The sequence below is a fragment of the Eubalaena glacialis genome, chromosome 3, assembly GCF_028564815.1.
Source record: "Eubalaena glacialis isolate mEubGla1 chromosome 3, mEubGla1.1.hap2.+ XY, whole genome shotgun sequence".
In the NCBI taxonomy this organism is placed as follows: Eukaryota; Metazoa; Chordata; class Mammalia; order Artiodactyla; family Balaenidae; genus Eubalaena; species Eubalaena glacialis.
The window spans coordinates 78,958,592-79,030,680 of NC_083718.1; the positions used below are offsets into that span (position 1 = coordinate 78,958,592).

The window sequence follows — 72,089 nt, forward strand, 5'->3', positions numbered from 1 at the left end:
TTAAATTTAAATTCATTTAAAATTTAAAATTTGCTGTATAAAATAAATTAAAATATATGAGAACTGTAGCATATAAGTCGGGAGAAGGATAAATGGAATTAAAGTGCTCTAGGATCACTGCACTATCATAAAGTGGTAAAATACTAATTTATATTAGAATTTAATAAGCTTAGGAAGCATGTAGAACTTTCCGGGATAAACAATAAAATAGTAAAAGATCATGAAACCAACAAGTTAATAAATGGGAAAATGGTATAATTAAAAATATTTAACCCAAAAAACAGGCAGAAACTCAGGAAGGCGAAAGAATATAAAAGAGACAGGAAAAGAAGGAAGTAACAGTAAGATGATAGATGGTAGATTTAAACCCAAAATAACAGTAATTATGCTGTAGATATCTAAACTAAATAATTAAAAGACAAAGGTTGCTAAACCAAATAGAAAATGACTTAACTATATTATGCTCACAAGAGAAATAGCATACATGTAAGTAAACAGAAGATATAAAAATGAAACAATGAAAAAAATATACTATGAAAACACTAGCCAAAAAGAAACTGGTATGGATATACTAAGTTATGACAAAATAGCCTTAGAGGTAAGGAAGCATTATAAGGTATGAAGGAGGAAATGAATCACAAAGAAGCTATAACATTGCAAACATTTATGCATCTAGGAATATATTCTCAAAATTATAAAGTGAAACCTGATTTTTTTTAAATCTTTTTTTTTAAGTTTAAGAATGGTGGAGGACTTCCCTGCTGGTGCAGTGGTTAAGAATCTGCCTGCCAATGCAGGGGACAAGAGTTAGAGCCCTGGTCCAGGAAGATCCCACATGTCGCAGAGCAACTAAGCCCGTGCACCACAACTACTGAGCCTGCGTTCTAGAGCCTGTGAGCCACAGCTACTGAGCCCACGCACCTAGAGCCCATGCTCCACAACAAGAGAAGCCACCACAATGAGAAGCCCATGCACCACAATGAAGAGCAGCCCCCACTGGCCACAATTAGAGAAAGCCCGCACACAGTAACGAAGACCGAACACAGCTAAAAATATATATATATATAAATAAATGAATAAATTTATTTAAAAAAAAAGAATGGTGGAGATTTCTTTTAGTATTCCTCCCTGAGTGATAGAAAAGGCAAATCTACAAGTATGAATAAGATTTGAACAACATAATTAATAAATAAGACAATTGAAGATGGCAGAAGACTAAGACGTGGAGATCACCTTTCTCCCCTCGAATACATCAGAAATACATCTACATGTGGGACAACTCCTACAGAACACCTACTGAACGCTGACAGAAGACCTCAGACCTCCCAAAAGGCAAGAAACTCCCCATGTAGCTGGGTAGGGCAAAAGAAAAAAGAAAAAACAGAGACAAAAGAATAGGGATGGAACCTGCACCTCTGGGAGGGAGCTGTGAAGGAGGAAAAGTTTCCACATACTAGGAAGCCCCTTCACTGGCGGAGACTGCGGATGGCGGAGGGGGGAAGCTTCGGAGCCACGGAGGAGAGCGCAGCAACAGGGGTGCGGAGGTCAAAGCGGAGAGATTCCCGCACAGAGGATCAGCACCGACCAGCACTCACCAGTCCGAGAGGCTTGTCTGCTCACCCGCCAGGGTGGGCGGGGTCTGGGAGCTGAGACTCGGGCTTCGGAGGTCAGACCCCAGGGAGAGGACTGGGGTTGGTTGCGTGAACACAGCCTGAAGGGGGCTAGTGTGCCACAGCTAGCTGGGAGGGAGTCCAGGAAAAAGTCTGGAGCTGCCAAAGAGGCAAGAGACTTTTTCTTGCCTCTTTGTTTCCTGGTGCACGAGGAGAGGGGATTAAGAGCGCAGCTTAAAGGATCTCCAGAGACGGGTGCAAGCGGTGGCTATCAGCGCGGACCCCAGACACAGGCATGAGATGCTGAGACTGCTGCTATAGCCACCAAGAAGCCTGTGTGCAAACACAGATCACTATCCACACCTCCCCTCCCAGGAGCCTGTGCAGCTCACCACTGCCAGGGTCCCATGATCCAGGGACAACTTCCCTGGGAGAACACATGGTACGCCTCAGGCTGTTGCAACGTCACGCTGGCCTCTGCTGCCGCAGGCTCGCCCTGCATGCCGTACCCCTCCCGCCCCCTGGCCAGAGTGAGCCAGAGCCCCCAAATCAGCTGCTCCTTTAACCCCATACAGTCTGGGCGGAAACAGAGGCCCTCAGGCTACCTACACACAGAGGCAGGGCCAAATCCAAAGTTGAACCCCAGGAGATGTGTGAACAAAGAAGAGAAAGGGAAATTTCTCCCAGCAGCCTCAAGAACAGCGGATTAAATCTCCACAATCAACTTGATGTACCCTGCATCTGTGGAATACCTGAATAGACAACGAATCATCCCAAATTGAGGAGGTAGACTTTGGGAACAATGATATATATATTTTTTTCCCTTTTTCTCTTTTTGTGAGTGTGTATGTGTATGCTTCTGTGTGTGATTTTGTCTGTATAGCTTTGCTTTTACCATTGGTACTAGGGTTCTCTCTCTCCGTTTTGTTTTTTTTGTTTTTTTTTTTTTGTATAGTTCTTCGCACTTGTTATCATTGGTGGATTTGTTTTTTGGTTTGGTTGCTCTCTTCTTTCTTTCTTTCTTTTTTTTTATTCCTTAAAAAAAATTTTTTTAATAATTATTTTCTATTTTTTATTTTAATAACTTTCTATTTTATTTTACTTTAACTTCTCTTTCTTTCTTTCTTTTTTTTTTCTCCCTTTTATTCAGAGCCGTGTGATTGACAGGCTCTTGGTGCTCCAGCCAGACATCAGGGCTGTGTCTCAGAGGTGGGAGAGCCAAGTTCAGGACATTGGTCCACAAGACACCTCCCAGCTCCACATAATATCAAACTGCGAAAATCTCCCAGAGATCGCCTTCTCAACTCCAAGACCCAGCTCCACTCAATCACCAGCAAGCTACAGTGCTGGACACCCTATGCCAAACAACTAGCAAGACAGGAACACAACCCCACCCATTAGCAGAGAGGCTGCCTAAAATCATAATAAGGCCACAGACACCCCAAAACACACCACCAGACGTGGACCTGCCCACCAGAAAGACAAGATCCAGCCTCATCCACCAGAACACAGGAACTAGTCCCCTCCATCAGGAAGACTACACAACCCACTAACCAACCTTAGCCACTGGGGCAGACACCAAGAATAATGGGAATTACAAACTTGCAGCTGGCGAAAAGGAGACCACAACCACAGTAAGTTAAGCAAAATAAGAAGACAGAGAAACACACAGCAGATGAAGGAGCAAGGTAAAAACCCACCAGACCTAACAAATGAAGAGGAAATAGGCAGTCTACCTGAAAAACAATTCAGAATAACGATAGTAAAGATGATCCAAAATCTTGGAAATAGAATGGAGAAAATACAAGAAAAGTTTAACAAGGACTTAGAAGAGCTAAAGAACAAACAAACAGTGATGAAAAACACAATAAATGAAATTAAAAATTCTCTAGAAGGGATCAATAGCAGAATAACTGAGTCAGAAGAACGGATAAGTGACCTGGAAGATAAAATAGTGGAAATAACGACTGCAGAGCAGAATAAAGAAAAAAGAATTAAAAGAATTGAGGACAGGCTCAGAGACCTCTGGGACAACATTAAAGAAACCAACATTCGAATTATAGGGGTCCCAGAAGAAGAAGAGAAAAAGAAAGGGATTGAGAAAATATTGGAAGAGATTATAGTTGAAACTTCTCTAATATGGGAAATGAAATAGTTACTCAAGTCCAGGAAGCACAGAGAGTCCCATACAAGATAAATCCAAGGAGAAACATGCCAAGACACATATTAATCAAACTATCAAAAATTAAATACAAAGAAATATATTAAAAGCAGCAAGGGGGAAACAACAAATAACACACAAGGGAATCCCCATAAGGATAACAGCTGATCTTTCAGCAGAAACTCTGCAAGCACGAAGGGAGTGGCAGGACATATATAAAGTGATGAAGGGGAAAAACCTACAACCAAGATTACTCTACCCAGCAAGGATCTCATTCACATTTGATGGAGAAATTAAAACCTTTACAAACAAGCAAAAACTAAGAGAATTCAGCACCAACAAACCAGCTTTACAACAAATGCTAAAGGATCTTCTCTAGGTAGGAAACACAAGAGAAGGTAAAGACCTACAAAAACAAACCCAAAACAATTAAGAAAATGGTAATAGGAACATACATATTGAAAATTACCTTAAATGTAAATGGATTAAATGCTCCAACCAAAAGACATAGACTGGCTGAATGGATAAAAAACAAGACCTGTATATATGCTGTCTACAAGAGACCCACTTCAGACCTAGGGACACATACAGACTGAAAGCGAGGGGATGGAAAAAGATATTCTATGCAAATGGAAATCAAAAGAAAACTGGAGTAGCAATTCTCATATCAGACAAAATAGACTTTACAACAAAGACTATTACAAGAGACAAAGAAGGACACTACATAATGATCAAGGGATCAATCCAAGAAGAAGGTATAACAATTGTAAATATTTATGCACCCAACATAGGAGCACCTCAATACATAAGGCAAATACTAACAGCCATAAAAGGGGAAATCGACAGTAACACAATCATAGTAAGGGACTTTAACACCCCACTTTCACCAATGGACAGATCATCCAAAATGAAAATAAATAAGGAAACACAAGCTTTAAATGATACATTAAACAAGATGGACTTAATTGATATTTATAGGACATTCCACCGAAAAACAACAGAATACACATTTTTCTCAAGTGCTCATGGAACATTCTCCAGGATAGATCATATCTTGGGTCACAAATCAAGCCTTGGTAAATTTAAAAAAATTGAAATCGTATCAAGTATCTTTTCCGACCACAACGCTATGAGACTAGATATCAATTACAGGAAAAGATCTGTAAAAAATACAAACACATGGAGGCTACACAATACACTACTTCGTAACGAAGTGATCACTGAAGAAATCAAAGGGGAAATCAAAAAATACCTAGAAACAAATGACAATGGAGACACGACGATCCAAAACCTATGGGATGCAGCAAAAGCAGTTCTAAGAGGGAAGTTTATAGCAATACAAGCCTACCTCAAGAAACAGGAAACATCTCGAATAAACAACCTAACCTTGCACCTAAAGCAATTAGAGAAACAAGAACAAAAAAACCCCAAAGCTAGCAGAAGGAAAGAAATCATAAAGATCAGATCAGAAATAAATGAAAAAGAAATGAAGGAAACAATAGCAAAAATCAATGAAACTAAAAGATGGTTCTTTGAGAAGATAAACAAAATTGATAAACCATTAGCCAGACTCATCAAGAGAAAAAGGGAGAAGACTCAAATTAATAGAATTAGAAATGAAAAAGGAGAAGTAACCACTGACACTGCAGAAATACAAAGGATCATGAGAGATTACTACAAGCAACTCTATGCCAATAAAATGGACAACATGGAAGAAATGGACAGATTCTTAGAAATGCACAACCTGCCAAGACTGAACCAGGAAGAAATAGAAAATATGAACAGGCCAATCACAAGCACTGAAATTGAAACTGTGATTAAAAATCTTCCAACACACAAAAGCCCAGGACCAGATGGCTTCACAGGCAAACTCTATCAAACATTTAGAGAAGAGCTAACACCTATCCTTCTCAAACTCTTCCAAAATATTGCAGAGGGAGGAACACTCCCCAACTCATTCTACGAGGCCACCATCACCCTGATACCAAAACCAGGCAAAGATGTCACAAAGAAAGAAAACTACAGGCCAATATCACTGATGAACATAGATGCAAAAATCCTCAACAAAATACTAGCAAACAGAATCCAACAGCACATTAAAAGGATTATACACCATGATCAAGTGGGGTTTATTCCAGGAATGCAAGGATTCTTCAATATACGCAAATCAATCAACGTGATACATCATATTAAAAAATTGAAGGAGAAAAACCATATGATCATCTCAATAGATGCAGAATAAGCTTTCGACAAAATTCAACACCCATTTATGATAAAAGTCCTGCAGAAAGTAGGCATAGAGGGAACTTTCCTCAACATAATAAAGGCCGTATATGACAAACCCACAGCCAACATTGTCCTCAATGGTGAAAAACTGAAACCATTTCCACTAAGATCAGGAACAAGACAAGGTTGCCCACTCGCACCACTATTATTCAACATAGTTTTGGAAGTGTTAGCCACAGCAATCAGAGAAGAAAAAGAAATAAAAGGAATCCAAATCGGAAAAGAAGAAGTAAAGCTGTCACTGTTTGCAGATGACATGATACTATACATAGAGAATCCAAAAGATGCTACCAGAAAACTACTAGAGCTAATCAATGAATTTGGTAAAGTAGCAGGATACAAAATTAATGCACAGAAATATCTTGCATTCCTGTATACTAATGATGAAAAATCTGAAAGTGAAATTAAGAAAACACTCCCGTTTACCATTGCAACAAAAAGAATAAAATATCTAGGAATAAACCTACCTAAGGAGACAAAAGACCTGTATGCAGAAAATTATAGGACACTGTTGAAAGAAATTAAAGATGCTACAAATAGATGGAGAGATATACCATGTTCTTGGATTGGAAGAATCAACATTGTGAAAATGACTCTGCTACCCAAAGCAATCTACAGATTCAATGCAATCCCTATCAAACTACCACTGGCATTTTTCACAGAACTAGAACAAAAAATTTCACAATTTGTATGGAAACACAAAAGACCCCGAATAGCCAAAGCAATCTTGAGAACGAAAAATGGAGCTGGAGGAATCAGGCTCCCTGACTTCAGACTATATTACAAAGCTACAGTAATCAAGACAGTTTGGTACTGGCACAAAAACAGAAATATAGATCAATGGAACAGGATAGAAAGCCCAGAGATAAGCCGACGCACATATGGTCACCTTATCTTTGATAAAGGAGGCAAGCATATACAGTGGAGAAAAGACAGCCTCTTCAATAAGTGGTGCTGGGAAAATTGGACAGGTACATGTAAAAGTATGAAATTAGAACACTCCCTGACACCATACACAAAAATAAACTCAAAATGGATTAAAGACCTAAGTGTAAGGCCAGACACTATCAAACTCTTAGAGGAAAACATAGGCAGAACACTCTATGACATAAATCACAGCAAGATCCTTTTTGACCCAGGTCCTAGAGAAATGGAAATAAAAACACAAATAAACAAATGGGACCTAATGAAACTTCAAAGCTTTTGCACAGCAAAGGAAACCATAAACAAGACCAAAAGACAACCCTCAGAATGGGAGAAAATATTTGCAAATGAAGCAACTGACAAAGGATCAATCTCCAAGATTTACAAGCAGCTCATGCAGCTCAATAACAAAAAAACAAACAACCCAATCCAAAAATGGGCAGAAGACCTAAATAGACATTTCTCCAAAGAAGAGATACAGATTGCCAACAGACACATGAAAGAATGCTCAACATCATTAATCATTAGAGAAATGCAAATCAAAACTACAATGAGGTATCATCTCACACCGGTCAGAATGGCCATCATCAAAAAATCTAGAAACAATAAATGCTGCAGAGGGTGTGGAGAAAAGGGAACACTCTTGCACTGTTGGTGGGAATGTAAATTGATACAGCCACTATGGAGAACAGTATGGAGGTTCCTTAAAAAACTAAAAATAGAACTACCATACGACCCAGCAATCCCACTACTGGGCATATACCCTGAGAAAACCACAATTCAGAAAGAGTCATGTACCAAAATATTCATTGCAGCTCTGTTTACAATAGCCAGGACATGGAAGCAACCTAGGTGTCCATCATCGGATGAATGGATAAAGAAGATGTGGAACTTATATACAATGGAATATTACTCAGCCATAAAAAGAAATGAAATGGAGGTGTTTGTAATGAGGTGGATGGAGTTAGAGTCTGTCATACAGAGTGAAGTAAGTCAGAAAGAGAAAAAGAAATACAGTATGCTAACACATATATATGGAATCTAAGGAAAAAAAGAAAAAAAAGGTCATGAAGAACCTAGTGGCAAGATGGGAATAAAGACACAGACCTACTAGAGAATGGACTTGAGGATATGGGGAGGGGGAGGGGAGAGATGTGACAGGGTGAGAGAGTGTCATGGACATATATACTCTACCAAATGTGAAATAGATAGCTAGTGGGAAGCAGCCGCATAGCACAGGGAGATCAGCTCGGTGCTTTGTGACCACCTAGAGGGGTGGGATAGGGAAGGTGGGAGGGAGGGAGATGCAAGAGGGAAGAGATATGGGAACATATGTATATGTATAACTGATTCACTTTGTTATAAAGCAGAAGCTAACACACCATTGTAAAGCAATTATACTTCAATAAAGATGTTTAAAAAAAATGATACATTAAACATGATGGACTTAATTGATATTTATACGACATTCCATCCAACAACAAAAGAATACACTTTTATCTCAAGTGCTCATGGAACATTCTCCAGGATAGATCATATCTTGGGTCACAAATCAAGCCTTGGTACATTTAAGAAAATTGAAATCATATCAAGTATCTTTTCCAACCACAACGCTATGAGACTAGATATCAATTACAGGAAGAAATCTGTAAAAAATACAAACACATGGAGGCTAAACAATACACTACTTAATAACCAAGAGATCACTGAAGAAATCAAAGAGGAAATCAAAAAATACCTAGAAACAAATGACAATGAAAACACGATGACCCAAAACCTATGGGATGCAGCAAAAGCAGTTCTAAGAGGGAAGTTTATAGCAATACAATCCTACCTTAAGAAACAGGAAACATCTCAACTAAACAATCTAACCTTGCACCTAAAGCAATTAGAGAAAGAAGAACAAAAAACCCCCAAAGTTAGCAGAAGGAAGGAAATCATAAAGATCAGATCAGAAATAAATGAAAAAGAAATGAAGGAAACGATAGCAAAGATCAATAAAACTAAAAGCTGGTTCTTTGAGAAGATAAACAAAATTGCTAAACAATTAGCCAGACTCATCAAGAAAAAAAGGGAGAAGACTCAAATCAGTAGAATTAGAAATGAAAAAGAAGTAACAACTGACACTACAGAAATACAAACGATCATGATAGATTACTACAAGCAACTCTATGCCAATAAAATGGACAACATGGAAGAAATGGACAAATTGTTAGAAATGCACAACCTGCCGAGACTGAACCAGGAAGAAATAGAAAATATGAACAGACCAATCACAAGCACTGAAATTGAAACTGTGATTAAAAATCTTCCAACAAACAAAAGCCCAGGACCAGATGGCTTCACAGGCGAATTCTATCAAACATTTAGAGAAGAGCTAACACCTATCCTTCTCAAACTCTTCCAAAATATTGCAGAGGGAGGAACACTCCCCAACTCATTCTATGAGGCCACCATCACCCTGATACCAAAACCAGACAAAGATGTCACAAAGAAAGAAAACTACAGGCCAATATCACTGATGAACATAGATGCAAAAATCCTCAACAAAATACTAGCAAACAGAATCCAACAGCACATTAAAAGGATCATACACCATGATCAAGTGGGGTTTATTCCAGGAATGCAAGGATTCTTCAATATACGCAAATCAATCAACGTGATACAGCATATTAACAAATTGAAGGAGAAAAACCATATGATCATCTCAATAGATGCAGAGAAAGCTTTCAACAAAATTCAACACCCATTTATGATAAAAGTCCTGCAGAAAGTAGGCATAGAGGGAAATTTCCTCAACATAATAAAGGCCATATATGACAAACTCACAGCCAACATCATCCTCAATGGTGAAAAACTGAAACCATTTCCACTAAGATCAGGAACAAGACAAGGTTGCCCACTCGCACCACTATTATTCAACATAGTTTTGGAACTGTTAGCCACAGCAATCAGAGAAGAAAAAGAAATAAAAGGAATCCAAATCGGAAAAGAAGAAGTAAAGCTGTCACTGTTTGCAGATGACATGATACTATACATAGAGATTCCTAAAGATGCTACCAGAAAACTATTAAAGCTAACCAATGAATTTGGCAAAGTAGCAGGATACAAAATTAATGCACAGAAATATCTTGCATTCCTGTACACTAATGATGAAAAATCTGAAAGTGAAATTAAGAAAACACTCCCATTTACTATTGCAACAAAAAGAATAAAATATCTAGGAATAAACCTACCTAAAGAGACAAAAACCTGTATGGAGAAAATTATAAGACACTGATGAAAGAAATTAAAGATGGTACAAACAGATGGAGAGATACACCATGTTCTTGGATTGGAAGAATCAACATTGTGAAAATGACTGTACAACCCAATGCAATCTACAGATTCAGTGCAGTCCCTATCAAGCTACCACTGGTATTTTTCACAGAACTAGAACAAAAAATTTCACAATTTGTATGGAAACACAAAAGACCCCAAATAGCCAAAGCAATCTTGAAAAAGAAAAACGGAGCTGGAGGAATCAGGCTCCCTGACATTAGACTATACTACAAAGCTACGGTAATCAAGACAGTATGGTACTGGCCCAAAAACAGAAATACAGATCAATGGAACAGGATAGAAAGCCCAGAGATAAACCCACGTACATATGTTAATCTTATCTTTGATACAGGAGGCAAGACTATACAGTGAAGAAAAGACAGCCTCTTCAATAAGTGGTGCTGGGAAAACTGGACATCTACATGTAAAATAATGAAATTAGAACACTCCCTAACACCATACACAAAAATAAACTCAAAATGGATTAAAGATCTAAATATAAGGCCGGACACTCTCAAACTCTTAGAGGAAAACATAGGCAGAACACGCCATGACATAGATCACAGCAAGATCCTTTTTGACCCAGCTCCTTGTGAAATGGAAATAAAAACAAAAATAAACAAATGGGACCTCATGAAACTTAAAAGCTTTTGCACAGCAAAGGAAACCATAAACAAGATGAAAAGACAACCCTCAGAATGAGAGAAAATATTTGCCAATAAACCAACTGACACAAGATTAATCTCCAAAATTTACAAGCAGCTCATGCAGCCCAATAACAAAAAAACAAGCAACCCAATCCAAAAATGGGCAGAAGACCTAAATAGACATTTCTCCAAAGAAGATATACAGATTGCCAACAAACACATGAAAGAATGCTCAACATCATTAATCATTAGAGAAATGCAAATCAAAACTACAATGAGATATCATCTCACACCGGTCAGAATGGCCATGATCAAAAAATCTACAATAAATGCTGGAGGGGGTGTGGAGAAAAGCGAACCCTCTTGCACTGTTGGTGAGAATGTACTTTGATACAGCAACTATGGAGAACAGTATGGAGGTTCCTTAAAAAGCTAAAAATAGGACTACCGTATGACCCAGCAATCCCACTACTGGGCATATACCCTGAGAAAACCATAATTCAAAAAGAGTCATGCACCACAATGTTTATTGCAGCTCTGTTTACAATAGCCAGGACATGGAAGCAACTTAAGTGTCCATCAACAGATGAATGGATAAATAAGATGTGGCACATATATACAATGGAATATTACTCACCCATAAAAAGAAACGAAATTGAGTCATTTGTAGTGAGGTGGATGGACCTAGAGTCTGTCATACAGAGTGAAGTAAGTCAGAAAGAGAAAAACAAATACTGTGTGCTAACACATATATATGGAATCTAAAAAAACAAACCAAAAAAATGGTCATGAAGAACCTAGGGGCAAGACAGGAATAAAGACGCAGACCTACTAGAGAATGGACTTGAGGATAGGGGGAGGGGGAAGTTTAAGCTGGGACAAAGTGAGAGAGTGGCATGGACATATATACATTACCCAATGTAAAATAGATAGCTAGTGGGAAGCAGCCGCATAGCACAGGGAGATCAGCTCAGTGCTTTGTGACCACCTAGAGGGGTGGGATATGGAGGGTGGAAGGGAGGGAGACGCAAGAGGGAAGAGGTATGGGGATATATGTGTATGTATAACTGATTCACTTTGTTATAAAGCAGAAACTAACACACCACTGTAAAGCAATTATACTCCAATAAAGATGTTAAAATACATGAATAAATGAAAATTAATAAATAAGACAATTGACCTGCTCACATTTTTTTAATTTACCAACAGAAAAATATGTATAATTTTTAAGTACACATGAAACATTTATTCAGATGAATGCATAAAGAAATGCAGTATATCCATACAATGGAATATTATTCAGCCTTTACAAAGAAGGAAATCCTGCAATTTGCAACAACATGAATAAATCCTGGAAGACATTATGCTTAGTGAGAGAAGCTAATTACAGAAGGACAAATGTTGCATGATTTCACTTATATGAAGTATCTAAAATATTCAAATCCATAGAAGCAGAGAATCAGATGGTAGTTGCCAGGGACAGAAGAAGGGAGAAATGGGAAATTGTCTTCTAATGGATATATAAATTTTCTGTTATGCAAGATGAATAAGTTTTAGAGATCTGCTGTATAATATAGTACCCATAGTTAACAGTATGGTATTGTGCACTTTATGCTAAGAGGATAGATCTCATGTTAAGTGTTCTTACCAAACAAAAACACACACATAGCAACACAGGAACTATTTGGAGGTGAAGGATATATTTAGTACCCTGGTTGTGGTGATGGTATCATGGATGCATGGATGCATGTCCAAACTCATCAAGATGTCTACTTTAAATTTGTGCTGTTTTTTGTACATCAGTTATACCTCAATAATGCTAAAAAGATGACAAGTCCCTTAGAGGACATTTGGAAATGTCTGAAGATATTGATATATTGGTTATTACAACTGGGGAGGTGTTACTGGCATCTAGTGAGTAGAAGTCAGTGATGTTGCTAAAAATCCTACAATGCAGTGGACAACACTCCATAACAAAGATTTATCCAGCCCAAATTGTCAATACTGCAAAACTTGAGAAATTTTTAGATGAGGGGTTCTTAAAATTAAATGTGCATCCAAATAACCTAAAAGGCTTATTAAAACACAGCATTCTAGTTCCCATTCCAGGATTTCCTGATTCAATAGGTCTAGAGTAGGGCCTGAAAATGTCTTTGTGTAACAAGCTCACAGGTACTACTGCTGCTGCTGATTCATAGTCCACACTCCAAGAAACATATTAATCAGGGCCCTGGCCTGTAGCTGAGGGTGCAGTGAAGCATAGAAAAGCATGCCTACCCTGTAAGATGAGTTGGAGTTTAATGCATCCTGGAGAAATAACCAGCTGTGCCAATGCAGAGGAGAAAAAATTATGTTTTCAGTCATTTCCTACGCTGCCCAAATCCTAAAGTCAATATTGTCCTAAAATGTCCAGGTGGCAGAACGGCTTCCAGTACCACTGGCTTCTCCAAAACTTCTGCTTACTCTGACTTCCCTTTCTAAGTCCAACAAAAAATATACTCAAATTCTCACCCTCTGATGTTTTAACTAAAATGAGTTTGGATTTTTTAAAATGGAGTTTCTATAAAACTATGGAATAAGCAAAAGAATGAATAAGTGTAAATGAAAGTCAAAGATATAACTGAATTGATAAAGCACAGATATCAAAGATTCTGAGAGCAAGAACAGCCCTCTTGACTCATTTGCTTGAATATTTAACAACCCACCTGCACTATTACCCCTCACCCATCTTGCCTTTCATTCATTCTCACTGAAATATGAGGAACAAGATCCTTTATGGATGAGTTTTTATAGGTAAACTATAGTTACAGTATGGGCACAAATGGTTTTCTCCAGAGGAGTTCAGGGCAGAAACAAGGAGAGCATGATATTTTTTTCTATGTGAGAATATTTTAGTAAGAGGAAAATCTAGTATATCGAAAGAGGAAAAAAGAAGGAAGGAGATGATTTTGGAAAAAAGACCACTAATGTGGCAGTTATATCAACTCACATTATTTTACTAAACAACTACATATGCAAGTAAGAGATCTTGCCTGGGATCCACCTAGAGTTAGCCCTTCTCTCAAGGACTTATAAGTAGAAGGAAACGAAAAACAAAAAGAACTGCAATGTTGTGGGTACAGAATAAAGTGGACCTCAGCATAACACCAGTCGAGGGAGGGTTACTTCCACTGTAGCACTATGGAAGGCTTCCTGGAGAAAGAAGCTGCTCAGCTGATGCTCACGGTTAGAAAATCATTCCAGCAGAGACAGAGAAATTATGTTAAAAATACTCAGCATCTCTGCAGATACAATTATCTCAACATAATTATAGTTAGCTCACTTTGACAAATGATATTTCAGTAGAAGGAGAAAAAGAAGTTTCAAAGTAAGAAGCCAAAATAATGTCACTGTTAAGTCATGTACATCATTTCATTTATTCCGAAGTACATTCTTTCTCACGTCTCACATCCAAGAAATCTGAGCGGATCCTACTACTGATATTGTCTCATAATAAACGTATTATTTTTATTTATTTTTCCGCTAGTATATAAATTATGATTTATCTTACAACCTATAAGAACTATGATTTGATCAAATCTGAGGATTATTTGATGGAAGATGATGAAATTGACTCCTGGGCTGACAGCTTGAGCTTCTGGGCTCCTGGATACTTATTCCAAAAGGAAAAGGAGACATGGTGAGGGCTCACAAGATAGTCTGATATGACCTGTTAAGACACAAGCGGTCAGACAGAGAAGGACAAATATCATATGATATCACTTATGTGTGGAATCTAAATAAATGGTACAAATAAATTATTTACAAAACAGAAATAGAGTTACAGATGTAGACAACAATCTTATGGTTACTAGGGGGAAAGGGAGGGAGGGAGGGATAAATTGGGAGACTGAGATTGACATATACACACTATTATATATAAAATAAGGACCTACTATATACCACAGGGAATTCTACGCAATATTCTGTAATGACCTACATGGGAAAAGGATCAAAAAAAGAGTGGATATATATATATATATATGACAGATTCACTTTACTGTACAGCAGAAAGTAAAACAACATTGTAAATCAACTGTACTCCAATAAAAATTTTAAAAAAGAACATGAGCAAAAAAGCATCACTCTACATAAGAGATATTTGTACACCCATGTCCGTAGCAGCATTATTCACAATAGCCAAAAGGTGGAATCAACCCAAGTTCCCATTGGCAGATGAATGGATAAACAAAATGTGTTATACAGTCTTAAAAAGGAAAGAAATTCTAATACATACCACCACATGAATGAATTATAAGGACATTATGTTAAGTGGAATAACCAGTCACAAAAAGACAAATAGTGATGATTCCACTTATATGAGGTAACTAGACTAGTGAGATTCATATAGACAGAAAGTAGCATGGTGGTTGCCAGGACCTGGGGGAGCAAGGAATGGGGAATGTGGTCTAACAAGTATACAGTTTCAGTTTTTCAAGATGAAAAGAGTTCTAGAGATTGGTTCACAAAATGTGAATGTACTTACTACTACTAAACTGTACGTTTAAAAATGGCTAACATGGTTAAGTTTTATGTCATGTATATATTACAACAATTTTTTAAAAATAGATTTACATAAGATGTGAGTTGGGAAGAAAGGGGAAAGGTTCTGGTGGAAACATTGAGGCTAAAGGGATGTAATATAAAATTAATGGAAAGAGTGAGAGGATGGACAAAAAAGAAAGATTAAAAAGGAAAACTCACCAGTGCCTCAAAAACCATAATGCAAGACATAACAAAAGGACCAAGGAGGGCACTAATATTGCCAAAAATATCAAGCTGAGGGAAGGGAGGTGTTCTGACAATTGAGAGAAAACACAGGGATGTCATTTCAAACACATTCTCTAGTTCTCCTGGCTTTGTTACCCACCTGAGTGTCAGCACCACCATTACCTGCTCCTGATGCATGGGCATCTGTGATTCTCTCTCTCATATTCCCGGGCATGATCTATTCACAGCCACCCTTTGTCTCTCCTTCTTGCCCCATCCCACCCAGTCTATAGGTCGTTCATTCTTACCTCTTCTATACCTTAGATCATCTATTTTCATTCCTCTTGGAACTGTAGTCCCAGAAATAAATCTCAATCTTCCCCTCTCCTTCCCTCCCTCCCTCCCTATCTCATCCATCAAATCCCTCCCCTTCCAGAGTCCTCCCTCTGTGCTTGAGGACCATCTCTTCCCATTCCCAGCTGGGACCCATGCCTTACTCACCCCAGTAGACAATGATGTCCTGGTCTCCTAGACTGCTGTGCTTCACTCGGCAATTCAGGCCAGTCACCTCCCCAGCTGTCACATCAAGGATTACTTGGAGATACCAAGTCCCATCAGCATTGGGCACAATATCTCCTTGCTGAGTGCCAGACTGCTCCTGCTCGCCCCTCATCCACATCACCCACACGGGTTTTGGGTAGAATCCTGAGACATGGCACACCAACAGCACATGGCCAGGCCCAGGACTGGGGTCACTGGACAGCCAGGCCTCAGGCTTCACTGGGGCAGGAAGGGGTAGGAAGTGTGTCAGGTTATGACTCTAATCTAGAGGATAGGAACTCAGAAACTCACAAGTTTGGACAGTGACCTCTTCCACTCCTTTGGAAACCAAATAATTTATTGATTAAGCCCCTCCCTTAGATACCTCCTACTCTTGAATTTAAAGAAGGTGGTGGGAAGTGAAATAGAAAAGTCCTGGGGAGAGAATAGGACTAACCTTGCCTCTGCAGTTCCACCTTCCCTGCATCGAGGACACCCAGGAGATATCGAAGGCAGGTTTCTGAGAGGAGCATCACTATGGTACCCCAGATCAATGGTACTGAGTAATGAATGCGCAAAACCACTGCGCCTTGCTGCTGCCCGCTGGTGCAGGCACACATGAATGATTCTTTATTTTCATGAAATGCAGTCCTCCTAAAGCTCCCTTCAAGAATCTTCCTATGGGCTTCTCAGAAATGCAGCTCACAGCCTGTTATGCCCTGGATCACAAAGGGGTCTAGATACAAGAAAAACAGAGACAAAGTTATTAAAAAGCAAGCAAGAAAGAAAGGGATGAGGGGGCTTCCCTGGTGGCACAGTGGTTAAGAATCTGCCTGCCAATGCAGGGGACACGGGTTCGAGCCCTGGTCCGGGAAGATCCCACATGCCGCAGAGCAACTAATCCAGTGCGCCACAACTACTGAGCCTGTGCTCTAGAGCCCGTGAGCCACAACTACTGAGCCCATGTGTCACAACTACTGAAACCTGCATGCCTAAAGCCCATGCTCCACAACAAGAGAAGCCACCACAGTGAGAAGCCCAGGCACCAGCAACGAAGAGTAGCGCCCACTCTCTGCAACTAGAGAAAGCCAGCACTCAGCAATGAAGACCCAACACAGCCAAAAATAAAAATATATAAATACATAAATAAATAAATTTATATTTTAAAATATTGTTTAAAAAGAAAAGGATGAAGAAAGGACGTGGGGCTTTGGATTTGGGGGGTGGGAAAAAGGTCTGAGATGTGAGATGACTCAAAAATCAATTGCAGTATTCAGAGCCTTTTCAGAAAGAAGAGCATTGGGGAGAGGTATGCACGTCATAAATGGTGGAGATGGTCTGTTGTAAGGCTGTAGGGTGGGCATGAGGGGAGAAGGAGAGCAGCATGTGATGGAATCAGGAGTGCAGCATTCCAGGGTGAAGGGGAGAGTTACATTGAGAGAAGGGATCAGGCAGGAGATGCTTGAGGAGACGGATTGGAGGAGGAGGAAGTCACACTTCAGTTCACTCAGACACAGAGTGGAGAAGTGAGGGCTTTGTCCTTGGGGTTAGAGAGAAGCCAGTTATGCACAAACAAACCAGGAGATGGTTACAAAGGGGGACCTTCATTTATCACACAAGAGTGCAAGAAACAGGAAGAAGCTGGGATACTTGTGGAGGTGTGGAGTCAGAGTTGGAGACTACTCTGGAGAAGTGTGTGCATGCAGTTGGGTAAAGTGGGAGGATGGGACCAAGATCCAAGAGAGTAATAGCCTTAACAAGGAGAGAGAAAAACCATTGAGAATCTCCCCGGAGCAGAGGACTGAACTCACATTCAATCTGGAATTTACTGGCATAGTCCTGCACTTCCTGAGTGAAGCCGATGAAGTAGGCTCGGAATAGGTCCACCAGCTCAATCACCTCCTCATCACTGAAGTTGCCCTTGGACCAGGGCTTCAGGAAAATGGCAGTGTCCGAGTCACTGTCCCAGCCATGAATCTGAAAATCATCCAGCCAGCCTGAGCCTTGATTTTGTGCCCAGGTGCTGTTGGCAAAGGTCAAAATCTGGATAACATGGTAAGAGGTTGGCCCCTGGAAGGCTGTGGGTGGTGGAAGCATAAGAAGAGTGAGGAGAAAGAGAGAATCAGGATGAAATGATAAAGAACCCAGAGTCTGAACAACAACACAGAGCCTAAAACATTTGCCTGCCCCAAGGCTTCTAGCTCCATCCCCAACCTCCAGAATGGGGGGAGAGGGCTAGAGAAAGGAGGGCCCTGACCCTTAGTGATAGGTGCAGCATGCTTTCATCCAGACCCCCTGCACCTGTTCTGGGAGCTGCCAGAGTTACTCTTACCATCCTCATTGTCACCACCTGGGACGACAACTGCTAGCAATAGAAGTGGCAGAAGCAGCATTTCATTGGGAAGTAGAACTTCTGACTCTCAGAGCTGGTGTTTGATCTCTAATTTCAGCAAACCTTCTTCTCAATACTCTATAATGATTCTTCTCTCTTCCAACTGACAAATCTCTTCCTCACCCACACTGCACGTCACAGAAATACTGTGTCTTCCACAGCTCTGTGCTCCCACTCTGCCTCTCATTTCCGCTCCAGCCCTTGACTTGTAGATTTTTTTTAATGTCTCTGGCTTCCAGCTGTTCTCCTTGACCTCAGCTTCCTTCATATTTATTACCTTGGAAAAGCTCCCGTGTGATATTAAAAGGTTATTTCACCTCCCCAATCCTTTATTTCCACATCTGTTAAATAAGAGGGTAATAGTAAACAATTGCTCTGCTTCCGGTCTCTTTTAATCTAGAAGAATTCCTTTGGTTTATACATCCACCTCGACCTTCCTCTTCAATGCCCCTTTCCTCTGGCACTTTGTCATGACCTCTTCCCAACGTTCTCAATGGCCCCTCTTTCTTATCTCATCCCTCTTACCTGGTCTCTCTAACCCACATTATGGTTTCTGAGTGTGGGTGTGTGTTGACAATCATTTACATGCATGCAAAGCATTTAAATCACTGCTTTAGTGTATTTGGTTCTGGGAACCAAATGCCAGAATTAAATATGACAAATACTGCAGTTTATATTCCGACAAAAGTTCTCTCATACCATAGCAATTTTTGAGGTTGAAAATTACATTCTACTCAAACTGAGCAGGACACTGTGATACCCTCCTGAGCACAAAGTCCTTTTCATCCCATGTTTCTTGTTTGTAGAAAATAGGCTTCATTCAGCCTCCTTTACCTTCCCAGAGTTCCAAAAGGCAGATTCAAACCGTTGCTAATCAGGGAAGGGAGGGAATGCAGAAAAAGGAGGAGCAGCCAAGAAACAATAGAGCAGCCCTGGGGAAGTGTCCTGGTTACACCTCAAAGAATATACATAACAATATCTTTGACTTCTTCTGCAGGAAATAAGGCCACCACCCCAGGTGGAGGATGGCAACTTCAGGTTGAGTACAAGATTCTTGGAACACCGCCCTGCTACCTCACAACCAAACAGAAGAAAGTCACACACCCTGCAGCCCTCCCCCCAGATTTTGCCTATAAAACTTTTGCTCAACCAAAGTTTGCCCATTTTTGGCAGGCCAGTCAACCCCTAATGCTTCAGGGCTCTGATCGGAAACCTAGGTCCAGACCAGAGAAATGATGGCAAGTAGGCATGGTTTGCTATAGAAAGACAGCATGGATATTCAGAAACAAGGAAGGGATCTTCTTGTTGATGTAAAAAACAGGGTAAATGGTATGAAGAGAGGAAGGAATCTTACTGTTTGGGTTGCTTCTGGACCCACATTGAGTTTAAATGATGGAAGTTTACTGAATAGCTAGATCACTTCCAAATAAAATAAGATACTGAAACATTAATAACAAACATTGGTTTCCCTTTGCAGAGAAAATAAGGGACAATTGATGAATATGTTTGGTGCCACCCTGAGATATTCTCTATAAGGAAGCACATTTTGAGAAATTATTGTTGGTATTTATGTTTAGCAATCTACAGAATGCTAATATGAAAGACAGTTCATAATTGCTTACTTGCTAGTTTTCACTAGAAATTAAGGTTTTTAGAGTTGAAGATTCTAATTTAAACATGTAATTAAAGCTACTAAATAAGGGAAATATTTCAGTGTGCCAGGAAAGGCAGATTCATGTTTTCAATAAAAGAAGGTATGAGGAATGGAACTGCATTTTGTTAAAGGGAAAAAGGGCAATTTTCTCCTACAGCTGGTGGTTTCTGAATGGAAAAGAAAATAAGGGACAAAGTGATATGGATACAGAAATTTGTAGAATGTTTGTGAAAGGGAATACTGAGAAGAGCTGTGAATCTCAGGTTTCTCTAAGATTGGATTAAATTTATTTGGGTAAATGGATTTTGTTGGGAGTGGGCTATTTGGATTTGGTTTGGATTTAGTTTCTCTGTTAAGAGAACAAAGTTTTCTTGGAATGCTGCTTTTGATAACAAATTGTGTGAGTTTCTTTGCCTTTAAGTGATCTGTATTTGCTTTTGAAATCTTTTCACTTTGGTTAAGTGAATAAGTATTGTCTGCCAGATTCTAAAAGTTTGACCTCCAGCTACTTTTGAGATGCTTCAAAGTAGCCCTGAGGCATCTCAGAGAAATATTAAATTAACTATGATTACCTGGTATGTTAAATTACAGGGAAAGCATTGTCAAATGAATGATAAGCCTTCTCAGGTTATACTGTATGGATAAATGTTATTAATACAGATATTCTAAAAATTACATGAAATTCCTAAAAATCTGGTATGTCCTGATAAAATGTTACCAGTCATAATTCTGGTTATTGTAACCAAGTTTCTTTACTGATTACATCATAATCAGGTGTTTAACCATGACTTTTAAATCTTTCTGTCATTTAAAGACAGTTATTGTTGTACTCTGATGCTTTTGCCAAAGTGCTTTATCTTCAAGAAGATTCATAGGAAGGAAATTTTGACAAGTACAAGTCTCTGATAAATTTCAGATTATACCATTGAACTGGGTAAGAAATTAAAGAATCCTAATGGAAAACCTGGTGGCTTCATAAAAAATTAACAAAAGGATTAGTTACTGAGTGAACTGGTGAATATAGTTATAATGTTTATGGGTTTTTGTCTGGAATATTACTGGTTTTGATCTATGTTTTCCAGATATAGGGAAGCCCTTCCCTTCAAGCTACTATGACTTAACAGCAATTGGGTAAATTACACCTCTATGGATAGAATCGAAATGCTATTCTTTTCTCTCTGCCTGGTCTCTCCAGAAATAGGAGAGTCTTGGGTTCTGAGGAGGCTTATCAAGTGAATGGGAAAAACTATCTCCTGGCATGTGCAAGAATTTTGATATTTTGGAGACCTTTAGAAAAGAGAAGTCCACTGAGGCAGAATCTGATGGCAGGCCTTTGGCATGGATTTCCTGGCCTTGAGAGGCCTTTGTGGGAATTCAGTCTGAGACTCCTGAGGAGTTCCACCAAAGCCAGTGTGGAGGAGCCTATGTGGTCAATAGACTGGACTTATTTTGGAAACAAATTAGTCTTGATTTGGCTGTGTTTGATGGAGATGAGGGTAATTAGGGAGAAAAATAATATGTTTCAATAGATATTAAATTCTAGTTCTGTTAAAGCTATTGTGTTAAACACACTTTTGCCTTAATATTCAGGAGGACAAGAAAATTACCTAGTAGAGTTATCACAGAGTATAACTACTCATGATGTATGACACTGCTTGCTTTAAGTCTATTGCTAAAAGCACATGTACAAATGCTTGTGTGACAAATGGGTGTAATAGATAAAATATATATATACATATATATATATATATATATAGAGAGAGAGAGAGAGAGAGAGAGAGAGAGAGAGAGAGCCTCTAAAGTGTTTCCCTATTAACATACATCTGAGCTTGTTCACAATATCTGATCAGTTTTCCCCCAATGTGGATAACTAGGCAAATATAAAGGAGGCCTAGGACCCCAGCTGCTGGCTGGGGCAAGCAGCTGACTCACCCCAGCATTGAGGAATGGATATTTTGATCATCAAAGTTTTCTACTGAAAGACTTACAATCAAAAGTTAAAATGATGGAAGAATCTGCACACATTGAAGTATGGGGAAGTCATTCTGGCTTATATATGGTTTAACTTAAACTTTACTGACCAAAGTGGCCTGTTTTGTGACCTTTCAGACATGCATTGTACACCTACTTTGGCCATTGAGGATAAAAGTGCATTTGAAAGTCAAAATAGAGTAACCATGGTTCAGACATCCAAGGTAATACTAGGTGGCCATTGTGGATGTGACCTCAGATATGTTCCTGGGTTGCTGAATTTTCTGAGCTGTGTCAGACTAGGGGACACCACTAGCCATTCTCAAAGCAGTGTCTGCTGGCAGCTAGTAGCTGCAACCTTACATTTTCAAGCTTTCCTCTTGTAACAATTAAATTTTTAGACAATAAGATTCTGTAGATCAGATGTTGGCAGAAAAAAAGGAGACTGTGTAGTGGCCAATAGCTCCTATTGTGTATATGTTAATACAACATCAGAAGTTAAAACCTACTTAGATAAAAGACTGGCTATCTGGCTACAAGTCTCCCCAAGGTGCTGGGTCCAGACTAGGTTTCAGGTTTATTCTCCTGATTTCCTCAAGGAATGAGATCTGTTTTCTCTCTTAAAGTTAGTTTGAATTGGGTCTGTTGCACCAAACTGGCGGACCAAGGGATTGAGGTTTTAATCATACCAGACTCAGATCCAGGACTTGGAACTCAGGGATATTTATAATTTGGTGTCCCTTCCCCAAACTGAGGCAGGACTATGCCCCATTTCAGCAGGAAGTACCCAGAGTGGTTGTCCTCATGTTCTCTGAAAGATTTGGAGAAGGTTGAAAGACAAGGTGGGATTGAAACCAAGTTCCCCTACACCTGAGTTCCTCTGCTGAGTTTATGATTAACCTCTATACCCAATATGTTATTCCCTTTCTTATCTAACACCTGTTCTCTTCAAGATTGAGAAGTATCAAAGAAAAGGGGGATTGAAAGTGAGCAGGACCCTGGGCCTCCTGGGCATGAAAGCCTTTCTGGCCCCCATTTCTTGTTTGTAGAAATTACGTTTCATTCAGCTCCTTGACCCTCGATGAATTCCAGAAAGCAGATTCAAACAGTTGTTAATCAGGGAAAGGATAGAATTCAGAAACAAAGGAGGAGCAAGCAAGAAACAATAGGGCAGCCTTAGGAAAGTGTCCTGGTTCTGCCTCAAGGAATATACATAAAAATATCTTTAAGTTCTTCTGCAAGGCCCCCACCCCAGGTGGAGGATGTCAACTTCAGACTGAGCACAAGATTCCTGGAACACTGCCCTGTTACCTCACCACTGAACAGAAGAAAGTCACACACCCTGCACCCCAAATTTTGCCTATAAAAACTTTCCCCCCAAAACCATCAGGTAGTTTGGGGGTTTTGAGCATGAGCCACCCATTCTCCTTGCTTGGCCCTGCATAAATCTTTCTCTGCTCCAAACTCTGACATTTCAGTTTGTTTGGCCTCACTGTGCATCAGGCACACAAACTTGTGTTCTGTAACACTACTGGTATATGACCTTCTTTTCAGTAGTTCTTGACCTTTGGAGCTGCCACTACTGGCAGAGAGTTCCTAAAACATTTGGAATTTCCTAACTTTTGAAAGCAATCAAGATATCTTTTGTTAGTTAATGAAGTGACTTTGGAAACCCCCTATATAACCTAAGGGTGGGTGCTGGTTGTCAGTGGAGACAATCATGTGATTGGAGGGTTGGAACTTCCAGTCCCACCCTCTGACATCCAGGGAGGTAAGAGGGACTAGCAGTTGAATTTAACCCTATAGCCAATGATTTGGTCAATTTCCCTATGTAATGAAGTCTCCAAAAATAACCCAAAAGAATGGTGCTTGAAGAGTTTTCAGTTTGGTGAACACATTGAGGTCAGGAGAACAGCAGGCTTAGAGTGGCATGGAAGCGCCACCACCTTACCCAATTTCTTTGCATCTCATCCATCTGGCTCTTAACTATCCTTTTATAATAGGTGATCTAATAAGTAAATATTTCTCTAAATTCTGTAAGCCACTCTAGAAAATTAATCAAATCTAAGAAGGGGGTCATGGGAACCTCCAACCTATTTGTGACTGGCAAGCCTGATTGCCCCCCACAGTCTTGTAGGTCTGAACCCTTAAACTGTGCAATCTGATGCTATATCCAGGTAGATAGTGTCAGAATTGAATTGAATTATAAGACACCCAAGCTGGTCCAAAGTGTTGCTTCTTGGATGTGTGGGGAAACCCCCTCCCTCACACATTGGAACTGGGTGATCAGAGTCCTTATATCACAACAGAATAAATGCAGAGACAGTAGAAGGAAGGAGATAATAAAGAAAATGATACGATCATAGAAATAACCAACAACTCAAAACATAGTTTTTGAAAAAATTTATAAAATTGATAATCTCCTGTCAAGATCAGAGAGAGAAAACAAAAAAGAGAGAGAGAACCGATTTCTAAGATCTGGTTAAAAAAGGCAGGGTACATAATTATGAACCCTATAGACATTAACATGATAAAAAGAAGATATTATGCACAAGCCAACAGTAAATTAGAAATCTGAACAACTTGGACAAATCCTTTAAAAACATAACTTACCAAAGAGGACACAAAGAAATAGACAATTTGAAAAGAGTTATTTTTATTTATTTATTTTTTATAAATTTATTTATTTTATTTTATTTACTTTTTTTTTTTTGGCTGCATTGGGTCTTCGTTGCTGCACGCGGGCTTTTCTCTGGTTGCCGCGAGCGGGGGCTACTCTTCATTGTGGTGCACAGGCTTCTCATTGTGGTGGCTTCACTTCTTGGGAGCACGGGCTCTAGGCACGCGGACTTCAGTAGCTGTGGCACACGGGCTCAGTAGTTGTGGCTCGTGGGCTCTAGAGAGCAGGCTCAGTAGTTGTGGCGTATAGGCTTAGTTGCTCCGCGGCATGTGGGATCTTCCCGGACCAGGGCTCGTACCTGTATCTCCTGCATTGGCAGGCAGATTCGTAACCACTGTGTCACCAGGGAAGCCCCATTATTTTTATTTTTAAAAATTAACTGTGAAATTTAAAACTCCCTCACCCCCAAAAAATTCCCAACACATAAGTCTTCACTACTGAATTTTACCAAATATTTATTTAAAAAATAAATATATAACAGAAACTCTCCCAGAGAACAAAAACAGAAGAAAGATTTCTTGACTTGTTTTAGGAGGTTAAAAACCCTCAAAATACCAAAGAAATTATAAGAACTAAAACATTATAAACAAAATATTAGCAAACTGAATCCACATAATACTTTATGAACAAGACAGATAAATGGCAGAAACACAATTTTGTTTTACCATTTGAGATTCAATAAGTGTGACTCACAACATTAAAAGGAAAAAAAAATATGTAGAAGATTTTGTCATTTCATTATAAGCCCTAATGAAATTCAGTAGCCATCCATAATAATAATGATAATAAAAAACATTTAGCAACTTTGAAAGTGTTCTTAATCTAATAAAAAGTATACATGAAACACTTGCAGCAATTATCATAGCTAATATTAACTCTTGAATAATTCTTATCCAATACAAGTAAAAAGATGAGAATGCCAGATGTCAATTCTATTCAACAGTGTACTGCTGTTCATAACAAGTGCCATTGGGCAAGAAAATGCAATAAAAGAGATCATGAGGATTGAAAAGAAACAACTGGAATTTTCATACCTAGAGCTGTCATGATAGTATGCATAGAAAATCCAAAAGGACCTACAGATAAAATATTAAACTTAATAAGTTAATTTAACACAGATACTGGAAACAAGGACAAAATATTTTTTAACATATTCCTATAGATTAGCAAAAACCACACAAACACATACACATGCACACAAACTCTCATATAAAAAGAGTTGAAAAGCCCTTATATTCTGAGACTGAAGATCTGTTTTTGAAAGTCAATCATCCAGAGGTCATAGTTAAAGTCATGGGTAAATTAAGGTTTTCCAAGGTAAGGACACAGAGGAAAATCACAAGTCCAAGAAACCACCTTTGAGGGATGATGACTTGGGGGATGAAAGAGAATAAGAAGAGTAAAGAAAACAAGGAAAGGTATAATAAGAATGTGGAAAAGCTGTTACAAGACATCAGAAAGCATAGTAATATCAGAATTTTTAAGCAAGTAAATATTCTAACTCAGTTCTTCTAAAAGGAAGAATGAAATCTGTTGTGCTCATATAACTAAAATATCCAGAGGTAGGTCAGTCTCCACATGTGGTCTTTGGCTCTGTCACCATTCTGTTCTATTTGTGAACTTCATTCCTGGGCCAGCTTTACCTGTGGAACAAAATTCTATAGCAACTTGGAGCTTTGAAGGCATCATACCCCTGAGACAGAGTCCCTCCTTCCTCAACCACCAAATATAAACTATTGTTTTATTTAAGTGGGATCACCAATTATTCCAACTAAGTGCTGAGGTGAGAGGTGAAATTCTGTTCATTATCTTAGACCTTGGTTCTCATCTGGGGTCAATTTTGCCCCTGAGGGACATTTGGAAATGTCTGAAGATATATTTGGTTATTGTAACTGCGGAGGTACTACTGGCATCCAGTGAGTAGTGGCCAGGGGTGCTGCTAAAAATCCTGCAGTGCATTGAACAACCTTCCATAACAAAGAATTATGCATCCCAAAGTGTCAACAGTCCAAAGCCTGAGAGATCTTTACACAAGAGTTTCTTAAAATTAAATGTTCATCTGAATAACCTAAAAGGCTAATTAAAACACAACATTCTAGTTCCCATTCCAGGATTTTCTGATTCAGTAAGTCTAGAGTGGGGCCTGAAAATGTCTTCATCTAACAAGCTCACGGGTACTACTCCTGCTGGTGGTCCATAGTCAACACTCCAAGAAACACTCTAATCAGGATCCTGGCCTGTAGCTGAGGGAGCAGTGAAGCATAGGACAGCATGTCGGCTCTATAAGATGAGTTGGAGTTTAATGCATCCTGGAGAAATAACCAGCTGTGTTAATGCAGAGAGAAAAAAAATATGTCTTCAGTCATTTCCTACCCTGCCCAAATCCTAAAGTCCATGTTGTTCTAAAACGTCCAGGTGGGAGAACTGCTTCTAGTATCCCTGGCTTCTGAAAAATTCCGCTTGCTCTGACCTCCCTTCCTAAATCCTTCAAAAAATATACCCAGACCTTGCCTGCGCCCGCCTGGAGCCAGCGGTCCTCCACGCACCCCGCATCCAGTGAGATGCGCTGCGCACCGGCAGAGCGGACATGGGCAGAGAGATGGTGGCCAGGCTCAGACTGGGGCTGCTGCTTCTGACACTGCTCTTACCTACGCAGATTTATTCAAATCAAACAACTGTTGTAACACCTTCAAGCAACTCCTCCCAGCATACCTCAGCTGCCCCCAATCCAGCGAATGCCACCACCAAGGCAAATGACTGTGCTCTGCAGTCAACAGCCAGTCTCTTGGAGATCTCGGTCTCCCTTCCACATCTCTACTGTTAACAGACTCAGGCCAAGAAACATCTATACTTCCTCATCCTCTAAACCCAATTCAGATGGCATCCAGACATCCAGTGTGACAAGGGAAAAAAAAAAAAAAACAGGTCTTCATTGAATTAATCTGCTAGTTCCACACCTTATTTTATTGACAGAAACTGTTGAGGATCCCAAATTTGATTGGTTTGAAGAGCATGTGAAGGGTTTGACTAGATGATGAATGCTAATATTAAATCTGCTGGAGTTTCCTGTACAGGATGAAGAGAGACAACATCCAAAATTAGTTAAGAGATGTTTTCCTTAAATGTGGCTTAAGAAGTATGGACACATAAAACTCTACCTTGAAAGTGAGAATAGATTTTATCTTACTTAGAGATAAAGAATGGGATGTAGAACAGAGATTCAGTTTTCATTTGGCTCATTAAATTTATAGGGCCATAAAACAATGAGGTAAAACAGAAAGCTTCTGTGATTCTATTTATATGTACATTAGAAGGAACTTCCAGGTGCTACTGTAAATCCTCAATGTGTTGTTTCAGCAGTACTAATTTAATGCTGATGTACCCTAGAGAAAATTTTATGTTAAGCTATCACTGTTCTCTTGGGAACTGAAATCCTTCCCTTGGGGTTTGGGTTTGACATTGCCTTTGAATTTTTATATAGTCATTGATATGTACCAGGGCAATGATGGATTGGAATCTACCCCAAATCCAAGCATAATGAGTACATTTTGCTCCTATACTTATCAACTATTCTTATTCAAAAAGAGCACTAGATTCATTTAGCTAAACAGATAACAAAGAGTAGAATTAAATGGATCTCAACTAATTTCAAAATGCTTTTTATTTCTGCATATATCGAATACTTTTTACAGTTTAAAAAATGATCTGTTTTGCAGGTAAAATTGACAAATCTTGAAATTAAAAAAGCAAATATGTGAAGGAGCTAAACTATAAATCAAATATATTTGGCAAGGGAAGACTGGAAGCTTGCTTACATTAAATTCAGAAAAACTTTTATACTCTTTTCTGTAAATACTTTTTTTTAAACTGAATAAGAATAGCCACATTTGGAACACTTTCTGTTATCAATCAATATTTTTAGATAGTTAGAACCTGGTCCTAAGCCTAAAGTGGGCTTGATTTTGGAAAGTAAATCTTTTCACAACTGCCTTGATGCACGGAAAACTTTTTAAAAATAGACACTCTCTAAGTCTTTTGTTCGCATGATCGCACACTGATGCTTAGATGTTCCAAATCTAATATGGCCACAATAGTCTTGATAACCAAAGTCATTTTTTTTCCATCTTTAGAAATCTACACTGGAACAACCATATCCAACAGATCTCAAGCTACTATGTGTGTGAACGAACCTTCTCTTTTGTTTCATACCTGAATGCTGTACATCTATTTTGGATTGTATATTGTGTTTGTGTATTTATGCTTTGGTTCATAGTAACTTCTCATGTTATGGAATTGATGTGTATTAAACACAAACAGTAAATTAAAAAAAAAAAAATATATATATATATATATATATATATACCCAAATTCTCCCCTCTTCCCCCTTCCTACTCCTTTAATTAAATGAGTTTGGATTTTTTTAATGAGGTTTCTAGAAAACTGTGGAATAAGCAAAAGAATCAATAAATGTAAACAAGAGTCAACAATATAACTGACTTGATAAACCAGAGATATCAAAGTCCCTGAGAGCAAGAAAAGCCCTCTTGACTCTTTGCTTGAATATTTAACAACCCATCTGCACTATTATCCCTCACCCATCCTGCCTCTCATGCATTCTCACTGGAAAATGAGAAACAGGATCCTTTTCTGATTAATCTTTATATGTAAACTATAGTTATAATATGGGCAGAAGTGGTTTTCTCCAGAGGAGTTCAGGGCAGAAACAAGGAGAGTATGATATTTTTTGCTATGTGAGAATATCTCAATAAGAGGAAAATCTAGAATATCAACTAAAGAGGAAAAAAAGGAAGGAGATAATTTTGAAAAAGGAAAAAAAGACCATTAATGTGGCAGTTATAGCAACTTAGATTATTTTACTAAACAAACACATATGCGAGTGAGAGATCTTGCCTGGGATCCACCTAGAGCAAGCCTTTCTCTCAAGGAACTTATAAGTAGAAAGAAAAGAAAAACAAAAAGAACTGCAATGTTGTGGGTACAGAGTAATGTGGGTCTCAGCATGACACCACACAAGGGAGGGATACTTCCACTGTAGCACTAAAGAAGGCTTCCTGGAGAAAGAAGCTGCTCAGCTGGCCCTCATGGTTAGAAAATCATCCAAGCAGAGACAGAGATATTATGTTAAAATTGTTCAGCATCTCTGCAAATACAATTATCTCAGCATAATTATAGTTAGCTCACTTTAACAAATGATATTTCAGCAGAATCACAAAAAAAGAGTTCAAATAAGAAGCCAAAGGGATGTCACTGTTAAGTCATGGACATCATTTCACTTATTCCGAGGTACATTCTTTCTCACCTCACATCTATGAAATCTGAGTGGATCCTACTATTGATATTGTCTCATAATAACAGTTTTTAATTATTTTTCTGCTAGTGTATAAATTATGATTTATCTTACAAACTATGGGCACTCTGATTTGTCCAAATCTGATGATTATTTGACGAAATATGATGAGATTGACTCCTGGGCTGACAAATTGAGTTTCTGGACTCCTGGTTACTGATCCCAAATGGAAATGGAGACATGGTGAGGGCTCATGAGATATTCTGATAGGACCTGTTAAGATCACAAGCAAAAAATTGTTCTACATAAGAGATATTTGTACACCATGTTCATAGCAGCATTATTCACAATAGCCAAAAGGTAGAATCAACCCAAATGTCCATTGACAGATGAACGGATAAACAAAACAGCCTTAAAAAGGAAAGAAATTCTAATACGTGCCACCACATGATGAATTATGAGGACATTATGCTAAGTGGAATGAGCCAGTCACAAAAAGACAAATAGTGATGATTCCACTTATATGAGGTACCTAGAGTAATCAGATTCATATAGACAGAAAGTAGCATGGTGGTTGCCAGGGACTAGGGGAGCAAGGAATGGGGAATGTGGTTTAATGGGCAGAGTTTTAGATTACAAGATAAAAAAGTTCTAGAGATGGGTTGCACAAAATGTGAATGTACTTAATACTACTAAACTGTATGTTTAAAAATGGCTAATGCAGTAAGTTTTTAAGTCATGCATATTTTACCACAACTTTTTAAAAATAGATTTATCAGGACTTCCCTGGTGGCACAGTGGATAAGATTCTGTGCTCCCAATGCAGCAGGCCTGGGTTCGATCTCTGGTCAGGGAACTGGATCCCACATGCATGCCGCAACTAAGAGTTTGTATGTCACAACTAAGGAGCCCATGAGCCGCAACTGGGGAGCCCACCTGCCTCAATTAAGGAATCCACATGCTGCAACTAAGGAGCCCGCCTGCTGCAACTAAGACCCAGCACAACCAAATAAATAAATAAATATTTTTTAAAAATAGATTTACCTAAAGATGGGAGTGGGGAAGAAAGGGGAAAGGGTCTGCTGGAAATACGGAGGCTAAAATATGTAATAGATAAAATGGAGGGAAAGAGTGAGAGGATGAACCAAAAAGAAAGATTAAAAAGGAAAACTCACCAGCGCCTCAAAAACCATAATGCAAGACATATCAAAAGGACCAAGGAGGGCACTAATATTGCCAAAAATATCAAGCTGATGGAGGTGCGGTGACCTGGCAATTGGGAGAGGACACAGGGATGTCACTTCAAACCCATTCTCTAGTTCTCCTGGCTTTGTTACCCACCTGAGTGTCAGCGCCACCATTACCTGCTTCTGATGCATAGGCATCTGTGATTCTCTCTCTCATATTCCTGGATATCATATATTCACAGCCACCCTTTGTCTCTCCCTCTTACCCCATCCCACCCAGTCTATAAGTCCTTCATTCTTATCTCTTCTATACCTTAGATCATCTATTTTCATTCCTCTTGGAACTGTAGTCGCAAGGAATAAATCTCAACCTCTGTCTCTCTGTCTCTTTTTCTCTCTCTGACTCTCTGTCTCTCTCTCTCTCCTTCCCTCTCTCCATTCTTTGCTCCCCTTGTCCCTCCCTATCTCATCCATCAAATCCCTCCCTTTTCCCAGTCCCTCCCTCTGTGCTTGAGGACCATCTCCTCCCATTCCCAGCTGGGACCCATGCCTTACTCACCCCAATAGACGATGATGTCCTGGTCTCCTAGACTGCTGTGCTTCACTCGGCAACTCAGGCCGGTCTCCTCCCCAGCTGTCACATTCAGGGTTACTTGGAGATACCAAGTCCAGTCAACATCGGGCAAGACATCTCCTTGCTGAGTGCCAGACTGCTCCTGCTCGCCCCTCATCCACATCACCCACACGGATTTTGGGTAGAATCCTGAGACATGGCACACCAGCAGCAGATGGCCAGGTCCAGGACTGGGGCCACTGGACAGCCAGGCCTCAGGCTTCACTGGGGCAAGAAGAGGCAGGGAGACTGTCAGATCATGACTCTAATCTAGAGCGTAGGCATTCAGAAACCCACAAGTTTGGACAGTGACCTCTTCTACTCCTATGGGAACCAAATCATTTATTGATTAAGCCCCTCTCTCCTTAGGTACCTCCTACTCTTGAATTCAAAGAAGGTGGCAGGACGTGAAATAGAAAAGTCTTGTGGAGAGAAAAGAACAAACCTTGCCTCTGTAGTTCAGTCTTCCCTGCATCGAGGACACCAAGGAGATACCGAGGGCAGGTTTCTGAGAGGAGCGTCTCTATGATACCCAAGATGCCTTGGTACTGAGTGATGAGTGCACAGAACTGCTGTGCCCTGCTACCACCCTCTGGGGCAGGTGCACATGAATGATTCTTAAGGCTCACGAAATCCAGTCCTCCTAAAGCTCCCCTCAAAAAGCTTCTTATGGACTTCCCAGAATGCAGCTCACAACCTGCTATACCCTGGATCACAAAGGGGTCTGGATACAAGGAAAACAGGGACAAAGTTACTAAAAAGCAAACAAGAAAGAAACGTATGGGGAAAAGACGTGGGGCTTTGGATTTGAGGGGTGGGAGAAAGGTCTGAGATGTGAGATGACTCAAAAACCAATTGCAGTATTCAGAGCCTTTTCAGAAAGAAGAGCATTGGGGAGAGGTATGCACGTCATAAATGGTGGAGATGGTCTGTTGTAAGGCTGTAGGGTGGGCATGAGGGGAGAAGGAGAGCAGCATGTGATGGAATCAGGAGTGCAGCATTCCAGGGTGAAGGGGAGAGTTACATTGAGAGAAGGGATCAGGCAGGAGATGCTTGAGGAGACGGTTTGGAGGAGGAGGAAGTCACACTTCAGTTCACTCAGGCACAGAGTGGAGAAGTGAGGGCTTTGTCCTTGGGGTTACAGAGAAGCCAGTTATGCACAAACAAACCAGGAGATGGTTACAAAGGGGGACCTTCATTTATCACACAGGAGTGCAAGAAACAGGAAGAATCTGGGATACTTGTGGAGGTGTGGAGTCAGAGTTGGAGACTACTCTGGAGAAGTGTGTGCATGCAGTTGGGTAAAGTGGGAGGATGGGACCAAGATCCAAGAGAGTAATAGCCTTAACAAGGAGAGAGAAAAACCATTGAGAATCTCCCCGGAGCAGAGGACTGAACTCACATTCAATCTGGAATTTACTGGCATAGTCCTGCACTTCCTGAGTGAAGCCGATGAAGTAGGCTCGGAATAGGTCCACCAGCTCAATCACCTCCGCATCACTGAAGTTGCCCTTGGACCAGGGCTTCAGGAAAATGGCAGTGTCCGAGTCACTGTCCCAGCCATGAATCTGAAAATCATCCAGCCAGCCTGAGCCTTGATTTTGTGCCCAGGTGCTGTTGGCAAAGGTTGAAATCTGGATAACATGGTAAGAGGTTGGCCCCTGGAAGGCTGTGGGTGGTGGAAGCATAAGAAGAGTGAGGAGAAAGAGAGAATCAGGATGAAATGATAAAGAACCCAGAGTCTGAACAACAACGCAGAGCCTAAGACATTTGCCTGCCCCAAGGCTTCTAGCTCCATCCCCAACCTCCAGAATGGGGGGAGAGGGCTAGAGAAAGGAGGGCCTTGACCCTTAGTGATAGGTGCAGCATGCTTTCATCCAGACCCCCTGCACCTGTTCTGGGAACTGCCAGAGTTATTCTTACCATCCTCATTGTCACCACCTGGGACGACAACTGCTAGCAATAGAAGTGGCAGAAGCAGCATTTCATTGGGAAGTAGAACTTCTGACCCTCAGAGCTGGTGTTTGATGTCTAATTTCAGCAAACCTTTTTCTCAGTACTCTATAGTGACTTCCTCTCTCTTCCAACTGACAAATCTCTTCCTCACCCACACCCACACCCGCACGTCACGGAAATACTGTGTCTTCTACAGCTCTGTGCTCCCACTCTGCCTCTCATTTCCGCTCCAGCCCTTGACTTGTAGATTTTTTTTAATGTCTCTGGCTTCCGCCTGTTCTCCTTGACCTCAGCTTCTTTCATATTTATTACTTCGGAAAAGCTCCCGTGTGATGTTAAAAGGTTATTTCACCTCCCTAATCCTTTATTTCCACATCTGTTAAATAAGAGGGTAATAGTAAACAATTGCTCTGCTTCTAGTCTCTTTTAATCTAGAAGAATTCCTTTGGTTTATACATCCAGCTCGACCTCCCTCTTCAATGCCCCTTTCCTCTGGCACTTTGTCATGACCTCTTCCCAACATTCTCAATGGCCCCTCTTTCTTATCTCATCCCTCTTACCTGGTCTCTCTAACCCACATTATGGTTTCTGAGTGTGGGTGTGTGTTGACAATCATTTACATGCAGGCAAAGCATTTAAATCACTGCTTTATCGTATTTGATTCTGGGACCCAAATGCCAGAATTAAATATGATAAATACCGCAGTTTATATTCTGAGCAAAATTCTCTTACACCATAGCAATTTTTGAAGATGAAAATTACATTTGCTACTGGTATATGAACTTCTTTTCAGTAGTTCTTGACCTTTGGGGCTTTCAGTAACAAATCTTCATGAGACAAGTAAAACTTCAGGAGTTATGTGTGGCTCCAGCCCAAGTCAAAGATAATTTTTGTAGTAGGTGGTAGGACCTCCTTCTTCTTTTGTATTATTTTATAATCTCGATCTACATTTTGGTCTTTCCTATAACCAAATAAAGCATTGCTAGGTGAGCAAGTAGCCTGGCATTTTTTCACCAAAAGTTCAGAGATGTTTGTCCTAAGATGTTATCTCTTATCTTCTCTTTGTATGCCCTTTGCATGTTTTAGCAATATATTTAGCATTCACTGAGTGAAACAATTGGACTCTAAGCAATATGTTAGCGTTAAGGAAAATTCTTGGATTTCTCCACTCAGGAAAAAAATTCCAAATTAGCAGATATGTATCATCTAGCAGAAATGTGATGGTAAAACATCTTAAGTGTAAGAGGTTTTCACTAATTGATCCTATTTACATAGATAAGAAAATGCAAAATGAGTAATGTAACATTCTTTATTCCTGGAAACAAATCAGAATAGACTTCATTTAAGATTATCACTGACTAATTGTAAGCTCCAGAATAACTCTCCAAATTCCAAAGTATTCAAGTTTGAACAATATTCCCAGAATCCAGTACATAATATAATCTAATCCACTTCTTGTGCAACGGCCAAAGACAACAGCAGAGACATAATATTAACTGCCTGTACATCATGACAGTGTATCATTTTTTTTTACTTTGTAAGCTTTGAGTTTGGTGTAGGACACCCAAGATTCAGTTTATATGATATACTGTACATTCACTGGCAAGAACAAATTTTAAGAACTTGGCGATGTGCAGCCATAATGAGTAGATTAACTCTCTCACAGCAAATATTGCACTGACAGTGTGTGGCAGCAAAAGAGAGGTTGTGCAGGTAGCCTTGGAAAGAATACCAAATGGACCAGTGTGAGTGCCCACACTACCTTGGTGTACGTTCACAGAGAGACATGATCTGAGAATTGAAAAGCACCAGAGAAAGGGAGATTCTGAGAACTCCAGCCCCCATTTCAGGGAGTCCGACAATGAAAAAGTGCACTTGTGCTCTTCATACCGTTGTTGCCATCACCATTATTATCCCCTGCTTGGCTGAAACTTGACTAAAGGTACTGAAACACTCACTGGGACATGAAGATGATAGCCAGGAAAAGGGGCACTCAGAACTTAATTTTTACACAAGCCACTCCACACTAATACTATAAAGACTCCTCTCTCAATGGCCCACACTGCCAAAACAAAAGCCTGGGTGGAAACAAATATTTCAAAATCCCAATTATTCCAATCAAGAGGCTCAGAAGAAACGGTCCTGCCTTTATTGGTGAAAAGTAGAGTGAGAGGATAGGGTTGAAAATGTGAAAATTTACCTCTGATTTCCCTAAGTTCCCTACAAAAATAAATAAAACAAATATCCTAAGTCTACTCCAAAAGCAAGGAAGACACACATCAGGCCCAGAAGTAAGATTTCTGCAGGATGACAGAGGACCTTCCACTGAAGTACAAGGCAGCTGCCCAAGTGAGCTGGTATCTAACGGTTGCCTGAGAGCTGCTACTCTGTGCAATCCTATACAGTCTGAGTGGTGGTCACAGTACCTAAGATTATTAAAATTAAATACAAATGGAGCCTAGATTTAAGAATTTCCTGAACAGACAAAAACATTTAAGCCATGTAAGAAAAACTAAATCCAGCTTATTTCATGAATGTAAATGAATGTATTTCATTTCATGAAGCTCAACCTAGTTTATTTTTTGTAAATGGCTCTGACAATCATAAAAGAAACATAAGTCATCTTCCTAAAAATGGCATGAGGTTATCACTTTTAACCAATCCCCTGCCATCTGGAAACCTCCACTGTAATAACCAATCATTGTAAAAATTAATAACTTCCTCATTTTTACTCTGTAAGTCATTCTATAACTTCATGCTCCCGAGCTTTGAATTTGAAAGCTCCCAGTTTGTGAACTGTTTTTATATGTACAATAAACTCTTACTAAATATTACTTATTGATTTGGTGGGTTTAATTTTGCTATTTCTGGATTTTTGACAAGATGTTAAACTAAAGAGAGAAAACTGAAGCACATGAGTAGCCTGTGGTATTACTTTTTGTTTTTAATTTTGTGATTTTAACCAAGTGCTAATAGTTAACAATAGACCCAAAAATGACAAGTATATTTTGGCCTACTTATTTATTTATGCACGCATTCATTTTTTAACAAGTATTTATTGAGTGCCTACTGTTTGCACCTGCAGTAGCTCTGAACTACCTCTTCACCATTCAGATTGTCATCACCCATCCTACCTTGTTCCAAAATTGGAAGTGAGTTCACAGACTTCCTTTTAGCTCAGGAACCTTGCTTGGCTTAGTCTTGTCCAGGATCCATAGATTCTTTTTTTTTTAATAAATTTATTTATTTTATTTATTTATTTTTGGCTGCACTGGGTCTTCATTGCTGCTTGCGGGCTTTCTCTAGTTGCAGCAAGTGGAGGCTACTCTTCTTTGTGGTGCGTGGGCTTCTCATTGCAGTGGCTTCTCTTGTTGCGGAGCACGGGCTCTAGGCATGCAGGCTTCCGTAGTTGTGGCACGTGGGCTCAGTAGTTGTGGCTCGCAGGCTCTAGAGTGCAGGCTCAGCAGCTGTGGCGCACGGGCCCAGCTGCTCTGCGGCATGTGGGATCTTCCCGGACCAGGGCTCGAACCCACGTCCCCTGCATTGGCAGGTGGGCTCTCAATCACTGCAACACGAGGGAAGCCCTAGGATCCATAGATTCTTAAATGTTGGGAAAACCTCAAAGTTGATCTGTAAGGGACATCTTTTCAGTGAAAATTTACCTGCTTCCCCAGTTACTTGGACACAGAGAGATTTAAACTTCTGAGATAGACTGATTGGCAAACCCACTGCATTTTTGCCTTATTGACCATTCAATCCAAACTGGATGATTTTGGGTTTCAGTTTTTTTTTTTTTTATATGACATTGTTCCTGTGCATTTACTTTTCTTCTTGTTGTTCTCTATCTTTTAAGAGTGCATAGAGTGAGGTCCATATGATCCTTATAGCTGAATAATAGATACACATTCAGGTAAATCTGGATTTCAAATTCTAGTATCAAATTCTATTTTATTGTTTGCTTGCATCTGCTATTGATGAGGAAACTTCTGCCAGTCTATTTGTTTCTACTTTGCAGGCAAATTTTTCTCTCTAAAGGTTTTCCATCTTTTCTTCCATTCTTTTATAATGGAACATCTTAGACTCTGCAGTTTCATATTATAGTGTGAGTATCTCATAATTACTTATTCATTTTTTTTACTGAGGTGAAACATAACAAAAAATTAACCATTTTAAAGTGTGCAATTCAGTGGCATGTAGTACATTACTATGTTGTGCAACCACCAACTCTAACAACTTCCACAACATTTTTATCACCCCAAAAATATCCCATACCCATTAAGTAGTCATCACCTTCCATTTCTCCTTCACCTAAGACCCCTACTAGCCAATAATCTTCTTTCTGGATTTACCTATTCGGAATACTTCATATAAATGGAATCATGCATTGTGTGTCCTTTAGTGTCTGGTTTCTTTCACTTAGCATACGGTTTTGGGGGTACGTCAAGGTTGCATTATGTATTACTCCTTCGTTCCTTTTTTGGCTGAATAACAGTCCATTGTAAGTATATGCCACCTTTTGTTTATTCATTCATTAATGAAAGGACATTTGTGTGTTTCCTCCTATTTACTATTCACTATTCACTATTGTGAATAGGGTTTCTATGTATATCCATGTACAAATATTTGTTTGAACATCTGTATTCAACCGTCATGGGTGTTATACCTAGAAGTGGAATTGCTGAGTCAAATGGTTACCTCAGTGTTTAACTTTGAGTAACATCCAAACAGATCTCCATAGCGCCTGTACAGTTGTACATTCCCACAAGCAATATGTGAGGGATGGAATTCTAGATAGATAGATAGATAGATAGAGAGATAGGCACATGCTATATTAGAAGTAAAAATTAGTATTTTTAAACATGTATTATTAACTACTTAAAAATAAACTAATAATAGAGAATGTTTTAAATATTTTTGCATTTCTCCTTAACATTTGACTTAGTAGAAGAAAGCTATATTTTCATATCTGCTTCCAAATACAATCTGATGCAACTTTACATGTCATATAGTCTCTGGAAAACCCTGTACACTAAAATATAACATCTTGATATTGTTATAAGAACAGCTTTGAACTCATGGACCCTCAGAAAGGGTTCTAGAAATCCACAGATATCCCTGAAAACACCCTGAGAACAACTGGCCTAGACCTGGTACTTCTTTAGGGGATTTGTAAAGGTATCACATCTTCTTTCTAAGTTAGAATATTTCTAAAAAAGATACATTCTCCTAAATAACTATCTCATTACCCTGAGATAACCAAAGACAGAATAAGTACTTGATTATTTCCATATATTTACCAGTTTTTGAGAGAATGAATTGTTTATACAGCTTCCAATGAGTTAGTTTTTGCATTATTGCATACTCATGAATTTTAGCATATTAGAAACGCTTGAATCTATCCTAACCATTGTTTTTCTTGAGGCTCAAATTGTCCCATCTGTGACATGGGATCCTTTCAAGCCAGTTGCTTATGAATTCTTTCAACATGCCTTTATCGTTGAGCTTTCCTTTACCTTCCGGCATGGCAAAGTTGTTCCAGACTCTTGTAGAAACTTCCTGCCCCAAACTAGAAATTAGCCATTTCTCCAAGGTGCTTTGCTTCCTTTTAGTGGGAAAATACTATGTGGAAGCCATAATCTGAGTCCTAAGTCTTGGTTGCTGGGCTTTTTAAGTGATCAGGACCTTTTTTTTTTTAAGGCTAAATATCATGATTTGATATTTATACTTTTAATTCTAGTTTAAAACTACAGAGTTTTACTCATCTGTCTCACATCAACTTCTCTTCTCCCACACAGAAAATCCTGGTTCCCAATGAATCAACAAAATTATGTATTCACCTAACCTACTGTACAGTATACTCTATACTATCCACCTATCCCACTATACACTGTATCTCACTGGACTATACACACATAATAGTCTTAGAATAACAATAAAAACACTACCAGCAACAATATAATTTTTGGTAATTTAAGATTTGTTTTCTTACCCTACAGTATATCCCCTGGAGACAAGCAAATTTCTAAGCTTTACAGTCACTTGAAATCGTCCCTGACTTCTGGTGTGTCACAAACTTTATAAGTGGTTAAGCTCCTTGTTGCATTTTGCTTTAATTTTTAGGAATTGAAACTCTTGTTTGTTTGCTTTATAATGTTATGAAATGTCTACATGCAGCAGGACATCCTGAATGTCAGAGTAATGATCTCAGCAAATCTTTTCTCCAAATATCAATGATAATACTGGACAAAATTTTCAAAATAATTCATTTCAGAATTCTGGAAAAATGACCAAAGGCATACAACAGATTGAGAAGTGCTTATTCAAGAAGAACTACTTGAACTTCAGCAAGAACTATGGGGACAAATTAACATGGGGCTATTCCCATACTTCCCTTGACTTGGTGATGCCATAGGCTGAGGACCAGTAGTCTTGCTGTCACCAGAAGGGTACACCTGATTTAGAACTCCATAGAGAGACCCATGCCCAGGTACGATGTAGAAAACAGCAGTTGGTGGCAAAAATCAAAGGTCAACAGTACAGCTGCCTGAGGCTGCAATGATGGTTGAGGCAAAGAAGAGACCAAACAAAATTTAACAAAGACTCTTGGGAAGTGAGACAGCCATAGTGGCCTTTGATAAGTTCCCACTTATTCCCAGAGGTTTGGAAGCTGCACACAAACTAAGGAGAGACCAAAAAGGACCACAGTTAACTACTTCTCCCCCACCAAACATGACACCTTGCGCAAAGAAAAAGTAGAAGCCAGGGTAGATTTGTAAACTGCTTGAATGGTAAATGTGTGCTCCAGTCCACACATATCCCCTCAATAAAATGTGGAAGCCTTACTGATTAAAATGTAAAGGCACTACCTCTGATTAATCATTGGCTACCACTAAGCTGTTTTGACTTAAGAATGACTCCTAGCCTCCAAAGAAGACATACAGATGGCCAAGAAGCACATGAGAAGCTGCTCAACATCAGTAATTATTAGAGAAATGCAAATCAAAACTACAATGAGGTATCACCTCACACCAGTTAGAATGGGCATCATCAGAAAATCTACAAAGAACAAATGCTGGAGAGGGTGTGGAGAAAAGGCAACCTCTTGCACTGTTGGTGGGAATGTAAATTGATACAGCCACTATGGAGAACACTATGGAGGTTCCTTAAAAAACTAAAAATAGAATTACCATATGACCCAGCAATCCCACTACTGGGCATATACCCAGAGAAAACCATAATTCAAAAAGACACATGCACCCCAATGTTCATTGCAGCACTATTTACAATAGCCAGGTCATGGAAGCAACCTAAATGCCCATTGACAGATGAATGGATAAAGAAGATGTGGTACATATATACAATGGAATATTATTCAGCCATAAAAAGGAATGAAATTGAGTCATTTGTTGAAACGTGGATGGATCTAGAGACTGTCATACAGAGTGAAGTTAAGTCAGAAAGAGAAAAACAAATATCGTATATTAATGCATGTATGTGGAACCTAGAAAAATGGTACAGATGAACCGGTTTGCAGGGCAGAAGTTGAGACACAGATGTAGAGAACAAACGTATGGACACCAAGGGGGGAAAACGGCAGTGGGGTGGGGATGGTGGTGTGCTGAATTGGGTGATTGGGATTGACATGTATACACTGACGTGTATAAAATTGATGACTGATAAGAACCTGCAGTACAAACAAACAAACAAACAAAAAACCAACTAATACTAAACTTTCTTTGGGTTATTTGTATGGAAATATGTTAATATAAATGTTTCAGACATTACATGAAATTTCTGAAAATCTTACATGTTCTGGTATAATGTTATAAGTCATAATTCTAGTTATTACTTTAAAATGTATATCTCACAAATAACTAAAAAAAAAAAAAAAAAAAAAAAATGACTCCTAGAAGACTAGGAAGGAGAAAGAAAGGGGAGACAGGAAGGGTGACAGAAAGATACATAGAAGGAGAGAGGGAGAGGAGGAGGAGGAGGAGAAAAGAAGGAAAAAAGGAAAGAAAAGATATCTTTTAAAAATGAGCAGAGACATCAGCATTCTGGCTGCAGCCAGAATCTACAGAATTAGTCCAGGCAGGTAACTAAACAAAATAAACAAACAAAAAACACAAAAAGTAAAACAAACAAAACAATGATGGCTGGATTTGAAGAGCCTCAAACAAGAAACAAACCATATGACTAGCAAAGAGTGGATGGATAAAAAAACAAAATACAGTATATACATACATAGAATTCTGTTCAGTAATAAAAAGGAATAGACTGCTGATACACTGATAAACAACATGGGTGACTTATAACCATATGCTGGAGCGGGGAAAGGGCAAATACAAAGAGTACATACAGGGGAGGAGATCAAGGTGGCAGAGTAGGAGAACGCTGAGCTCACCTCCCCCCAAGAACACATTGAAAATACATCTACATGTGGAGCAGTTCTCACTGAAAACAAATTGGAGATGGGCAGAAAGACTCTTCTACAACCAAAGCTATAAAACAAAATCCACACGGAATCAGGTAGAAAGGGAAGAGAAGTGATCAGGTCAGGACCTAAGCCCCTAGGAGGGCACACAGGAAAGGAGGGGGATTGCACAGGCTCAGAGATCTTCCCTGGGAGGGAGAGGTTGGAACCACATACTGGGCGCCCCAGCCCTGGGGTCTGACACCAGGAACACCAGTGCTCTTAAATGATGTGAAAACCACTGGGACTTAGAGGAGGGCTGTTAGAAACCTAGGCTCTGCTCATGAAGAGCTCAAGCATGCTTGCTTACTCCCAGGAACAAGGTGGCGGAAGCAGATTGAAACACCCAGGGTTCTGCCCAGTTTCCTGCAACTGCCCCATCGTGCACCCCAGCCCCTCTAGCTCCAGCACAGCTCCCCACTAGGATGAAGGCTGTCAGTGCCTTTGCTGGGGAGAGTATGCAGATGAGGGGAACAGAGCCGGCTCTGACCGCCACTGCATCTGCACAGACAGTCATTGCTGGCACTCACAGAGGTGGTGGATCAAGAGCTGTCTCGAGCTCTGACTGGTGTGCCAGGACCATCCCGGCACACGCCCAAGCCCCCACTGTGTGCACACTTGCTCTAGTGCCACTCCCCTCTGAGGCAAAGTTAACCTTGCTGGAAGGGGAGAAGTGCACATTTAGAGGGAAGAGAACCAGCTGGGACCCTAAACTTAAAACTTCTGCTCCAGCACCTTGGAACCTAACCCCACTCCCCATAGGGAGGTAACAGGCACTGAACATAAGAAAAGCAACAGCCCACACCTGGCTTTGGCTCTAGCCCCTCCATCTCCAGCCCAACCTCCCAAAAATGTGACAGCTGCCAGCACACCCTCGGGGAAGATGTGACCCATGCTCACTTCAGATCAAGCTCTCCCACCAAAGCCACTGGGCACATTCAAACTGCACAGGGATGTTCCCATATAAGGACACCCCTTCAAGACCAGAATAGGTAACTGGTTCACTTAATTTCATAAGGACAGAGAAAGCTAAACAAAATGAGAAGACAGAGGAATTTGTTTCAATTGAAAGAATAAGAAAAAAAAACCTGAAAAAACAACTAATGAAACAGAGATAAATAATTTACCAGATAGAAATTTCAAGGCCTTAGTAATAAAAATGCTGACTGAACTTGGGGAAAGAGTAGATGAACACAGTGAGAATTTTAACAAGGACTAAAAATTATTAAAAAGAACCTGTCAGAGCTGAAAAATGCAATAACTGAAATGAAAAACGTGCTAGAAGGGATTAACAGCAGACTAAGTGAGAGAGAATACATATGTGATCTGGAAGATAGAATAATAAAATTACCAAATCAGAATAGCAAAAAGAAAAACAAAAAAAAAATGAGAATAGTTTAAGTGACCTCTGAGACCTCAAGTGTACCAACATTTGCATTGTAGGTGTCCCAGAAGGAGAAGTGAAAGTGAAAGGGGTCAAAAATGTATTTGGTGAACGTATTAGTCTTTCAAATTTGTCAACATTAATAATGAAATTCAAAGTTACGCTCAATGAGCTCTTTCTGTTATGGCCACAGATATTTGGCAATTTCTATGAGCTACAAACTCGTCCAAGAACGATACACAGTTTAAGCCCCATCCAAATCACTCACAGGCACCAGGTCTCATCTTTACTGAATCTTCTTGCCAATGGCAAACACTTAGTTTGTGATTTTAGGAAGCTATGGCTGATATAATGCTACATGTTTATCGCATTTTTTTGCCCATGGGCCTATTTTAAAAATGCTATAGTCTTTCTCCCTTGTAATTGGGTCAGGGCCATGTGACTGAGTTCTGGACAATGGAATGTGTTGTGCTGGAGACGTAAGCCTCCTCTAGGCCTAATCATGTAAACTATTGCAACTGATCATCTTGCCATGCAGTGCCACCCTGGAGGTCACCTGTTCCAGATGGCAGATACAGGCAGAGAAGGGCTGCCTGGCCTACATGAAGTTTGCCTACATGAGAAATATACTGTGTTGTATTTAGCCTCTAAGATTCTCAAGTTTATTTATAACTGCAACACAACTAGCTATACTGGTTAATATTGTTACCAGATCGAACTTGGGTCCACTTGCCCAACTCACAGTAAAGCCAATCTACCAGCAGCAGGTTGTGGTGAAGGAAAGTACAGTGTTTATTGTAAGGTGCCCAACATGGGGCTGAGCAAGGAGAATGGGCAACTCATGCTCAAAAGACCTGAACTCCTTGACGGCATTCAGGGAAGGGTTTTTAAAGACAAGGTGAGGGAGAGGGTCTCCAGGTGCATCATCAGCTTGTGCACATCCTTCTGATGGGTTGGCAGTGAAATAACTGGGTGGTATTTCAGGAGTTAAAAATCATCAACCTTCTGGTTTCAACCAGTCTGGGGTTAACGTGCTGGTGGTCAGCATGCAGTTAACTTATTCCACCTGACAGAGGTTTTAGTATCTGCAAAACAGCACAAGGATATGGCTCAGGATATTATCTGTGCCCCTTGAGGAGGAATTAAAGGTCCTTGACTTCGTTTTATGGCTAAACTATTATTATCTTGTCTTGCTTGACTATTTTCCTTTGTTTCTGCATTTTCTCAATTTTCTGATTAAGTTTGCCCCTTGGAATTCGGGGAAGACCTAGGAGGCTAAAGTTTTTCTACAAACAAGAGGCAGAGAACACTGGGGGTTTGTCCTCAGAAAGGCCCTGCAGAGTCCTGCTCAGTTCCAACCTCCTGAATTCAGAACCAAATGAGATAAAGATATAGAGCATAAGACGTATGGATCAAATTTTCAACTTTATTTCTGATAAAGTTTCTAGAGAATTTCCCTTAAGTGTGTAATCCAAGTAATCTTGCTGGTACTGAATATTGAAGTGGTCTTACTCACTGTTATAAACTGATTTTTTTTTGCGAGCCCCAAAGTACATATGTTAAAGCCCTAACTCCCAGTGGGGTTATATTTGGAGATGAAGCCTCTAAGAAAGTAACTGAGGTTAAATGATGTCCTAAGTGTGGGAATTTATAAGGAGACACCAGAGAACTCTCTCCCTCTCTCCCTCTTTCTCTCTCTCCACATGCACTGAGGAAAGGTCATATGAGGACACATCAAGAAGGTGGCTGTCTGCAAGCAAGCCTTCACCAGAAATCAAATTGTCTTGGACTTCTAGTCTCAAAAACTGTGAGATAATGTGTCTGTGGTTTATGCCACCCAGGCTGTGTATTTTGCTATGCAGCCCAGGCAGACTAATACACTCACCTAGTCCAGGCAGTACTAGAAAACCTCTACGCGTCCCACCGGAGGGCCTGTTTCTGGTTGAGTCAGGGGATGGAGGAAGAGATCAGAACTGACACTTCTGAGACCAGCTTGGCTCCAGAGGCCAAGGGCAGGAAGAAACTGTTGAGACATATCACAAACCCAGTTTCTCTCCTGGACTCACCAATGAGCTAATTCACTCTATTTTCAGGGGAAAGAATAAGACTGAGAAAAGAAACAAAAAATATGGAGGGAAAATTCTCCTTCAGAGGAACTAGAAGGTATCAGCCCCATCCCCTGACACAGTAATACCCATCCAATCATCCAAGCAGAAACCTAGAAACCTGCATTCTTTGCAAACTTACCTCTCCTTTACTCCTCACAGTCACCACAGCATTTCTCTCCATAATTTATAAAATCCTCCTCTTCCTCTCTAACCTCACTATCATTTAGTTCTGCTTTCATCATATGTGACCCAGGTCACTGCCACAGTCCCTTATCTGTACAACGCAATCCAAACCCTCTCCCTATCTGTTCAGCACTCTGGTTCAGAATTGCTATAAAAATGTACACCTGATCATGTCAAGCTCATGCTTAAAATATTTCAATTACTTTCATGAAAAATAATCCAAACTCCCACTATGTATGTCAATTTTATATAAAAAGGCTCATATATATATATATATATATGTATCATTCCACAAGAAAAAAGGTGGGGGAGGTGAAAGGAGTGGGATCTGTGAAAAAGGGAAACTGACAAGACTATTTGTACCAGTGAACACTTATGAACATAAATGCAAGAGTCTGAAATCTGTATGAAATGCAATAGAGAGAGAAGGAGATGGCCCTTATATAGGCCCTCTAGAGACACATGACCCCCAAAGAATAATCTGAGATGGGTGGGACATCCTCTGATTAGAATCCAGCCTGGCTGAGGGTCCTGGCTGTCCTGGGGAAGCCCAGTGCTCTTCCTCTGTCACCAGTCTTCCCCAAGTTCCCTCTTCTCACCCCATTGGTGCTCAGGCCACAGGCATCCTCATGCTTGCCTTTCCCTGGGCTCTTACCTGGCCCTCCCCCAAGCTCACCTCAGTGGGTGGTTTTCCTGCTAGAGAGCACTGTCCTCAGCACTCCAGTGTCCTGTCCCTGCCCCAGTGTCACACTCTACCCCCTCATCCCCTCTCTGTCAGCAGAAACCTCACCCTTTGCACACTTCCCTATTCCAGAAACCCCACTGCCTTCCACAACCACACGCCTTTTACTGGGGCTTTCATTTCCCCATTAGCACGTCTTCAAGCTATTCTCTCCACTTTCTGGCTCCCAGCAGCAGTCCCTGCCTCTGTTCTGTGTCCTCCCCCCTCTCACACCTACAGCAGTAGGAAGGGTCCCACCCTGAGATCTAGAGTAAATCACTTACTAGAATGCATTGATCACTGCCCTGGGTCTCAATTTCTCCCACTGTAAAATGACTGGACTAAAAGAACTTGACATTCTCCAATTCTGCTTCAACTTCAACATTCTTTGACTCGGTCTGTGTTCACATTCATTTTTATTTACATAGTCTTTTCTTTTGGTGCCTCCTGGGCCTCATTTCTTACTTTTCTATGGCTCCATAATGTTCTCTATTTACCCTTAATCTGAGTCCCCAAGGTCTCATCTCTATTTTGTCACCACTCCTCCCTAATTTATCCATTCATTCTGAGTGCTGCTCACCACCTTGGCTAAATTTTGAAACATAAAGCATTGCCTTATCATTAGACCGTTAGATTTCTTTGCGTAAATATATTAACAGGCAAGATGCTTTTTTTTTTGCAAAATAGAAGCCAAGAAATGAACAAGAAAAAACTACCACAAAACAGAGATATACCAGGTAAGCTATAGTTTTATAAATTATTTATACATGCATATGCTGACCTTACAAGATGATAAGAAAGTCTTCAAGAAGCAAATCAAATAAGACATTGAAAACAAGAGTGGGAAATAGAAGCTTCCCAGGGCATTGTCGAGAGTTGGTTCCCAAGGCTTTTGTCTACAGTAGCCACATGGGGGAGGAGGTAATGTCTTGAGATCACCCCCCTCACCAAAAAAAAAAAAAAAAAAAAAAAATGCAAGTTGTCATGAGACTTTCTACTACACCCTCAGTGAAACTGGACCAGAAAAAAAAAAAAAAAATCCATCCAACTGAACAGGGAAATAACAAGGAAACTTATGGTTGCCTTATGCTCTGCCTAGGAATTTTTAAAATTATTCTTATGAAATTTCTTAATCACGGGTTTGCCTCACATGAGTTTGGCATTGAAAATATTCTAATTAATTTGGAATGCCCAATCCAAGAAATTAATATCAAAAAAGTGGTTCCAGGAGAGGAGGCATGAATAGGTAGGGCACAGAGGATTTTTAGGATGGTGAAAATACTCTATATGATATTATAATGATGGATATATGCCACTCTATATTTGCCCAAACCCACAGAATACATAAAATTTTTTTCTAAGCAATCAGTAAAAAAGAAAAACAATTCTGATCAACTTATGCTAGACAACAGACTGGATTATCTTTCCATGTTCTCTAAATAAAAATGATCATTTTTAAATTATTTCTCTGGATGATGTGTTATTTCTAGAATTTTGTCAGCTTTTTTAAATTGAAGTATAGTTGATGTACAATTTTATATAAATTACAGGTATACAGCATAGTGATTCACAATTTTTATAGGTTACACTCCATTTATAGTTATTATAAAATATTGGCTATATTCCCTGTGTTGTACAATATATCCTTGTTTGTCAGCTTTTTAAAAAGTGAAATTTATTGTCATTTCTGTTGTGTCTTTTAAATACTAAGTATCTTACAACTGAAAAAGAAAATTGGTTTTAAACTGGTCACTTGGCAGAAGCAAACACAAACCTGAATTCTAGGGATCCATGACCAATACAATCTTCTTTTTTCTAATATAGGCAGTCCTTGCTTTGCACAATTTCAGTATACACAAATTTCAGTTACCATGGTTTATTTAAATAATGCCAATCCCCCAACAACATGGCTCAATTTCATTTGCCACAGTATACTAAAGATTAGTAATTGAACAAAGCACAAACTTTACTAGTAACTCTTCATTCTATGAATGACTATGGAAATAATAAAAGTGCAATCAGTAACCAATGACATCAGTGAGCAATCACAACACTTCTTTCACAGTTTGTCAGTGGCTGTTAATTCTGTTCCATGCATGGACAGCAAAATGTGTACAGTTGACCCTTGAACAATATGGTTTGAACTGCATGAGTCCACTTATACGTGAATTTTTTTTTTTTTCAGTAAATACAGTCACAGTACTACACGATCAGAGGTTGGTTGAATCTGCACATGCAGAACTGTGGGTTCAGAGGGCTAACTGTATAGTTACATGTGGATTTTCAATTGCACAAAGAGTTGGCCCCCCTAACCCCACGTTGTTCCAGGGTCAACTGTACTTGCGTTATCTCCTTGTATTCCAATAATAAATCCATGTGACACTTAAATGAAGAATAATAGAAAGAGGGAATCGGCCAAGAAAGATGAAAATGAAAATGCTGAAAGTGAGATTTGAATTGAATGTAAATGAAGTCATAGAAGAAATAGCAGACCTGGGGAATGTTGATACTGCCACTGGTTGAGAAATTATGGATATGAACCTAGAGGAACTTAGTGAAGGCAAACTTATCAATATAAATGAGGAAAATAATTGTGATGAGAAGGATGAAGGTGTCCCAGATGAAGTGACGCCTACAGAAAACGTCACATTTAAAGAAATCTCAATGTATCAAAAACTCAAAGTGTAAATTGGAAGCTGGCCCAATCTTAGAAAGAATTATGAAAATTCACCAAGGCATAGAAAAGATACTCCATATCTATAAGTTATAGAATGAGAATAAGGTAAGCACAGTTCAAACCGCTCTTGGTAATTATTTACAAGAAAATAAAACATTTAAAGTCTGGACATTTTTATCGTTTTCAGTGACAACATGTTAAATTAATACTAGTGTTACTATTTTTTTCAATATCCCTATACAGTTGACCCCTGAACAACATAGGTTTAAACTATGTGAGTCCCCTTTTACATGGATTTTTTTCAATAAATACAGTACTACACAATCCACAGTTGGTTAAATCCACAGATATGGAACCACAGACACAGAGGGCCAGCTGTACAGTTATACACAGATTTTATGACTGCGACCCTCACGTTGCTCAAGGGTCAACTGTGTATTTATAACCAACAGTAAGAGGGTTTTTTAATGTTTTGGCAAAAATTTTTAAAGGTGATGGAATGATCATAATTTTCCCATTGATTATTTAGGTCTTTTGCTTGGTTTCACCTTGCATGATCATTTTTTAGAGTCCCACACTACTATGCAAAGCAAAGACTGACCTTATATTGTAAGATTTGGAGTCAAAATTTAAAAATTATAATTTGTTAACATCCATAATATCTTCTTATTGACATATCGCTTCATTTTTCTTTAAAGAATGCCTTAATCCTTTGAAGCTTGGAAGGAATTAAGTACATTGGATTGGGATTCTAATATCATTCTGCTTATGGTATTAATTTTACTAAAATACCATGCCAAACTAGTACTAAGTCCATCAACTTAAAGGATATTTTTGGAAGTATACATTTGGCTTGTTTTCTGGAACCCATAATTTTATTAATATCTTCAAATTTTCCAAAGAAGTATTGAAGATTACCACAAATTGAATTCCTAATCCCATGATGGCATTAGCACTTCTTCTCTTATATTTAACAATGGTTTTAATTTCATATTTATATTTTCAATACACTCCAATGTTTTGTTGGGGACTGAAAAGTAATAGTACCATTCTTGTATGATATTTTAAAACTATTTATAGATAGGCTTTTACTATATCTTTTACTACCAAAATTTTAAAAAGAATGTGCACAGATCAAAGTATATAGAATGCAAAGTTGCTGTCCTTCTGCTTCACACTTACTTCAGATGCAGCCCTTTAAGATGATAACCTAAAGTTCAGGCTCCAGTGATATCTTTGAAGATTTGCAAGTCTGGTGAAAACTTTGCTGAGCTTCTCAGTGTTTTTATCTGCTTCTCATGGAATCAGCAGATGCTCTTACTGGAAAAGCAGCCCCAACTACAGGGCTCATTCTGTGAATTTCTGTCTTCTCCTAGATATTGACCCAGTAATTTATTTCTCTTTTGTTTGTTCTTCAACGTCTTCAGGCGGATTTTATTTTATATTTTCTCGCGTTTTCTACTTGTCCTTGACAAGAGAGTTGGTTCAAATTAGATAGTCCACCATTTCTAGAAGCAGAAGGCCTCTACTTTTTTTTTTAATTGTTCATTAATAAAACCTACCATCCTTTCATGTGTGGAGCCTCAATTTATGTCTCAGAAATCTAGGCAACAACAAAGCTGGTATAGGCAAGTTGAGACTCTATAGCGGGAATTGACCCCTGAGCATGTGTATAAAACATGTGAATTCAAGGTGAATTTCTATACAGGTCTCCTTGACCATGAGCCCAGTTCAAAATAATATAGGAGAGGAACCAAATTTGGGGCATCTTATCTAAGCTGCACACCTAGTCCAGACTGAAAACCAAGGCAAAAACTGGCACTAATTGCTTTGTTGCCTAATGCTTTAAAATAATCTATATCTAAGAGTCTCTGATTCCTTTAACAGATAATTTGTCTTAGCCATTCCTCCTGAAGCAGCCTAGTTGAAGGTCATTGTTCATAGAATCTCATGCACATTTCCTAAGATTTGCTTTGTGGCCTGTGTTTTCAACACTAACTTTGTTTGTGAGGCCTGTGTGTTTACTTAAGCCTTGGCAAGTAAATTTCTACTTCCATAGAAACACACTCTTGCTCTAGTGGATGCTGTGGAGCCACCAGTGTACCCCCTTCAGGACAAACATGAGTGTTTCCCTCAGCCTGAGGGAGTGTTGGCTGCTGACTGCTCATAGACATGTCCCTCTCCAGGCATTGCCTTCAGTGGGAGAGTTGCTTTGTCCAAGGGGACACCCCTTCCCTGAGAGCACATACCAAATGTGTGAGTAAAAAGTTAAGTCCCATTACCTAGTTTTAGGAAGTCTCTGAAGGGTCATCCTAGCTCCAGAACTCTCTGTGAGTTTGACTAAATCCTCTACTGAAACTGCATCACAGTTCAACCTCCCCCTCTCCTCAGTCCTGCTGTTCCTGAAAGCACCCCCAGCAAGCCTTCTGCATGCAGACATCCACCTGAGTATGTTTCCTTAGAAACTGACCTATGACACTCATCTGTATAAAAATAGCCACTTGACTTGGACAAAGCCATCCTAAGTAGCAGCAACTTGCCACAATAAACCCTCAAACGGACATGAGAAGCAAAGTCCTACAACAACCTGCCCAGGCCACAACAATAAAAAGGCAACTACATGGCATACAAAAAGCTCCATGTAGAGAATGGATAAAGAAGATGTGGTACATATATACAATGAAATATTACTCAGCCATAAAAAGGAACGGAATAATGCCATTTGCAGCAACATGGATGGACTTAGAGACCGTCATACCGAGTGAAGTAAGTCAGACAGAGAAAGACAAATATCATATGATATCGCGTATATGTGGAACCTAAAAAAATGGTACAAATGAACTTAATTACAGGATGGAAATAGAGTCACAAATGTAGAAAACAAACTTATGGTCACCAGGCAGTAAGGGTGAGGGGGGATAAATTGGGAGATTGAGATTGACATATACACACTACTATATATAAAATAGATAACTAATAAGGACCTATTGTATAGCATAGGGAACTATATTCAATACTCTGTAATGACCTATATGACAAAAGAATCTAAAAAAGAGTGGAGATATATATATATGTATAACAGAGCCACCTTGCTGTACACCTGAAACTAACACAACACTGTAAATCAACTATACTCCAATAAAAATTTTTAAAAAATTAAAAATTAAAAAAAAGCTCCATGTTGAACCATATGGGTCACTACACACTAACGAGGCCAGAGACTCATGTGGGCATTCCCTAATTTCTAAAGTCAAAGGTTTCTCACAGATTAATTTGTTCTCCATTTCCATAACAATTTTTCCCTCTGTACTTGTCTTCTAACAAAGGCCCCAGCAGCCCTTATTAACTCTCTTATGAATTCAACTTATTATCCTAAACTACAGACATCCACCAACCTTCCATTTCATTTAAAATGAGTGAAAATGTATGCTAAAAATTTATTCCAACCTTGTTTATAAATTATAGACTTTCCTTGGTTTTGTTTTAAGTTACAGCTCTTAGGTTCAGTACAGAGGAAGTTCCTTTTTCTATTTTGGATTTATTTCAGTGAGATGAATTATGAAATATTTCTCTCTACTATTTTCCCAGAAGTTCACTCTGATTTTTAACATGTTTCTTTTTGTATAAATTTTGGAATGACTGGTTGCATTTTCTCCTTTGCCTTAGAAAATATACAGATAGAAATAAAACTAGATACAGATAACATGGGTGTTACTGTGAAAATTTTGATTTAGCCTTAGCAAAAAATAAATAAACCAAAGCTATCAACACTTTTTTTAGGCAGATAAAGTCTCATTTTTTTTTTAAATTAATTTATTTATGGCTGTGTTGGGTCTTTGTTTCTGTGCGAGGGCCTTCTCTAGTTGTGGCAAGCGGGGGCCACTCTTCATCGCGGTGCGCAGGCCTCTCACTATCGTGGCCTCTCTTGTTGCAGAGCACAGGCTCCAGACGCGCAGGCTCAGTAATTGTGGCTCACGGGCCCAGCTGCTCTGCGGCATGTGGGATCTTCCCAGACCAGGGCTCGAACCCGTGTCCCCTGCATTAGCAGGCAGATTCTCAACCACTGCGCCACCAGGGAAGCCCCAAGTCTCATTTTATTGAATGAGTGATCTATGTAATTGCTGAGGCCACTATGTACAGACAAGAGGGGGAGAACCTATTTCTTGGTCTCTTCCTCCTTGGACAGAGCCTTGATGATTTCCCCCTTCTTGGCCTGGAACCCATCTTCACGTTGCTCTCGTGCTTCCCTGGTCTTAGACCTGTGGGCCTCAGCCTAGTCGGCCTGAAGCTTCTTGCAAGCTTTGTCTAACTTCAGCTTGTGGATATGTTCCGTGAGAACCCGCTTGTTTTTGAACACATTACCCTTCACTTTCAGGTACAGGCTGTGATACATGTGGCGGTCAATCTTCTTAGATTCACGGTATCTTCTGAGCAACAGCGTGGAATTCTTATCCTTCTCCTCATCTAGGTTACCTTCTTGGGCATTCAAGCATTGGCAGTACACTTTCACTTACCTAGGCCCATAAGCCTGCCCTTCTGGCAGGCCGAGGTATTTTTCCAGCTTCAAGCCTGGGAATGGACAGTCAAAGGCTTCTGGATGATCAGCCTATCTTTGATCAGCTTCCAGATCTGCTGACAGGAGTTAGCATTGAAGATTTCACTAGTCTCAACGGGGTCCAACCAGACCTTCTTTTTGCTGCTGCAAAGGACACTGGAAGCAAGCCTCTTCTGAAACCTGAGCATACTCACGGCCACAGTGGCAAAAGGAAAGCCAAAGTTATCAATTGATATTCAGCTAACATCCTGGATTAGTTAGGATCAAATGTGGCTGCAAGCGACAGAAAATTCAAATGAACAATATCTTTAAAAACATGTAGTTATATTTCTCTCTCTTGTGAAAAGACTAGAAGTAGGCAATTCAGGGTTGTTATGGCATCTCATTGTGTCCGGGATTTGGTTCCAGTTTCCTCTTTTGTTTAGGGGGTTTTGTCTTTGCTTTTTTTTGTTTTCTTTTGGTCTTTGCCATGCTTGGTCCTCATTCCAAAGGTCATCCTGTTCTCTGAGTTGGTTGCAAGAGGTCCTTCCATCAAATCCACCTTTTAGCCGACAGTAAGGAAAAAAGAATAAGCCAAGCACACTCACCCACCCCCCCCCACCACTGCTCAGATCCACTTTTCAGGAGCTGTACACTGCATTGATCAGACCCCAGTCACATAACCACAACCAGCTAAGAGGGTCCCTAAGAGATGTAGTTTTATTCTGCCCAGCTAATAATTGGTTGTTAATTTATTCTAGAGGAAGTGCAAAATAGATTCTGGGAGACAACCAGTTGTCTGTGCTATATAACCCCATTTGGTAATTCATCTGTCTATTTAGGTACATAAATGTATAGTTGGTAACTTGAATAGGTCACCTGGAAAAAACATTGTTCAAAGCCCATGAGTGTTTCTCTTAGGACACTTTATACCCAAATTAGGGCTCATACTCATTTTAAATATTTCCCTTCTAAAGTTGTATCTGGCATTCTCTCTGAAGTAGAATAGGTTGTGCATTGAGGATGGATGGAGTTGTAGGTAGGCCAACAAGTGCCTCTGTATTAGAGCAGAACTAAATTATATCTCAGGAAGAATCTTGGTCCTCACTGCAGATATTATCAGCCTCCTGGGAGCAAACCTAAGATTCAAACAACAGTCCATGAGTAGATCTCCAAAAGCCACAAGAAATTTGCAATTGCAAATTCCACCTACAACTCCACTGATTATTAAAGTTACTGCTCTGCATTTAACAGATAATATAAAACTGTCACGTATACGGTGTAAGTTAGAGTACATAATCTGAAAGTCTCTGCTGCTAAAAAAAAACTCAAATTAGTTCAAAATAAACAATATTTATGGGAGACTTAGAGTCTGCTCATTCCTGTTGATTATATAAGATCTGCCATTGAGTTTGCCAGAACATCAGAGAGCTGCACAGGTGGACCAGATCCTGCGTGTTGTGTAGAGTTACTTTCCCCACTTTTTGTTTTAGGGTGGCATGATCACCTTACTTTAAGAGACTTAAAACGGGCCTGTGAACCCCATAAAATTTACGGAAAGAATACTCCTTGAGAACATTTTTCACTGCACCAGTTTATTCTCTATAAGAACTGATGGGAGAATTTTCCTTGTGGCCTCAGGACCAGGAAGAGTGATACCTTCCCTGAACAACTTATTTGTCTGTTTCTTCTAGACACTGTGAATGTGTAATTGATCCTGCCTTAATCATTTTATAGTCCTGCAATAATTCATGACCCACATGTATAGGGTGTATAGGGTGTCATGACACTTTCTTTTTTAATTTACTCCATTCTTGATTTCATCTTACTTACTGGCCATATCTTCCTTTGGATTCAATTCCTATATTTTCATTGATATGTCTTTAATATTATGTGCATGTTTTTGTAAGTGGTTTTCAATTAGTTTTAGAGATAACATGTTATTGTGAATTTAAGCATGGATTTGTAAGCTGTTTGAGGATTTGGGGGCCTTAACACTTCTAATTTTTGAATAATAATGAAGATGCTGACACTGTTTTAGTCTCTACTGCCACCCAGCGGTAAAGTATAGAAACTTATCCCAATCCTGTAGCCTTTGATGATTACAAAAACTCATGTTTTCAGTGTTTTAATGTTGAAGATATTTTGATTCTATTCTTAGACAAACAAGTATTTTATAGGATATTACATTTTTTATGTTTTTTCCCTGAGAAGGAACTACTCACGGTGCAACCCATCATCCCAATTCACTCATTAAACATTTTCCAATATTTATTTTGTTACGCTGTGTTTTGCCTTTGGAATCTTAAGTGCAGATTGCTGACTTAATCATTCTCCTCCATTATGGCTCGTGGACACCATTTGTTCAAGCAGACTTCCTTTGTGAAATATTTATTTATTTATCCCCATATCCTTCTCTTCCCCACATTCTAATGTATAAATATGTTATCCTGCTAGGTGTTCTTATAAAATGTGGTATTGTTTAATGTCTATAATTTCTACAGATGGTATTATACTGTATATGCTTCACCTATTAATATTATTTCATTCAGCACTCTTTTAAAGACCTTCCCCTATTATCCTGTGTCAAGTTTTTGTTTCTATCAATACCTGTTACATAAAATCTCATAGTGTGCATATACTGCATTTTATTTAGGTGTTTCCATTGAGATGAACATCTAGCATGTTTCCAACCCCTCACTACCATAAAAACTCTGTGATAACCATCTCTACATATGTTCTCTCTTAGAGCTGGGTAAACATTTCCCATTACACATATTCAGAAGTGGGATTGCAGGGTCAATATGTACATCATTAGACAAGTTGCTACTGCAAACTCTTCAGAATTACATCATCACCATCAATGTATGGGGATTTCCATCTATTTCACAACCCTGCAAACACCGGGCTGCTGCAGCTTTTTAATTTTATAAATTTAGTGGTATAAAATGAGATCTTGTTTTAATTTGCATTTCTCTATCAATGAGTTTAAGTGTAACTTTAATTTCAACAAATAGTATAATATGTGTTCTTTATTTGTTAATGTAGTTCACTCAGCACTCTTTTAAAAAGCTTCCCATATTACTCTTTGTATATATGTACAAAATACATATACACATTTTGTTTTAAAATTTTCAAATACTTCCTTCAGTTTTTCACCCATTAATTTTGTTGGGTGTATACTTCATTGAAGAGAAAACCTTAATTTTAGAAAGTAAAATTCAACAATTTTTACGTTTAAATTAATCTTTTTTTTTTTCAAAAAAACATCAATTTTATACAGCTTGTGATACAGAAGTAACAATAGGCAAAACAGTGGAACATCTATGCTCTCCCCACCCATCCTGGGCATGCCCATTCCTGTCCCCCAAGAGGTGGAGAACACAGGACCCCTGCCGAGCAAGACCTAACTTAGTTACAGGTTCTGGGAGGGACTAAGCCCTTAGGGGTCAAGGCTGGGAGGGAAAGACACCAGCACTTAGGCCCCCTCGAGGGCCCACTGGTTAACTGGAACTGTGCATGTATACATGGGATGGGGAGGGGGGTGGGACAACCCACCATAGGCCAATTCTCCCAAGGCTCTAGATTTTCCAGTTTGGAAATTTAATTTAAGAAATAATTATCTGTGCTAACAGATCATAACAATATTCTGCCATATTATATGCTGCCAGCTTTCTAGTATTGCCTTTTGCATTTAAGACTTTATTCCATTGTGAATAAGCCTTTACTCTTCTCTTTCAAAAATAATTTAGATCTATGTAGTCATTTATTCTTCCATACAATATAAAAAAATAAGATTACTAAGTACCTAGAAAAATTCAGCTAGAACTTTAACTAGGAATTTACTGAAGTTACAGAATAAAGAGAACTGTAATTTCCTATAATAATAATTTCTTCCATACAACTCCTATTAATCAGAAATACTTTCATGATCTTAATAGTTTTTAAAATCTCTCTGCAGAATACTTATATATTCTCTCTTTTGCTAATTTTTAGTTATTTTATAGTTTTTGATGCTATTATAAATGGTATCTTATTTTATTTGTTTGTTACTTATATTTTTTTTAAAGTTTGCTGATTTTTTAATATTTATTTTGTGTCTACATTCGTTGCTAAACTTTCATGTTAGCTCTAATGGTTCCCTTTTTATTCCATTTGTTTTATAGGTAGAAATCATACCATCTGAAAGAATACCTATTCTCTTGAAATCCTTTCAGTTTTTATTTATGTTAATTTTTATCTAGATAATTCCCGAGCTCTCTTTTTATTTCCAACATTTTACTTATATTTTTATTTTCTTATATACAATCACATGACCTTCAAATAATATCTTTTCTTTAATTTCTCTTTTAATTCCTCCTTATTTTTCTTGCCTTACTGGATTAACTAGGACTCAGTATTCTATTGAATGATGAAGATTATAGTAGGCAGACAACTTGTATTTGATTTTCACTGGAATGCTTTTAAACATTCACAATTAAATTTACTGCAAGCAGGCTGTGTGTAGCTACATTTGACCATACAGTGGGAGTTTCCTTTTGTTCTGAGTTAGTAATGTTTTATCAGAATGGATATTTAAATATATCAAATGCTTTTTCTATAACTCTAGAGATGATTTTATGGTTTTATTTCCTTAATCTGTTAAAGTAAGGGATTCTATCAAGTGATTTTTATTGGTAAACAAACCTTGCATTCTCTGGATAAATCCCACTTTATGTGGTGTTTCTTTCTGTTTGCAAGTATTTTATTTGAGTCAGTTATAGATATTTCTGAGTAAATATACATAAATGAGATTAGCTAATTGCTACTATTTTAATATTTGGTTTGGTTTTTTTCCTGGAAAAATTTGGTGTAATGAAAATAGTGCCTCCTAAAATTAGCTGGGATTGCCAACAAACACATGAAAGGATGCTCAACATCACTAATCATTAGAGAAATGCAAATCAAAACTACAATGAGGTATCACCTCACACCAGTCAGAATGGTCATCATCAAAAAATCTACAAACAATAAATGCTGGAGAAGGTGTGGAGAAAAGGGAACCCTCTTGCACTGTTGGTGGGAATGTAAATTGATACAGCCACTATGGAGAACAGTATGGAGGTTCCTTAAAAAACTAAAAAAAGAACTACCATCCAACCCAGCAATCCCACTACTGGGCATATACCCTGAGAAAACAATAATCCAAAAAGAGTCATGTACCACAATGTTATTGCAGCTCTATTTACAATAGCCAGGACATGGAAGTAACCTAAGTGTCCATCAACAGGTGAACGGATAAAGAAGATGTGGCACATATATACAATGGAATATTACTCAGCCATACAAAGAAACAAAATTGAGTTATTTGTAGTGAGGTGGATGGACCTAGAGTCTGTCATACAGAGTGAAGTAAGTCAGAAAGAGAAAAACAAATACCGTATGTTAACACATATATATGGAATCTAAAAAAAAAAAAAAAAATAGTCATGAAGAACCTAGGGGCAAGACAGGAATAAAGACTCAGACCTACTAGAGAATGGACTTGAGGACACAGGGAGGGGGAAGGGTAAGCTGGGACAAAGTGAGAGAGTAGCATTGACATATATACACTACCAAATGTAAAACCGATAGCTAGTGGGAAGCAGCTGCATAGCACAGGGAGATCAGGTGCTTTGTGACCACCTAGAGGGGTGGGATAGGGAGGATGGGAAGGAGGGAGATGCAAGAGGGAAGAGATATGGGGATATATGTATATGTATAACTGATTCACTTTGTTATAAAGCAGAAACTAACACACCATTGTAAAGCAATTATACTCCAATAAACATGATAAAAAAAAATCAGAAACCATTACTTGTGACCCTACTTGATGAAATGAGAAACTTTAGAGTTTTACTTAGAATTAAAATATATGCTAATAAGCATGAGGTTTACAAAGGGTCCTGCTGTAAATGTCCTATTACTAATGTAAAAAATTAATAAATAAAAACCTCAATTAAATAGTGTCAGAGGCCCCAAGTGGGGGCTCTCAGGCTTTTACGTGGCTCGCCATGATTGCAGATGCCAAACTGCAATTCTCTGCTCATCTTGAATAAACCCAATTTTGCTGGAGAAATATCTGGTCATTTATTTGTTTTAGGTCAACATTTATAATAAGAAACCAGTGAGAATATGTGGGAAGTGAAGCTAATAGAATATTCTGGGGTTATTTACCCAAGATTCTCGTCTTATTGGTCCTGCTTGAATGTTCCATGCCTGCCTTATCATACACTGGTCTCTGCTGGACAAGCTGACCTTCCTCTTTCATGCTGTTTATAACTGTTTAAAGTCTCTTAAATATTTTTTTATTCTATTTATCACCCAGATAAATGTATTTAGGCTATTTATTTTGTTATTTATTGGTATATAAGTAAACAGAAATTATCTCAGGCTAATTCAAGGAAAAAAAATTTTTTGAAAGTTAAAATTAGAAGATAGAAAGCTGGAAAGAGCTTCACTTGAATACTTGTAATTTTAAAAGCTGGATAACCAAAATCACAACTTTTCTTGAAACCATCACAGCACTGAAGTATCAGGACAACCAATTAACTTAAAATTTAAGGAAAGACAGATTCCTCCAAGGAAATAGGATTTGCAAACCCTTGCTTACTTGGGACAGATGCCAGATGCTACATAAGCCAGCAAGAATAATTCAGCTAAAATTGTTAATAAATTCCTAAAGGCTAGCATAAGTATATAGAACCCCTGAGTCACAGACAAGGGAAATTCACTTATATCTCTAGGATTTTTCCATGGACCTCACCAGGGACTCCTGAAAGATTGGAAACAAGGATATAGGTCAGAGAAATCCTTCCTTGTGGCACAGGCCTGAGATCTGAGAAAGGGAGGAAGTCCCAACCAGACCTTTCTCCACTATCTCCCACACAGAAAAAAAAAAACCTTAACCTGGTGAGGGAGGGGAGGAGAGTGAGGGAGGGCAAAAAGCTCTATTGTCTTCAGGGCACAGGTGAAGACACACAGCAATTGGAGAAAGAGGAAAAAGTGGGGAAGGGACACTGAAACATCCTGTCCTCAACTATTAGAGGTTTCATACTGCTGAGAGGAAGGCAGGAACACTTAGGAGGCCCAAGCCCTAAAACTGAAAGACAATGCCTAATAATGAGACTGAGTCAGAATAAAGATAACGCTCCTACTCCCCGTCCCAAGCAGGTGAGCAAGCATAGAGTAATAGGAGCATTCTACTGCTGCAAGAGAGGCAGCAGTATGACCATAAATCTTCTTGAGGCACCTCACAAAGGAAATATCAAAGCCTGAGAGTGAAGCAGACGTTAAGAAAAACTCTTTAGCAAATAGCTCTACTGTACAAACAAGGTAATGCCAGAGGAATTTGAAGGCTGTTGAAACAACAACAAAACACACAAACCCAGTTAACTCCTAACTCATTGACTGAAATCGACACACTCGATGCTTAGCAAAAAGAAAAAAAAGACAGGTTCATTTTGAGGCCAAGAAAATAAAGATAAAAACACTCTTTACCTCAGTGTCTATTGTTGTACACAAGATATCTGCATTTGGATGAAAAGTTATTAAAAACACAAAAAAAAAGCAAGGAGAGGGAAGCCCCCAGGTGCCTCAGAGGGTCTGCACTTGCCCTATGAATTCTTTTGCCCAAGAGACAGTGACACTAGCCAATTAAAACAAACAAACAAAAAAAAGTACACTAAGATAGGTTGAAAAAGAGAGAGAGAGAGAGAGAGAGAGAAGGGAGCTGACTTCAAACGAAAGGAAATAGGTTTATATTTTAGAACCACTGAAAGCACTTTTTCTTGCTTTTTAAATATGAGGCCCCACATTTACATTTTGTACAGGTCCCCCAAATTATGTAGCCACCAGTGCTTATACCCTTCACCATGACTGGGGAAAAGTGAGGAGAAGGCAGTTTGAGTTTGAGTGGGAAGAAGAGAAAAGAGAGTTAACTAACTGAGGAATGGAGTCTGGGACCAAGAGCTTGGGAGCTGGGCAGAGACACCACGGGACATAACAGATGGAGGAGGAGAGGAGGAAGCACGGGAAAGGAAGAGGAGGAGGGGAAGAGGCTGGGAGGGGAGGGGGAGGAGGACTGGAAAGAGAAGTGGAGCAGAGCCACAAGCTGTTCAGCTCAGCTCCTGTGGGCAGAGTTGATCCTCATCAGGGAGCAGGAAGCAGCTTGTACTTGAGTCGTGGCCCCACTGTGGATCTGCAGCATCCCAGGCAGCTCCACTCCTGAATGTACACTCAGCTATGTCGGAAAAGGACAGATCTGAAGGAGGGGAAGACAGTGCCTTCTCAGGAGCTGGCTGAGGAATACTGAGAACACGGGGAGCTGAGAAAGAGCAGAACTGGATGCCAACATCAAAGGATAAAATGTGGGCAGGGGGAAGGTGACCATGACCAGGAAAAAAAAAAAGAAAAGTATTGGGAGAGAAGGAAGTGGTTATACAGGTCACTGATAATTATGTGCTCCCTGTATCAGGAAACCCCAGAGGAGAAAACTGGGATGGGTCGTATATTAATGCATATGTGTAGAATCTAGAAGAATGGCACAGATGATCTTATTTGCAAAGCAGAAATAGAGAAACAGACATAGAGAACAAACATATGGACACCAAGGGGGAGGGGAGGTGGGATGGATTGGGAGATTGAGATTGACATATATACACTATATGTCACTATATGTTTTATACATAGATAAAATAGATATAAAATAGATAACTATGTATAAAATAGATAACTAATGAGAACATACCGTATAGCACAGAGAACTCTACTCAGTGCTCTGTGGTGACCTAAATGGGAAGGAAATCCAAAAAAGAGGGGATATATGTATACGTATAGCTGATTCACTTTGTTGTACAGCAGAAACTAACACAACATTGTAAAGCAACTATACTCCAATAAAAACTAATAAAAAAAAAAAAAGAACTCAAGATGGCAGGATACCCTAGCTATCCTAGGGGAGTCCAGCATTCTTCCCTGGGTCACCAGACAGCCCGGGGATCCTTCTTGACTCATTGGTCAAGACTTGACTTATTGGTGCTTAGGCCACCAGCATTCTCATGTTCTTTCTAACAGCTCTTACTTGGTGCTCCTCCAAACACCATCACAGCTCTTGAATTCCTGCCTCCTCAGGACACAGATGTGAGCTCCCCTCCCCACATGGTCTCACACAGTCATCTTACATTCCCCTCCCCACCAACAGAAACTTCAACTTCCCTGCTAGAGAAATCCACTGCCTCTTAGAACCATTTGCCTTTTACTGGCCTCATTTTCTATCCCTCTCTGCTTCAAGTTTTTCGCTTGCCTTTCTGGCTTCATGAATCTGGTCTGTGTGCTTCTCGCCCCTCACAGCAAATCTTTTCCACTAAAAGGAGCTTTGGTCTGAGGGTCAAAATGAACTCCTGGATGGACAACTGCTGGATACAGTGAATTGGAGAAATCATATCAGCATTCTTGCCTTAGTTTCCTTATCTGTAAAATGACTGGGTGGAAAGAACTGTGTATTTTCTAATATGAATTAGAAATTCATATTAGAATTTCTAAATGTTGGAAATGGCTCTAACATTTTTGTGCCTTACTGTGCTCCTGCTCCTCCCCACCTGTGTGTTCTCCTCCTTCCCCACTCTGCTTCTTTCTCACTCTTCCGTGTCTTCCCAGTCATTCTCCACTAAGCCTTTATCTCAGCTCCCAGGATCTCCTCTCCATCTTCTCATAGTCCCTACCTATTCAATCTAATCTCAGTCCTTTCTTTCTGCCTCACTTGCAAATCTAAAGCCTTGTTTTGCCATATGATTCTTGAATTCCTGTGTATAAATACATAATACACAGTTATGGATTCTATTTTTGGAAAAATGTCACATTACAACTTGAAAAGACCCAGAAATTCAAGATAAAAAATGCCTTTTAATTCTTTTTTGAATACATAGCTGCATTCACAATGAAATAAGGGAACAAAAAATAGAAAAAATGGAAACCCAGAGATGCAAACAGGAAATGATACTTGGGCATACAAGACATCGTGTGGGTTCCATAGGGGTTTGGCTATTGTGGTTACTTGGATCAGGAGACAAGGCCTTGAGACCAGGCAAACAAAATGAAATTTGCAGCTGAGTTTCCTGCTGTACTCTCATCTCAGTGAAAAGATGTACACCTAAATATACAGGGAAGAAAGCTTACCTGTGTATTTACTGAATATTGGCTTGTTTGTTTGTTTCTCATTCTGAGAATTACTGATCACAAATCTGAGATAGGAGCTCAAAAATATTCTGCTTGTGTGATCCTGGAATACAAAATCCAACAAATTAAAATAAAAGGTGATTTCAAGTTTGTAATATTTCTGCGACACTCAGTGAAATTTAAAGAAAAGTTGATCTCGAGAGAAGCACCTTCAACACAAGCTGCAAAGGATTCCCACACATAAAGCCTTTCCTAACATGAGGCCACAATCCAAAATTAGAGAACACAGAAAGAAATAATCCATCATGAAGGATAGTAGGCAAACAAACAAAGAACAGGTTAAATCCCTCAAGAAATCACACATAGAGGAAATTCTATTTTAAAAGCTTAAAGGTATAAAAGGAATAATACCAGAAGAGAAAGAGACATTATCAACAACTACCAGGCAGATTAAGCCTCCAGAAATAAATATTCTGAACACTTTCATTAAAAACTCAATGCATGGATTAAGCAACAAAAAGAGAAAGCAATTTTGGACTTCCCATGTTGCACAGTGGTTAAGAATCTGCCTACCAATGCAGAGGACACAGGTCCGATCCCTGGTCTGGGAAGATCCCACATGCTGCAGAGCAACTAAGCCCATGCACCACAACTACTGAGCCTGTGCTCTAGAGCCCGTGAGCCACAACTACTGAAGCCCGCACGCCTAGAGCCCGGGTTCTGCAACAAGAGAAGCCACCGCAATGAGAAGCCCGCGCACCACAACGAAGAGTAGCCCCCGCTTGCCGCAACTAGAGAAAGCCCACACACAGCAACAAAGACCCAACACAGCCAAAAAAAAAAGAGATAGAGAGAAAGCAATTTTAAAATATATCTAGATTGGGATATCTGAAGAATTTCCTACAATGCAATACAGAACTAAAGACTTGAATATGAAAAAAAGAAGTTAAGAGATATGAAGACTAACATGAAATCCAATATAAGCCCAATAGAAATTTCATTAGGAGACAAAACACATAATGAGAAGAGGAAATATTTGAAGAAGTAATGGCTGGGAATTTTCCAGAATTAATAAAAGGCATAAATCTTTAGATTCATTAAAAACAAAAGCTCCAAACAAATTAATGATTTGAAAAATAATCTTAATTTTTTATAGTGAAGAAAGCAGCTCAAAGATGTAGGTAACTTAGAATATAAGTCAATTTAAAGCAAAGTTCCTTTCTCTTAGATTTCAGTTTTTCCTTAATAATTTAATCAATATTTAATAAATACCAAGGGACATGCTGAACACTAAGATGAGAAAGAGTAGAAGACAGAAGCTCACACTCTAGAAAAACAAACATGTAAACCAACCATAAATGTAGAGTGTTGTGAACCAACCATAAATGTAGAGGTTGATAATTCTACTGTGAGAGAAAGTACAGGGGTGGAATGAGCCTCATTAAATCCACTTTATCTATATTTGTACTGCTTACATGGCCGCGCTCACTCAGATCTCCAAATATTGGCTTCAATAATCATGTAGGACTGAGGCAGTGAGACTATATATCCATGAGAATATTTCAAGTGGTTTTTAATTCAGAAATTGATGAAGATATCAAGAAGGTTGAACCTACATAATGAGCACCCATTTAACACCTTGTATGTTAGATATCAACTTTAACTCTTCCATAAGAGGCTGATGAGAATCTTGGACAGTCAGAGAACATTTTCTTGGCCATGCTGCTTAATGGTTCTTACCTATTTCAGAATCACTACATAAGAAGGATAATAGTCAATACATCTATTAGGTGCCTCTTCTCGTGCTAATTACATTTCATATCATTTTTTCCCAGTTTATTCTGTAGGGACACATAATAAGATAGAAAGTAGGTGAAAGCATTCTTTGCTATATGTTTACTCAAGAATTCTCCTTAAGAGCATCCTCTACGAAAACTATTTTAAGAAGACTTTGATTTTCCCTCATATGTTCTGAAAATGCTGCCTAAAAGTTTAATTATTATCCTGTTATGGTCGTTATATGCTTGTTTACTTGTCTACCTTGCTTAATGGCTAATCACCTAAAAGAAACTTTGCCAACACGGGATGTATTAGTTGGTTAGTGTTGCCATAACAACTACCACAGACTGGGTGACTCAAACAACAAAAATTTATTTCTCAGTGTTCTAGAGGCCAGAAGTCCAAGATCAAGGTGTCAGCAGGTTTGGTTTCTCCTGAGGTCTCTCTCTTCAGCTTGTAGATGGCCGTCTTCTCACATCAATGTCCTCAGACCATCTTTCCTCTGTGCATGCACATCCTCTTGATTCTTTGTGTGTATGAATTTCCTCTTCTTATAAGGATACCACTCAGATTAGATTAGGGGTCACCCTAGCAGCCCCATCTTAACTTAATTACCTTTCCAAAGGCCCTCTCTCCAAATACAGCTGCATTTTGAGATGCTAGGCATTAAGGCTCCAACATATGAATTTTAGGGAGACACAATTCAGCCCATAACACAGGATATATTCACTTTCAAAATCTTCTTCACTTTACCTCTTTCACTTTTCAAAGTCTTACTGATTTTCAATTTTTTTTTTAAATAGTTTTTTTTTTTTTAATTTATTTATGGCTGTGTTGTGTCTTTGTTTCTGTGCGAGGGCTTTCTCTAGTTGCGGCAAGTGGGGGCCACTCTTCATCGCGGTGCGCGGGCCTCTCACTATCGCGGCCCCTCTTGTTGTGGAGCACAGGCTCCAGATGCGCAGGCTCAGCAACTGTGGCTCACGGGCCTAGTCGCTCCGCGGCATGTGGGATCTTCCCAGACCAGGGATCGAACCCGTGTCCCCTGCATTGGCAGGCAGATTCTCAACCACTGCACCACCAGGGAAGCCCTCAAATTTGTTTTTTAACAGAGGTGTCCTATAGATATCTAGACTTCAGAGACTGTTGCTATGGCTTATGAAAGTAACCTCTAACTTCCAAAAAGTCTATAATTCTGTATTGTTTTATTATTAATAATTGTCGCCCCAGTATTTACATTTAAATAGACATCTCTGTTTTTTAACATGTAGAAATAAGTCTAACTTTTCTTTATTAAGCCCAAAAATCAACATTATATTTTTCCTCTCCTTTCACAAGATGCACTTAAAGAAGAAGAGAAAAGTAGGAAGAGTCACTCTAGTGGTTATCAAGATTTAGTATAAACCTAGAGTAAATAAGATTACTTTACTACATTGCATTGGTGCAAGGATAGACTTATAGAAGAAAGGATCAGAATAAGGAGTCCAGAAACAGACACATACACTTACATACGGACACTGAAATTACAACACAATTGGTACTGCATATCAGTGTTATTAATCAATTAACTGACATTGAAAAAATACAATTTTACCTCTATTTCACACTGTACACAAAAATCAAATCCAGGTATATTATAGATATAAATGTAAGAAGTAAAGTAGTTAAGTTTCTCAAAGATAAAATTGTACAGAGGCTTGCAAAGTGGGATCCTCAGACCAGAAGAATCTGCATCATTTGGAAGTCATAAGAAATGCAAATTCTTGGGCCTCTTCCCTGACCTAAAGAATTAGAAACTCTGGAGGTGGGTCCCAACAAGATACACTTTAAAAAGCCTTCCAGATGATTCTGATGTCCACTCGAGTTTGAGAACCATAGATTAAGGAGAATATCTCATGACCTTGGGGTAGGGGTAAATAAATTACAAGAGTAGAATAAAAGAGTCATAAAGAAAAATGTCAAAACTGTATCCCATTAACAAGAAATCCTTTTCATCAAAATACAACTTTAAGAGAGTGAAGAGTAAACCAAGACTTGTAGAAAATATCACAATGCATATCCAACAAAGGATTTGTATACAGAAATTATAAAGAACTTCAATTCAACAATTAAAAGACTGAATCCCCTCCCCACCACAGACACACACACACACATACACACAAATAGCTAAAACCTTAAACTGGTACTTCACAAAAGAGTGTATATAAATAGCTCAAAGACATATGAAAATATGTTAAGTACAATTAGTCAACAGGGAAACATGAACCAAAATAACAATTGGATGCTCCACACCCACGCCAGAAGGGTTAAAATTAAAAGGGTTAATATATCAAATATGAATTAGGATGTGGATAAGATGGAAGGTAGATTGGTATAAACACTGAAAACCTGTTTGTCAGTATTTACTGAATGTAAAAATTATATATAACCTGTGACCCAGGATTTCATTTACATGTATATTCCAAGAGAAATGAGTGTTTATGTTCACAAAAAACATGTACAAAAATGTTCAAAACAGCATTGTCCAACACACCTAAAATCTGGAAATAATTTGAATGCCTATCCACAGTAGAATGAATAAATTCTGGTATATTCACACAATGGTATATACTACACAGCAATGAAAAATAATAAATTACTGCTGCATGTCACAACATGAATAAAATCACAAAAATACTGTTGAGTGAGAGAAGGCAGACACAAAATAAGTCTTACTGTATGATTCTAGTAACATGAAGTTCAAAAACAGAATCAAAACTAAACTCTGGACATGGAGATCAGAGTATTGGTTGTCCTTAAAAGATGTTAACAAAAAAAAAAAAAAAAAAAAAACAGATGTTAACTGGGAAGTGGAACCAAGAGGGAGATTTCTGGTGGCTGAAAATATTCTTTATCAGGGTAGTGGATTGTGCTTATGTCCCTTCAGGAAAGCAGATCTAAAATAGGAAAGGAGAGAAAGTCAAAGTACACTGCAATGACAAAGGGAGCTTTATAGGTAAGACTTTATTTAGGGGCATGATGCCAGGTATTAGGAGTGGGACACTCAGTAAAACAGGAAAGGATAGAAAGCCAGTAAAATAGTGTGTTATCAGATTGGCCACCACTATGGAAAACTAGGATCTGATCCCACTGGAACCCTCTGATGAATCCCGCAGATTGCGGCTCTGTGTTGTCAGCCTGAGGCAGATAAGGGGAGCACATATCCATGACCCCTGTCCCCTAATCGTCAAGGATTGCCCCCAGGAGTGTTAATTCCCACACACTTGCAATTTTGAGCATCCAAACGTGATAAGCAGCTGCTCACAGGTGTCCCAACCACATCATGAGAAAAGCCATAGTGCAAAAATGCAAGATACCCAGTGCAGATCAAGTTAGGCTCTCTAACCAGTTGCCTTAGCAATGGCTGGGGAAAAAATAAAGGGCTAGAAGATGTGACGCAGGACATAAGAGGTGTCTGATACTACCAGGTTTTTATGAGCAAACAAACAAAAAATATATTCACAAAATCGATCAATTTTTTTCATAAGAAAACTTCCAATAAGCTACAGTCTGATCAGTAACTGCTTATCTCCCGGTGACATCTAGTGGTGAAATATAGACATTCACAAGCACCAAGTTACAGCTTCTCAGGTGTCTAAAATGAAATTCTTCTGAAAATTCTATGTAGCTAAGCTTCCCTCCATTCTGAATCAAAAACCCAGTGCCTGATGTGGACAGTCACCTGCAGTAAGAGCTGTTCATCTGTTGGGACACATCTTAACCCACCACTTTAGGAAGAGCAGGCAAACTCAATTTGTTTATTTATTTATTTATGGCTGTGTTGGGTCTTCGTTTCTGTGCGAGGGCTTTCTCTATTTGCGGCAAGTGGGGGCCACTCCTCATCGCGGTGCGCGGGCCTCTCACTATCGCGGCCTCTCTTGTTGCGGAGCACAGGCTCCAGACCTGCAGGCTCAGTAATTGTGGCTCACGGGCCCAGTTGCTCTGCGGCATGCGGGATCCTCCCAGACCAGGGCTCGAACCCGTGTCGCCTGCATTGGCAGGCAGACTCTCAACCACTGCGCCACCAGGGAAGCCCAGGCAAACTCAATTTGGTACCTTGTAAGTAAACTACATTAATGTGGGGAACTTTGTAATAAGACTTTGCTGTAAGTGTAGGATTTTATCTGACTCTGAGTTACTTCCTCCATATTTATTCCCATAGTTACAGTCAGCCTTAAATGAGATCTCTACGTTGCATTTGTAGTCTAAAAATCCTATTTCCTCCAGCTTTTGGGAGTTGCTCTACTTAAATCTTCAAATTAAAATATCTATGAGAAAGTATACCAAGTAAATTCCATTAAGCCAATTTAATTTCATTATTCTAAAACCACAATTAAATAAATTATTGTTTCCCAACTTTATATTTTTATTAAAAGTATACTCATTGGGATCAATTCTTTTTCATATGAAAAAATTATATATGGTAAAAACTAATTGACAAGTCAGTTGTTAAAATTTACCTGTAAAGGGGGCTTCCCTTGTGGTGCAGTGGTTAAGAATCCACCTGCCAGCGCAGGGGGCATGGATTCAAGCCCTCGTTCGGGAAGATCCCACATGCTGCGGAGCAACTAAGCCCGTGAGCCACAACTACTGAGCCTGAGCTGTAGAGCCCACGAGCCACAACTACTAAGCCTGCATGCCACAACTACTGAAGCCCACGTGCCTAGAGCCCGTGCTCCACAACAAGAGAAGCCACCACAATGAGAAGCCCGCACACCACAATGAAGAGTAGCCCCCACTTGCTGCAACTAGAGAAAGCCTGCACACAACAACGAAGACCCAAAGCAGCCAAAAATAAAAAAATAAATAAAATAAAATAAATTTAAAAAAATTTTACCTGTAAAGGTTTTGCTTTTGTGAGGGTTTTTTTTTTTTTTTTTTTTTTGGTAGCCATTATTTCTACCAAAATGCATTAATGACCAAGGAGAGGGGGTTGTTACTGGAACCTGGAATGAGAAAGAGCCATACAGAGTCAGTCAATTTGAGAGGAGCAGTGATCTTTACTTGAGGGACAGAGCTAGCCCAAGCCAGTGTCACAAGCCAAATGTACTTATAATACTAGTTTTAAGCTTTTTTTCTGCTAATTCCAGTATCTGCATTTCTGTGGATATGTTTCTTTGGTTTGTTTTTATGTGTTCCATTTTCATCACATATTTCACAGTGCTTTATGATATATTGGACATTGTTTATAGATAGCAGTGGAGATTTAATTATACAACTCTTTTGCTTTATATTTATTTCCAAGAATGTGCAATCTCATTCCAATATGTGGCTACTAAAGTGAAAACGTGTTTATTCAGATATCACTATGTATCAAGTTAGTCTTGGCCTAAGGCAACAATTTTTAATATTGACTTCATCTCTGGTTAGCCTTCCTCTCAGTGCCACAGCTGTTCCTGCCTAAGTCCAATTTCTTTGATCTTATCAATGTTTAATCCTGGGATCTGATGGGAGTTGGAACTCAGTTTCATCTTTTGAACCCATGGTAGAAGAGCCCTTTTTTCTAGGCACCTTGTGAATACATGAGACTAGAGTATATCATCTAGTCTCATGTATTCTCTAGACTAGGTCCACAATCACTGCCCTTTACTCAGCAAAACAGGAGTGGTAAGCCAGGGAAAATTGTTAGTCCAAGTAAATATTGCTGCATTTGAGAGTCTTCTAGACTCCAGTCTCTCCAACCTGTTCCCACCATTGTTAATCTTTCATCTATCTCAGTCTTGGCAGGCTTTCTTCTCCAACGTTGCCTCAAGATACTGCCATTTTTGATAGTCATGTATAAAGAGGTCTTCTCTCTGAAAATCAGTCCATCTGGGATTTTCTTACATCCACTTCTCTTCAATAGTTTCATACATAAGTACAAGTTTTATAGTATCTAAATTTTTGGTGTCACCATGGGAACAAAGATTTTCTACATCCTTTCATATCCTAGCCAGAAAATTGCTTATTGTGTGTAAATTGTAGCCAAATTGCAAAGAAAATTAAAGTTTCTTTATTTTGT

The 72,089-nt window shown here is 39.1% G+C and overlaps 1 protein-coding gene and 2 pseudogenes across 1 annotated transcript; all 3 read right to left on the reverse strand.

The window, feature by feature from the left end:
- Positions 1 to 14,636: 14,636 nt before the first annotated feature.
- On the reverse strand, positions 14,637 to 18,631 carry LOC133088091 (T-cell surface glycoprotein CD1b-1-like; annotated as a pseudogene).
- A 12,783-nt stretch (positions 18,632 to 31,414) lies between these two features.
- On the reverse strand, positions 31,415 to 34,027 carry LOC133086752 (T-cell surface glycoprotein CD1b-2-like). Its single transcript, XM_061183255.1, has 5 exons — positions 33,967 to 34,027; positions 33,446 to 33,712; positions 32,489 to 32,767; positions 31,990 to 32,268; positions 31,415 to 31,512 (listed from the first exon to the last, which is right to left on the reverse strand). Exons 1-5 carry the CDS (start codon positions 34,025 to 34,027, stop codon positions 31,415 to 31,417), a joined length of 984 nt encoding a protein of 327 aa, XP_061039238.1.
- A 19,674-nt stretch (positions 34,028 to 53,701) lies between these two features.
- Positions 53,702 to 54,291, reverse strand: LOC133088092 (large ribosomal subunit protein eL19-like; annotated as a pseudogene).
- Between the last annotated feature and the right edge of the window lie 17,798 nt (positions 54,292 to 72,089).

Excerpts from the sequence above, each read along its gene's own strand:
- LOC133086752 (XM_061183255.1), bottom strand. The coding sequence starts at position 34,027 with ATGCTGCTTCTGCCACTTCTATTGCTAGCAGTTGTCGTCCCAGGTGGT. Across the intron at positions 32,768-33,445 it reads CAGTAAATTCCAGATTGAAT|ACCCCTTTGTGATCCAGGGT; the intron begins GTGAGTTCAGTC and ends CCTTGTATCCAG. Across the intron at positions 32,269-32,488 it reads GACTGAACTACAGAGGCAAG|TGAAGCCTGAGGCCTGGCTG; the intron begins GTTTGTTCTTTT and ends TTCTTGCCCCAG.